Raw genomic sequence first — 72089 nt, forward strand, 5'->3', positions numbered from 1 at the left:
CCATCAGACATATTAGAGGATGGATCTTCAGTTTTGCTCCCCGAACACTCAGGGGTTCAAGTAACCTGCTTGCAGTGACCTGGAGACTTCCCTCTCCAAATATGAGCTACCAAGCTCTGCTTCTTTCAGAAGAGAATTTACTAGAAGTATTCAGAGTCTCTGATTCTTGCTGCATAGCGTTAATAAATTGGAAGAGAGAGAGAGAGAATTAGACAGGATGAGGATTTTCAGGGGGAGATTCTAGGCCTCTTTGGAATGATCACAAGGAGACCTGTGGGTGAAAGTAACACATGTACAAAATTATAAAAATTCAATACCTAAGCCTATATGAAATAACACTGCAAAAATCACAGATCATGGAGCAGTCCACATATTCTTTTTTTTTTTTTTTTTTGGTCAGTCGTGGGGCTTGAACTCTGGGCCAGGTGCTGTCCCTCAGCTCTTCAGTTCAAGGTTAGTGCTCTACCACTTGAGATATTGCATTACTTCCAGCTTTTTCTGTTTATATGGTGCAGAGGAATCAAACCCAGGGCCTCATGCATGCAAGGCAAGCACTCTACCACTGAGCCACCTTTCCAGCCCCTGTCTACATGCTCTTAATGATCTTTTATATTTACTGCAGAATGCAAAGGAAGAATTCAAAATGGAAGATGATTTGGATGAATATAGACATACAGAGCAACATATTAATAAGATGTGATCGATGCACAGAAGCAATGTGAGACAGACACACAGCCTGCCAGACAGACAATTTCCCCACACAGACACTAGTTCCCCACATCACCATATTCAGGTTACCTGGAAGGGTTCTAACTGAGGTTTCTGCTGAGCATGAGTCCATGTGAGCAGAAGAGCCAGCAGCAGGACTCTCATGCTTGGGCTTTCTGTCTCCAGCTCCGTAGTTAGGGATGACGGTGGCTCCTCAGGTCTTATGAGACTCTCCTGTGGGTCAGTCTCCCGGATGCAACAATCAGTGCTCACCATCCATGGGTGTTGACTCTTCCTCCCCTCCAAAAAAATTCCTACTTGGCACAGGTGGTCCAGAGGGAATTCCAGCTCACTAAGCAGATGAGCAGCAAGAACTTGGTGAGCTGAGGACACTTGTGTTCACAGGGAGCAGGGAACTGATTAGCTCTTCCATGTACACAATTATTTTTTGTCTCCGACTTGGCAGTTAGTGAAATGGATGGAAGGGCAACCGAGTCTCTATTCTGGCTGAAGGTGAAATGGCAAAGCTTCCTTGCAACTGAGGTTGATTTAGCTATCAGGTGGAAGAAGTGAAGTCCTGGGGGCAGATAGCATCAGAATCAGATGGAAGTTTCCAAACCAGCCCAGGCCATGTGAAGGTCCTGGAGACTCTTTCCTCCAGCTAACCACCCAAAGGACACAGGTGCAGATGTGGCTCAAGTAGTAGGGTGTAGGCAGGGAGAAAAATAATATCTAAGACATAGAAGCCCAGCCCTGAGTCCAAGTCCCAGGACGTGTCCTAAATAAAAGGAAAGCATTAACTCAATGTCTTTCTATGTCCTTTAGAAAAAAGTGATTTCTATAGATGTCTCACAGGACATTCTTTTTTTTTTTGGGGGGGGGTCCAGTCGTGGGGCCTGAACTCTGGGTGCTGTCTCTCAGCTCTTCAGCTCAAGGCTAGCGCTCTACCACTTGAGCCATAGCACCACTTCTGGCTTTTTTCTTTTTGCTTATGTGGTGCTGAGGAATCGATCCCAGGGCCTCAGGCATGCAAGGCAAGCGCTCTACCACTGAGCCACCTTCCCAGCCCTCACAGGACATTCTTTATTAGGCATTCTTATGGATTGACCACATCCCTCAAATAACAGTTGAAGGGAAATGCACCTGGGGACATTAAATTTCTAACCATGGGATGAAGTTCACAGTCAACCCCAGGCAGCAGAGTCTGTAGCCAATATCTATGGATTTTATGGGCAGAAGCAGAGGCCCTGGCAGAGTGGATATGTGCTTTTGACACCACAGAAAGAACAGCATGCACAGATGAACTTTGCACATGATTTTCTGACTGAAGAGCCTCACACTGATATGATGGGAAAAAATAGAGTGGAGTCTTCAGATCTGCCACAGAAGGGCAACTCCTCTTCATTTGCAGGAGGAATCCATCAACTACTAAGAAAAAGCCAGAAGTGGTGTTCTGGCTCAAGGGATGGAGCACCAGCCTGGAGCACAAAGAGACTTGGGGATGCAGTCCAGGCCTGAGTTCAAGTCCCAGGATTGGCCAAAAATAGTATTTGGGACATGGGGATGGAATATAGATGTTGGTAATGAGACTGCTGGATTCATTCACAGAAACAAGTCAATGGGCCAAGTCTGGTCCTATAAAGATTAGAGGAGCAGACTGGAGCAAACAAACAAGATGCACTAATGTGTTGTCTATACTAAACTCAAATCATAGTCAGAGATCAACACGAATCTGAGCAACGAGATGGAAATGAATCTTCCAGGCGAATTCATCCTGTGAGAAGGCAGGAGTATCTACCCTGTCATCTGATAAAAGAGACTTCCTATTAAAACCAGTTCGAAGAGACAAGATCATTACAGATAAATAAAAGGAGTGATCGATGAAGAAGCAATCACATGGGTTAATATGTAGTCACCAAACACGAAGCACTTAAACACATGAAATAAACATTCTCAGACTCACAGAAGATGACAGACCCCAACACTCAGGTTCAGGTTTTCCGATCCTATTTGAAACTCTACATCCTCACCTTCACTTTCATCTTAGGTTTATTTGTTGGATGAGGAGTGGAGAGATGATGATTTGGTGGTGGTGGGAGAGTTTAATTCAAAATGAAATCATGAGATCCCCTCCTCCTGAGTCACTAAGATAATAACCAGGAGCCACCACTACCTAGACTCATGATCATAGTCTTCAGCAACTTGAGAACAGTCACCTAGGCAAAGGGTAGAGTAGAGTGAAATCTCCAGCCAGGCTTGGACTCAACTCCTGCTGTGTGGAAAAATAGGGTATGGTTTGAAGTGGTAAATGCAGGAAAATAGGAATCCACTCCACATATCCCTTTTCCCCTCAATTGACTGGGGAAGGGAAATCCACAGTACATCAATCTGGAAAATTCCAAATACTATGACATCATGAAAACTAATCCCCAAAGAAAGGTTTGTGACATCTAAAGGTGAGGACACAGAATCTCTTCAAATGAGTAAACCCCAAGTCCAGAATAGGAAATGTCAAATACGGGATTCCTCAGGGATGGAAACCATTTTGTTTTGTCATTGTTCAACTAATGGTAATATTTTTTTGTCTGAGTCTCAGTCTTATCCTCCAGAAGCATAATAATTTTATTTTTCAGGAGTAGTTAGGAAAAGAAGGAATTTTCTGGAAGGAATCAGTCTCAGGAACCTCAGTTGGTCCATTTGCCCACCATCCTCAAGTTCATGTCTTGCGGTGGTTCGGGGGAAAGGGGGCCTGGTAATCTGTGTATGAATTCTGCCCATCCATCCCTCCTGCTCACAGATGTCTCCTGGATAATTTCAGATCTGTCCTACAAGTCCCATCTGAGGGGTTCACAGCTCATGGCTTCCTCTGTGACCAAAGCTGGTCCACGGAAATCCACGACCACTTTTATCTACATATCTAATAGATATATCTATATATCTATTATCTGTTATATTCCTTCATCTACCTTTCTTCCTTTCTTTCTTTCTTTCTTTCTTTCTTTCTTTCTTTCTTTCTTTCTTTCTTTCTTTCTTTCTTTCTTTCTTTTTCTTTCTTTCTTTCTTCCTTCCTTCCTTCCTTCCTTCCTTCCTTTCCTCTCTCTCTCTCTTTCTTTCTTTGTTTCAACAATTATGGCTGAGGGGAATCTGTATTGGTCTCACAGCTTGAAGTTGCTCTCCTGGCCCATTGACCACACTGCCCCCCCCCCCCAGGGTCTCTGCCCAGCTATCGGTTATCTCCACACAGGGAATCTAATCAGAATCTTATCCATATCTCCATTCTTGAGCTGTTCTCAGCCAGATGCCCCCCCCTCCCACCGCTTCCTCTGGCCTCATCTATGTTATATGGAAATTCATTCATAAGATCCAGAGTGGACATATTTTGAGAGGTCAGATCAGGAGTCTTTATCAGAGTGTTCATTATTAGTAACTGCAGGCAATACATGTGTTTAGAAAACCTGCAGCCTTGAATGCACTTTGTACCATCAGGAACTGAGCCACGAGGATCATGAAGAACAGAAAAGCAATATCAAAGAACCAGATCAACTCCAGTGAAGAGTCCAAGTGGGATGCCATGGTGATCTGAGGAGACGCAGGAAACATGAAGCATGGTGCAAAATGGTGCATGCACTTGTTGGGGCCTAAGTCGGGTCAGGGTCAGGGTCACAGGAAGCTCAAGAGTCAAGTTCAAGATACAGGACTGGGATGAAACTATCGTCCAAGTTCCTCTAGGAGCTCAGGCACACCCATCACATGGGGGTGGGACTTCCTTCCTCTAGGAACTCAGGCATTCCCATCACCTGGGAGTGGGACTTCCCTTCCTCTGGGGATTCAAGCAGAGCCATCACCTGGGGGTGACCTCCACCTTCATCCATCAAGAAGACAAGATGGTGCCAGTTAGATCCAGTATCCTCATTTCACCTGCTCATACAGGCTCTTCTGATTCTACATTACAAATCCCCATGTCTCATACCGTACTGTATTTAAACCCTGATCCTCTGTGCCCCCAGTCCCTTGTATCTCTGACTCTGTTCTGTGCTACTTGATGCTCCTCTCCAACAATGATTAACTCCTAACCCCATCTGTAGGAGGGATCTGCCTCTTTTCCTTTTGTCTCCTTGATCTTTCCTAATAAGGTAGGGCTAGCTATTTCTCTTGTTTACATTAATTTATTCCATTGTTATTATGGAGGTGATGCCCAGAGCAAGTCCCATGACCTGAGTCAGGTAAGAACGCATTTCCTTTGGCACAGTGTCTTCTATTCCCTCACTCTGTCCCTGTCCCTCCCTCCCGTCTCCACCCGAGAGTTGCAGACTTCACCTACACCTGTGCCCAGTGAGCTCCACTACTGCACTTATTCACCATTTCCCCTTGAGTTCTGTGCCCTCCCCCTCCCCACCCAAGGATATCCACATGGATACATGATAAATGAGGAAAAGGAGGCAGAATCACTCAAAAATAAAGACATAAAAACTTGAAAAGAAAAAAGAAGAGAGGTCTCTTGTTTCCATATCTGAGAATTTGTTTATATAGGTAGGTAGGTAGGTAGATACATACATACATACACACATAGATACACACAGATACATAGATACATAGACACACAGATAGATGGATAGAGAGATGGATAGATAGATGGATGGATGGATAGAGAGACAGATAAATACATAGATAAAAAGATACATAGATACATAGAAACATAGACAAATAGATACATAGCTACATAGACAGATAGATCATTGATTGATTGATGATAGGAAGAAGCATATAGGCACTGTGCCTTTGTCATTCTCTCCTAAGAATATCCTTTTGGGTCTCACTGTATGTGAGTATCTTGAATTCCATGTAAATTGCCATATCCCATTGCATTTTATATCTCACCTCTTCATATGAGAGAAAACATGCGCCCCTCGTCCCCCTGAGCTCAGCTCACCTCACTTAATAAGACTTTTTATAGTTCCATCCATTTCCCTGTCAATGACATGACTTTGTTCTTTCTATTGATGGTGTAAAATTCCACTGTTTTGGGTCCACTTGTCTACTGAGGGGTATCTGGGATGCTATCCATGGCCTCAAGAACAGATTCTCCCAAAGCAGAAATGCATGCACATGAAATTGGTTTATTAAATCATTCTGAGAAGTATTAAGATCAGAAGAAGGGATGAAGAAGGAAAGCCAGGGAGGAGTGTCCATGACTTCAACTAAAGGAGGGAACACAGATTGGAGCGACCATGGGACTTTCTCTTGGTGGAGGTGATTCTGACCCCACGGAGAGGCTGGCGTCCCGTGAGCTCCAGATCTCCACCACACCTGTGAGGTTGTAAGAGAAGAAGAAGACAACACTCCGACCCAACATGCACTCCATGGCAGAGCCTCTGACATTGTCAGCATGAGTGGGAAATCGCTCACTGTCAAAGTAGTGTTTGTGATCCCAGCTGACCCAGGGACAAAGGACACACGATCCTGAGAATGTGTGTCCAAGTCAGCCATGATTTTTTTTTAATTTAATTTAATTTTATTTGTGAACATACTGTACAGAGGAGTTACAGTTACATGGGCAGGATAATGCGTACATTTCTTACCAAGCATTGCAGCCTCCTCCTTTGTTTACCCTTCACATCCCTTCCCAGCCTCCCCCCTCCCCCCCTAATCCCAATCCTTCTCCTCCCCCCCCTTCCCCCCCTTCCCTCCCCCCCCCCCCCCCCCCGCACCAACGTTGTAAAGCTCGTTTTGGACATGACAACTTGTACTTCTCATTGTTGCAACAGGTCCATCTGTATCCTTAAACGACTTGTTTTTCCCCATCTCCTCCACAAGTTATACTGACATCAAATATAGTGAAAGCAGGGGTTATACTGTGGGCGGGGGGACATACAAAGCAACAAAGAGATAATCTTATAAATGTGTTAGAAACACATGCATGAAAGAAAAAAAACATTAAAATACACATCTAAGGGTTCATTTTCCTGACATCACATTATCTGACCTTTTCCGCTCAAGTCAGCCATGATTTTATCTATGTGTCTTTCTATGTATGTATGTATGTATGTATGTTTATATGTTGTATGTATGTGTGTATGTATGTATCTATGTATCTATCTATTCATCTATTTATCTATCCATCCATCCATCTGTCTGTCTGTGTCTATCCCCGTCTATCTCTCTCTATAGATATATTCATGTATATATCAGTATCTATCCATCAACCTGTATCTATTCATCACTCTCTATCTCTACCTCCATCACTATTTCTATCTCTTTCTGTTGACTTCTGTGCCTGTCTATCTTCCTAACTATGTCTCTATCAGTTTGTCTGTCTGTCTCTCTGCTTGCCTGCCTACCTGCTAGCTAGCCAGCCTCTCTGCCAGCTTGTCCTCCTGCCTATCTATCTACCTACCTACCTATCTACACAACTACTTACCTATCTGTCTGTCTGTCTGTCTATCTCTATTTTATCTATCTTTCTTCCTGTCTGTCTATCCATCTACCTATCAATATTCTCTCCACATCTGTCTTGTATATGCCTGTGTGTTTATCTATCTGTCTGTCTGCCTATCTATCTTGATAAGTAAATGAGCACTGGTCATATGCTTAAGGTGACAGGAAACTGCCTGGCACATGTTTAATCTCACATAACTCCAGAAATAGCATGAAAAACCCAATAAGGGAAAGAGAAATGTATTGATAAGAAGAACATAAAGGCAGAAGTGGTGCTATGGCTCAAGTGGTAGGGCACTAGCCATGAGCTAAACAGCGTTGAGGGACAGTGCCTAGGCCTAGAGTCCAGGTCTCACAACCAACAAAAAATAAAAAAAATAACAACACTTGGATGGAGACATATTGATCAAGATTGTACAAGGAGGGGATGGTAGCAATGGGAGAGAATTCTGGAAGGGTGACATTGGTTGGGATGCATTGTGCAAATTAACGTATTGAACAGAAACTCCTGTGCACAGCTACTTAAGGATAGCAAAAATAAAATGCGTACACCCCTCAAAAAGAGAAAAGTGATGAATATTGAAGCCTTCTTGAGAATTTTGAATCTCTATGTCATAATTTCTAGAAATCACACAGAAAAATTATAGAAAAACACTGTGTAACAAATGTTTCTGAATTATCTGTAGTAAAGTGGGTTTGGAATGCAAGTGAGCTCAGTCACAGTGGTAGCCACAAGGGTTTCTGTCTTCTTGCTTTTACATTTCAGAATTCCAAGCTTTCTGTATATAGTAAAGGAACCACTATTAACTCCTATAAAGTGGTATCTTTATGAGAGTGAAAATGTGATAAGGTAACTATGAATTTAATGTAATAACTAATCCTTTACTATAATAACTAATGCTCAAGCCCAGCCCTGGTGGCTCACACCTGTCATCCTAGCTACTCAGGAGGCTGAGATCTGAGGATCATGGTTCAAAGCCAGCCTGGGCAGGACAGTCCGAGAGATGCTTATATTCAATGAACCACCAGAAAACTGGAAGTAGCACCATCTATATGGCTCAAGCTGTAGAGAGCCAGTCTTCAGCAGAAGTGCTGAGGAACAGCATCAGGCCCTGAGTTCAAGCCCCACCACCAGCAAACAAACCAACAAAAACACCGACTGCACAGTCAAGTCCCTGTTTATGACTAGCACTAAACTACTCCTTTGTAATAATAAATTGTTACTCTTGGAGCAACTCTCATTGTCCTATAGTAACTCCTGCTTTACTATACCAACTGCTACTTGAGGAACTACCATTAAAATAGCTACAATGAACCCAAGGTCCATGTCATATTTTCAGGGATTTCAGTAAAAAAAAAACAACTCCATGCTACGTCGACCAAACTGTTTGCCACTCTTAGAACAGGAATATTTGTCTCTGAATTTCTCAGGCTCTCCTGAGGGAAGAGATCATTGAAATAGCAGGGGCTTTAAACATACCCATTTCTACTCACCGAGAAATTTCGCTAACGACAATCATCTGTGAAGAGAGAAATGAGGGGAAGGGAAGGTCAGGCCACCTGTGCCATTTTGTTTCTGATGCCTCCTAACTCTGAGCAAAGAGAATATTGCTGACAGAACAACTCCATGAAGAACGCTCTCCATGAATCTCTATTCTGGTCAGTATTTCCACAGTGGGGAGACTTACTTTTGCTCCTAATATATTGGATGTGGTCAGTTGGGATGCTGTTTTCCTCCATGTCTTCCTTCTTAGTGAGAATGCTGTGTAGTCTTCCTACATGGAGGAGAAGACAGGACAGCAGCCATATCCACCATTAACACAACCAGCTGACTACTGTGTCCTCTGGGAGCCCCTGGGCTGTTTCTTGAGACCCAGATTCAGGGTCCTGGCCTCTCCTCCCAAGGAAGATCAAGGTCACAGGGATCAGCACAGTGGAGCCAATTAATACCCAAATCCCAACTCTCCAAGCTCACTGCAGAGGTGGTTGGCTTTGCTGCACAGACAGAAGCTGCAGTGCTCACCTGCCAACAAGATCACATTGGTTTTCTCTCCGTTTTGATGAACACGTACTATTTTCAACGTTAGGAATCTCTCTGTACTTTTCAGTACTTGGATATGCATCTCATTGTCTGGAAATTCAAAATAACAATGTCAGAAGGTGAGGTAATTGATGGTTCATTGTATTTGGTAGTGATGTCTCTAGTTATAAGTGCATTTATTCTCTAGAAACAAAGAAGCTCCATCTTCAGAGAATGAATTGGGAGACTTCTGTGGAGAGCCAGTGACTGCAGGTAGAGTCCTGACTCAAACACCTGCAGGCCAGAACTAGCATGCACCAAGCTCTTAAAGACAAAAGCTTCATGTTTGGAGTGGAGGCCCAAGGCTTACAAAGGCAAAGCACAGAGGTGAATACTCAGGGATGAACCAAGCAAACTGGGCAGGGAAATACTCAGGAACGACCATGTTCTGGACCCAAGCTTTCCTGAGGTTAAACACCATGACACCTGCGATTCCAAGAATGGCCCATCTTGTGTCCAGGCCTTCAGGAGCTGGATGAAAAGCCCCCACCACCCAGCAAGACACCAGGATGACTGTGAGCACAAGGAGAAGTCACTCCGACCCAGTGTCCTCATGGCAACACCAGCATCAAAGAAAAAAAAATGAAGAGAACAAAATCCTTTTAGGGGGAAAGGAACAAAGATAAATTAGAGAAAGAGACTCACGCACAGGTACTCATATTAAAAGCAAGATATTCAGAGCCAGAAACTCCCTCTTCTTAGCTTGGAAGGGGAAACCAAAGTATGGCTTTGCCTATCTGATGGATGCACGTGTGTATGGTGGGCAGATGCCTTCTTCACGCAAAGCAATGCCAGGCCTTGAAGAGTGAGTTGCAGGAAGAACCAGTGAGGAGAAAATGTAACACCAGCAACAATGAAGACCAAAAATTAACATCCAACTGTGCAGAATTCTAGGGGAGACCCTGTTACTATCATATAAACACCCCTGATGTGAAAGACCTCAGTATTTCTTACTTAGACAGCATGTAGCCTCTGCTGGGCTGTGCCACTGTCTTTCTGCTTACCTGCCTTCCCTGTTTCATTGCTTTTTAATTTCTTCTTTCCTTTTTCAAAAAAAAAAAAACATACGAAATCCACCAGGCATAAGTGAGTACTTTTTTATGGAAGTCAGTATTAGGAGTGCTGCTGCTTTTTCTGGCAGGATGAAAACCATTTTTGCTTATGTCATATCACCCTACACACACGTAGTGGATTAGGCCTCTGTCTCTTGTAACTAAAGCGTAAAGTCAGCTACACTAGGAGATGAGCACCTGTGGTTGGATTATGGGGACTTTCCTGATTGTTTGGGAGGACCTGCTCCTTCTAGCACATCTCTAACTCTGCAGAAGAGTCTGGTCACCTTTCATGGTAGCTGCTCCTATATTGATTAGAGAAAACCTCGTCCTGAACGCATGGTTCCGGTTTCCAGTCCTTTTCAACACCTGCTTGTGTCACTGCAAAGCATCCCTGAATGTTATCCATGGCAACACAGAAGCCTTGGAAACAGGAGAAGATACCAGGAGGAGGACTGGCCCTGAGTCGTTGCAAGGTTCAGGGTCTTGTCCTCGTGGACTTGGTCCTTGGGTTGTAGTAGGTGGACACCCCTCCTCTGGGCCTCCTATGTGTGACTTAGAACCCACCAGTGCTAGGAGCCCTAGGTGTACCCCAGATCAGCAGCAGATACTCACTGAATATTTTGTAAACACCATTCTCTTGTCTATCTCCAAAATAAATCACAGTGTAGCACAGGGAATCACGCCTTTGAAACAGGAACAATAACAACAAACAAGAAAAAAACATAGTTTTTTTTAGAATGCTTATTTATCATCTCAAACATGTTCACCAGTTATGAGATTCTGTGCAACCCACATGAAATTTGAGAAAATCCAATTTTATATTATTTTATAATTAATTTCATAGCTTTGCTGTTTGCATGTTCTGCTGATTGTCCATCAGATGTCTGCTCTGGGGAGTTACCATCTTGGCCATTGGCTTACTCCTCTTTTGGGTTTAGGACCTGGATCTCAGAATCACTGACCCATAATTGTGTGGTAATTTTGTTTTTCATTTCCAGTTACAACTAGAATAATTTGCAGATCTGTCCATTCAGCCACTAGTAGGGATGGAAATGAAGGAACCCACCTGCAGGGGATGGAGACAGAACATCCCCTGGATTCCTTCCTCCAGGTCACTGTGAGTGTTTCCACTCACACAGTCATTTGGACACTTCCCTCATGTATTTTGTTCTTCCTGTTCATCCAAACGCACCTACACTGTCTGCTAGCCTTTCACCTTGTGCTAATGAAAGTTTCACCTGTTTACTATCGACATGCAAATCATGAAACATCTGGACAAGACTTCAGACACACACAGACAATGACACATACATTATCTATCTATCTATGAATGTATTATGTGTGTATGTCTGAATATATCTGTCTGTCTGTCTATCTGTCTATCTACACACAAATGCACGCACACACACCTCCTTTTTTTCAATGTTACTATCCTTAAATGTGCTTCAAGTCCTTGCAAAACTGAGACTTGTCATGAGGAGAGGTTGGTGAATAGTTCTGTGACATTGAATCAGTCCTTATACCTCACCGCTCAGAAGGTGTTAGCCATCATCTTAACATTGATTAAGACTCACAACAAGGCCATGGAGTAAAAATCGAACAACACATTCCCATTGTACAATTAAAACTCTTTTCTTCCTGGTATTGTGGATATTATTAATTAGATAATTTCCACCTGGCTGGTTAACCTGCAGACCAGGCATGCACTTCCACCTGGCATAACATGAATATTTGAACATCCTACATATTAAAATATGGGTAAGTTCAGATCCTCAGATTTCCCCACCAAAAGCAAAGATTTTCTTGGAAACTTGTCCATCAAGGTCAGGCCAGGCCTCAGTGCATGGGTGCCTGTATTGTCAAGGAAGCCCAGCTTACTTGATAAAAGCGAACACACTTATGACATCACATTTGCTATTACAGGCGATATAGCGCAGTAAGTATCTCATGTGTCCATCCTCCAGGATTTTCTCTTCATTATCAGCTGCAAAGGCCATGGTGAGCCAATATCCTGGCTGAATGAGAAACACCCCATCAGGAAGGTTAGAGAATAGATCTTCAGTTTTGCTCCCCAAACACTCAGGGGTTCAAGTAACCTGCTTGCAATGACCTGGAGACTTCCCTCTCCAGATATGAGCTACCAGGCTCTGCTTCTTTCAGAAAACAATTTACTAGAAGTACTCACAGGGTCTGATTTTGCTACATAGCATTAATAAATTTGAAGAGAGAATAAAGAAGAAGGAGTATTTTCAGGAGGAGATTCTAGGCCTCTTAGGAATGATCACAAGGAGATCTGTTTGTGCAAGTAACACATGTACAAAATTATAAAGGTTCCATGTCTAAGCCTATATGAAGTAAAACTGCCAAAATCACAAATCATGCTGTCCACGTGTTCTTTACTATGTTTTTTATTTACTGTCCAGTGACAAAGGAAGAATTCAAAATGGAAGGTATGTTGGATAAATATGGACATACAGAGCAACCCATGAATAAAATCTGATCAATGCACAAAAACAAATGTGAGACAGACACATTGACACACATTGAGAGACAGACAGTTTCCCCACACAGGGACTAGTTCCCCACATCACCGTATTCGGTTACCTTGAAAGGTTCGAACTGAGGATTCTGCTGAGCACGCATCCATGGGATCAGCAGAGCCAGCAGCAGGACTCTCATGCTGTGAGCTTTCTGTCTCCAGCTCTGGGGTGAGGAGGGTGGCGTCTCCTCCTGTTTTTATGAGATGCTCCTGTGGGTCAGTCTCCCCCATGCACCAATCAGTGCTCACCATTGAGTGGTGTTGACTCTTCCCCCACAAATAAATTCCTGCTTAGCACAGGTGGTCTGGAGGGAATATTCCAGCTCACCAAGCAGATGAGCAGCAAGGCCAACTTGACCTGAGGACATCAACGTTCAACAGGAGAGCAGAGATCTTATCATCGGTTCCACCAACAGAATTATTCATTTTCTCTGACATGGCAGTTGTTACTGAATTGTATGAAGTACAGAATCTTATATTGGAACCACACAAGCGAGACAGCCGATATAAATGACAACTTAGTTTGGAGATTGTAAATAAAATTGGAAAATCTATTTTACACTGCTGGCTTCCTGTCTAACAAGCAGAGGAGGGAGATGACGGGTTTCATAGTAGTCCAGTCAAACACACTCACAGCTCATCTCCACCATATTGAATAAAATACGTAGGTACCAATGATTAAATCCATAAGTGGTAAACACAGTGTATTGGGGGTCTGAAATCATGCTAGTCCTATGTTCACTGGACATTATGCAAGCACTTTAAGAAGTATTAAGAGAGAGAGAAAACGTTGGGCTCTCTATTTAATGCCCATTATTTCAAGAAGCTGAATGAATCCCCTTTTGAGAGAAGTTGCTTGCTCTCACTCTTTTGCAATCAGGATGATTGCTTTGTGTGCTATGTAAGACATATTCTCCAAAACAGGATAGAAAATTAGGTTTTAAATGCCTGACTTGAAATCTGTACATTTCACAAAGTCACCTGAACTAATGAACAATATAGGTGGGTGCAAAATCAGTACCTGCCATCCCATGTCTACATTGTTTAACAGTTTTTCATAATTATATGCATCTGAACCTTTCTGTTCCTATGGATGTGGTTGCTTTTTGAGATGGCTTAGGCTCAGGGTACAGCTATGACTAGAAGTTTATTTGTATTTTCATGGTGGATGTTGATGATTCCAGTAAGTTTATCAAGAAGGGGTTGGATTGACATCCGGCTTCTTACAAATTCTTCCTCTTCTCGTGTTCTAGAAGTTCTCAGAATCTCTGAGTGAAGAAGTTGAGCAAAATGCAAAACTAGTCATGTGTTATAATCTTCTAAAATGCAGACTCTGATTTCTCCTTCAGGGGACAACTTCATGGAATGACTGCAGTGACTATGGCAAAGCACTTCTGATCTGGGCATTGGTGCAGAATCCCAGGCCAATTTTCCCTGTGGATGGAGGCAAAAAATGGCCTCAGAATGACACCACCACTGTCTCCTCCTTCCTTCTCGCTTGTCTTCTGATTTCCAGAGGAGAAACTCAAGTGACGTGCATCTCTATTGGAAAATGATGGTGATGGGCACTGAACTAGCCAAGGCTCATATTTCCTGCTCAAAGTCCACCAATCTGTGTTAATTTCTAGAATCTTCAGGATCAGGTCGCTTCCTCGCCCCCCCCCCCCAGCCTCCATCTCAGTCCACTGCCAATCTTCCTCCCCCCTCCAGGACTCCACATTTTCTTCCTAGTAGATAAGGAACCCAAGTTCTCAGGAAGCCACGTCAATGAAGGAGATTTGCTTTCCTTCCCCAGGATTTCAGCCCCATGAAAACCTGTTGGTCAGTTGGATTTCACCTTGGTTCTCTCTCTTTTCTTCCTTCCTTCCAGCCAGGGTAGAGAGAGAATTCCTGGTGATGATGACACAATCCTGAGCCCAGAGGCATGGTCAAGGGTAACAGTGGAACTTTTATTTGAGTTGAGGAGGGAAAGCAATCTTGAGGAGAGGTTTTCAAGATTTCCACAGCATGTGTATATCTGCAAATCATGGCCTGGGTCTCAAGCTCTCTTCCAACCACTATGGGACAGAGTCCAGGCCCTGAGTTCAAGATCCAGGACTGGCCAAACAAAAATTGGGAAGTGGGGGATGGAACAGAGATGTTGATAATGAGACGGCTGGAGTGACTCAGATTTTCCAATCCTATTTGAAACTCTACCCTGTGACCTTCACTTCTCATCTTAGGTTTATTTGTTCGATAAAGAAAGATGATGATTTTTTGGAGAGAGGCTAATTCACAATGTGATCATCAGATCCCCTCTTCCTGAGTCACTGAGATAATAACCAAGAGCCACCAATACCTAGCCTCATGATCACAGTCTTCTGCAACTTGAGAACAGTCACCCAATCAAAGGGTAGAGTAGAGTGAAATCTCCAGCCAGCCTTGGTCTCAACTCCTGCTGCCTGGAAAGATAGGGTGGTGTTTGGAAATGTTTAACCCAACAAAATAGGAATCCACCCCATACACACACACCCCATTGACTGGGGAAGGGGAATCCACAGTACATCAATCTGGAAAATTCCAAATACTATGACATCATGAAAACCAACCCCAAAGAAAGGCTTGTGACATCTAAAGGTGAGGACACAGAATCTCTTCAAATGAGTAAACCCCATGTCCAGAAAAATGTCAGAAAATACTGGATTCCTCAGGGATGGGAACCATTTTGTTTTATCATTGTTCAATTAATAGTGATTTTTTCTCTCAGTCTCTGTCTTAGCCTCCAGGTGTAATCTAATTTTACTTTTCAGGAGTGGTTAGGAAAAGAAAGAGTTTTCTGGAAGGAATCAGTCTTAGGAACCCCATTTGGTCCATTTGCATGCAATCCTCAAGTTCATGTCTTGGTGGAGTGTGGATCTGTGTGAATTCTGCCCATCCATTGGGCGCTGGCAGCGCGTGTTTTGGATCCACTCGTGTACCGAGAGCATCTGGGACGCTAACCATGGCCCCAGGAGCACAGATTCTCCCAAGACAGAAATGCATGCATGTGCAATCAGTTTATTAAATCATTCTGAGAAGTATCAAGATCAGAAGAAGAAGGGATGAAGAAGGAAGTCCAGGGAGAAGCACTCATGGCTTCACCTACAGGGGGAAACACAGATCTAAGGGACCAGGTGACTGTATTTTGGTGGAGGAGATGCTGATCCTGTGGAGAGACTGGCATCCTGCATGCTCCCCATTTCCACCACACCTGTGAGGTTGTCAGGAAAGAAGACAATACATCCAACCCAACATGCACTCCATGGGGGAGCATCAGACTTGGTCAACACGAGTGGGAAATCCCTCACTGTCAGAGTGGTGTTTGTGACCCCAGTGACACAGGGACAGAGGACACATGATCCTGAGAGTGAGTGCAAGCCAGCCATGATTTTATCTGTGTGTCTGTGTATGTGTATGTATGTGTAGGTATGTGTGTATGTGTGTATGTATGTATATTTTTGGGGGGGCTGGGAAGGTGGCTCAGTGGTAGAGCACTTGCTTTGCATGCTCGAGGCCCTGGGTTCGATTCCTTAGCACCACATAAGCAAAAAGAAAAAAGCCGGAAGTGGCACTGTGGCTCAAGTGGTAGAGCGCTAGCCTTGAGCTGAAGAGCTGAGAGACAGCGCCCAGGCCCAGAGTTCAGGCCCCACTACCGGACCCCCCCAAAAAAAGATATTTTTGGGGTTCCTGCTTGTAGATAGAAATGAGTTGAGGTGAACTTATCAATTCCATGTCAACGGAGGGCAAACAACCAGGATATCCATCCAAGGACACGTCCATTTGACGGTTGACCTTCTCAAACTCTTGGCTCCCAGATGGTGTCCCGAGGACACTTCTCCATGCTGAGGAGAGAGCAACACTTCTCTCTCCTTTCCTTCCACTACCTCTTGGTCTCCTGAAATGATTTCCTTGGGGTTGGAATGTTTTTTTACATCTCATTCTGTCTATAAAACCTTTACCTGAAAAGCTTTAAAATATTAAGTTTCCATGGTGGGTGATGGGTCTGTCTGTGAGCACACTCTATCAACCGTCTCATGTTTGATACCAGCAGTGTGCACACGTGCAACCCCGAGTGGACACAAGTTTCACTCTATTGTCGCTTTATCCTGTCTCCTTAGGGCCTTCCTTCTGTTCTGAGATCTGTGGCTTGTGGTCCAAGCCAGCCTGGGCAAGAAAAGCCATGAGACTCTGATTTCCAATGATGAACCACCAGAAAACTGGAAGTGGCACCATATATATGGCTCAAAGTGGTAGAGCACCAGCCTTGAGTGGAAAAAGGTCAGGGACAGCACCTAGGGTCTGAGTTCAAAGGGATCAAGAAGCATTGTATTCATGATGTAAAGAGATCTTTGGAAATCCTCAAACTAAGGGTTTGAAAGAAGAGGTAGCAGCCTTCAGAAAATGACCAGACAGAAAAGACAGAATGAAACAATAAGGTAGAAGGTCTCTGTGGCCAAACTGATGGAGTGGAAAACAGGACCTCAAAGCAGGAAGAAAGAGCAGATCCAGTGCTAACGAACTTAATTCTCTGATTAAAAGATACAGACTGGGTACTTGGATCTAAATGAAAACCCATCCACCTGTTGTTGACAGGAGACAAATCTGGCCAAAAGGAGCAGATACATCATCGAAATGAAAGGTTGGAATACAACCTTTCAATACAATAGGCTGAAGCAGCAATCCTAAGATCAGATAGAATAGATTTTAGTTTTATGTAAAAGTTCCAGAGACTTCCATGATTTTTTAAAAATTACTTAGGTTTTTGTTTATTATATTGCTTTACTCCTTACCATTTCTTATAGATTTTAATTACCAATTTCAAATCACATATATAAATATATATGATTTATATATTATATAGTTTATATATAAACACTATATGATTTATTTATATATATATACATATATATATATATATATACACATATAATTTGTTTCCATTCTATATACCTCTTGGTAGATCACTCAGGCAAAAATCTCAGCAAAGAGAGCTCAGGCCTAAAGAGCTACAGGGGACAACTAGGTTTAACCAACATCTACAGAAACTCTCTCACCCAACAGATTCAGAACAGATGTTCTTCTCAGCACATTCTACAAAATTTGTCATATGTTAGGTCACCAAGCCAATTTGTGAAATTTTTTTAGTTGAAATTGTTTCTTGCATCCCATACCTGAATGATCAGGAGAGAAAGAAGATATATTGATGGACAAATGGATAGATGGATGGATAGATAGACAGACAGATGGATAGATGGATAGATAGATGATAGATAGACGGACATAGATAGATAGATGATAGATAGACGGACAGTCAGACAGATATAGATAGATAGATAGATAGATAGATAGATAGATAGATAGATAGATAGATAGATAGATAGATAGATAGATAGACAGACAGACAGACAGACAGATAGACGGACAGACGGACAGACGGACAGACGGACAGATGGACAGATGGATACATAGACCCCATTTTCTTGATCCATTCATCCACAGAGGGGCTTCTGGGTTGGTTTCCTATCTTAGCTATGGCGAATGATTTTCTGAGGTCAGTGCTCTGTAAGACGGTTCTCCCTTCCTCTCTGTGGATGTGCACACACAACACTGGCAAACGTCCTCATCCCAAGTCAACTGAGCAAACATAACTCCCATATTGACCCAAGGATTTTTTTTGTTTGGACAGATTAAATAAAGAAAATCCGTTCATTTGCTCTCTGAGCTTTTCAGAAAACTTGGCTATCAACACAGAGCACACAGTTTCATCAGCCTTTGGCCCTTTCTAGAAACAGATCACTAACATGGTGAGGGTCTATCTGCCCTGTCCCCCTTTTGGCATTGAATTTCTTGAAATAAGCTACTCAAAAAAAGCCAGAAGTGGCACTATGGCTCAAGTGGTCGAGCGCCCAGCCTGAAGTTCAAAGAAGTTCAGGGAGCAGTGGCCTAAGCACTGAGTTCAAGACCCACAACCAATAAAAACAACAAAAACAAAAACAAACAACAATCTCTTGGAGTTCATTTCAATAAGCATCATTTTTTTTAATTTTAATTTTTATTTTTTGTGAATATACTGTACAGAGGGGTTACAATTACATGGGCAAGATAATGAGTACATTTCTTATCAAGCATTGCAGCCTCCTCCTTTGTTTACCCTTCACATCCCTTTCAATAAGCATCATTTTATTTGCTCATAGCTACTGAATCCTTGTGATCCTACTAAGAATCTCCTTTGGGCTCACTGGCTGTTTAGTGTCTGTCCTTTTTAATTCATCATGTCCAATGGTAATTTTTTCCCAGTCTTTTACTATCCATTGGGTTTACTGGTAGAGTTTTAGTCACACTCTAATGATTGCATATGAGGGAAACCATGCGGCCTGTGTTTCTTCAGCTCTGGCTCAATTTTCTCCAAGTCTTTCCATGTTGTTATTAATGAGATAGCATTATTCTTTCTGATGGATAGATAGCATCCTCTTGTGTCTCCATATCACAATTTTATTGATCCATGCATCTACTGAGGGGCAGCTGGGTTAATGCTACATCTTTGCTATGATAAATGACACAGTGAACATGGTTGTGCTGGTAGCTTTGGCATGGCCTGGTTTGTGGTCATTTAGATAAATGCCCAGGAATGAGATGGCTGGGTCATAAGCAAAGGTGTTTACTCTTGTATAATATTTTAAGGAATCATCTCTCTCTCTCTCTCTTTTTTTTGTCAGTCCTGGGGCTTGAACTCAGGGCCTGGGCACTGTTCCCTGAGCTTCTTTTTGCTCAAGAATGAGCCCTCTACCACTTGAGCCACAGCTCCACTTCTAGCTTTTTTCTCAGTGCATGTGGTATAATGAGGAATTGAACTCAGGGCTTCATGCATGCTAGGTGAGCCCTCTACCACTAAGCCACTTTCCTGGCCCAAGAATATCCATCCAATGCCCTAGGGAGACAGGATAAAGTGACAATAGAGTGAAACTCATGTCCACTGGGGGTTGCACGTCTGCTAACTGCTGGTATCAAATATGAGACGGTTGATAGAGTGTGCTCACAGATACATCACCCACCATGGAAACTTTCCATTTTCAAGCTTTTCAAGTGATAGTCAGGCAGAATGAGATGTAAGCAACATTCAAAACCCAGGGAAGTCATTTCAGGAGACCAACAGGTAGTGGAAGGAAAGGAGAGAGAAGTGTTGCTTGCTCCTCAGTGTGAAGAAGTGCCCTCAGGACACCATGTGGGAGCCAAGAGTTTGAAAAGGTCAACTGTCAAATGGATGAGTCCTTGGATGGATATCCTGGTTGTTTACCCTCTGTTGACTTGGAATTAATATGTTCACCATACATTAGTTTCTATCTACAAGCAGGAGCCAAAAGAAAAAAAATCTTTTAATAATACTTTCTTCAATCAAGAGTAGAAGTTAAGAGAAATTAAAACTACAAATAAATAACAAAGGAAAAAAAGTTGTTTGCTTCTTTTGTTTTTTTTTTTCAAGAAAATTTTTTGGGCTGAGATGAGCAGGTCAGATTTCTTCTCTTCCCATGCAGTTCTGAGAAATCAGATTTCCTGGAGAAATGTAAACTTCAAGGATGACAAATAGTGAAGTTTAGACCATGATCAAGAAGTTATAAAAAACAATGGAGCAACAAATGGTGTGTGTGTGTAGGGGGGATGCCTTTGTGTGTTTTGGGGATTTTTTTTTGTCGGTTGTGGGGCTTGAACTCTGGGCCTGAGCTCTATCCCTCAGCTCTTCAGCTCAAGGCTAGCGCTCTACCACTTGAGCTACAGCACCATTTCCAGTTTTCTTGTGGTTTATTGGAGATAAGAGTTTCACAGGCTCTCTTGCCTGGGCTGGCTTTGAACCTCAATCTTCAGATCTCAGCCTTTTGAGTAGCTAGGATTACAGGTGTGAGCCAATGGCACTTTTTTTTGGGGGGGGGGGGGGCCTGGTCATGGGGCCTGAACTCTGGGCCTGGGCGCTGTCCCTCAGCTCTTCAGCTCAAGGCTAGCACTCTACCACTTTAGCTACAGCGCCACTTCTGGCTTTTTTTTCTGCTTATGTAGTGCTGAGGAATCAAACCCAGGACCTCATGCATGCAAGGCAAGCACTCTACCACTGAGCCACCTTCCCAGCCTGATTGGCTTTTTAGACCATAAAAAGTATGTATTTTTTTCTGGAAGAGTCACTCAGGAACCCGGATTAAGGAAGGAAGCTGGATATGTGCTGTTTTCACCAGGTCATCACTTCCCAACAAGTCTGGCTGGGTTTGGGCAGCAAATCTGAGATCATAATGTATCATTTAATTTGAGCTAATTCTCCACTGAACACACACACAGAAGATCTGATTTCACATGGAGTTCATCATGGGTGACTGGGCTTCCCTACCGAGTTCAACGTTATTTCTAACCATTGAATTAGAAATCACAGCAACCACTGGGGGGTTAGCCGCACAACCACTGGGCTGGATAATTGCACAAAGGACAATCATTTTTGTACAACTGAACTTTCTCTTGATTCTAATCTGATTAATGAAGTAGAAGCTTAGACAGCATGCACAAGCCAAGCAGGATATTTGGGGGAAGGGATCCCCAACAGCTGGGAAAGCCATTGCTTCATTTCTGAATCTTGCCCACAACACAACAGTATGAAAAGAGAAATGGGTTCACATTCCCACCAGGGCTGACCTACTCTGGAGCAGTAGCAGCAATAGGAGGGGGAGGAAGACCAGCACCTGGTGCAGGATGAAGTTTCTGTTGCTTTCTTCTCTGTGGCCTGATTTATGCCAAGCCAAGGGATTTCTGAGCCAACCAGGTACCATGGATACCGTGATCTGGGGGAAGGAGTGTGTGTGTGTGTGTGTGTGTGTGTGTGTGTGTGTGTGTTTGTGTGTGTGACTGTCAGAGCTTATGAACCTGTGAGTCCCTTCCTAAAAATATCACCCTTAACTATACCATTCTATCGCCGTTGGACAATAAATGGTCAAGTAGCACTGACCAGGAAGACAGATGATTTGGGATTGGCATGGTATCTGTTGAAACAGAATGCTCTCAGATTGTTTTGTTTTGAAATTTTGTGTTGACCTTTTGTTTTCATTTTCTCTATCTGTCTGTCTGTCTATTTATCTATTTATCTAACTATCTACCTACCTACCTATTGATGTATTATCTATCTATATTTATTTTGGCCAGTCCTGGAGCTTGAACTCAGGGCATGGGTATTGTCCCTGAGCCTCTTCGTGCTCAAAGCAAGTGCTATACCAATTTGAGTCTCAGCTCCATTCCTGGCCCTTTTTTTCTGAGCAGATTATTGGAGATAAGAGGCTCACAGACTTTCTTGCTAGGCACTGGCTTTGACCCACCATCCTCAGATCTCCCCATCCTGAGTCACTTGGATGACAAGTGTGAGCCTGACAGGTGGTCAGCTGAATCACTGTAGCTGAGGCAGGTGTACAAAGGGGTTGCAATTCAACACTGTCTTTTGCTAGTGCAAACAGTACTCTGTGCCATCATTCCCCACAGACATCTCCTCTCCCCTTTCCTCTGATCCTGTGCATTCTGTCTGCTCTTCTCCCTGCCATACCTATCCATTCTATTCCATTCTATTGCTCCCAGAGGGACTTATTTGAATCTTCACAGCAGATTCTGGTAGCTCAGAGACCACAGATGGATCATTCCAGGTGATCTGAAGCAGATTCCAGGAGCACCACTAGTGTTGGGGAATGGGGCATGGAAGGAAGAACCTTCATTCAGGGCCTTGGGTCACCTACGCCATCACAGCTGACCGTGTGAAGATTGTGGAAGGCAGAAAACTGAGAGGTCTTTTCTGTCACCTGAGCTGCAGTGGAGCATGTGACGACATAGTCCTGGACTTCTATGTCAAGTGAGTAAATGTTTCTTACACAACACAAGCACATTCGTGCCTGCCAGATTTGCATGCGCAAAGACACTAAATGTACCAGGTCTGAGCCTCCGCCTCCCGTCTCTGGATATACAGGCTCCTCAATGGCATCCACAGAACTCACTGAACACCTGGGTTGAACACCGTGCCTGGTTTTGCAGAAAGGCTCTCACAGGTTGGCAGCAAGGAGTGAATTATGACTAAGTCAGCCCAGCCCCCCCCCAAAAAAAGAATAAAAATCTATGAGACCTTCCTCTCCAATTAAACAGCAAAAAGTCAGAAGTGGAGCTATGGCTCAGGTAGTGCAGTGTTACCTTTGAAAAACAACAACAAAAAAACTCAGTGATCTCACCCAGGCTCTGAATTTCAAGTCCCAGAACCAGAAATAATAATAATAGTAATAATAATAATAATAGGCACAAGGAGGGAAGAATGGAAGAGTCTTTATATTTTAAGTGTATTCCAGTACAAGATTGAACTCAGAACCTGGGCTTGCATCTTCACAACTTTTTTTTCCTTGGTCGGTCATGGATCTTGAACCCTGGGCCTAGGCGCTGTCCCTGAGCTCTTCAGCTCTAGGCTAGTGCTCTACCACTTGAGCAACAGTGCCACTTCTGGTTTTCTGAGTGGTTTATTGGAGATCAGAGTCTCACAGACTTTCCTGCCCAGGGCTGGCTTCAAACCTTCGATCCTCCAGATCTCAGCCTCCCTGAGTATAGCTGGTATGAGAGGTGTGAGCCAATTACACCCAACAGGTACATTTTAATGCACAGCTACCGGTCCTTCATCAACAAGGAGTAACACCCCCTGCACCAGAAAACAAAAACCTATGATGGCCAAGGTAATTATATCTGATATACTCTTCAGCAAAAAGAGCTATTTGGGAGGCTGAGATCTGGAGGATGGTGGTTCGAAACCAGCCCTGAACAGAAAAGTCCCTGTTTGAGACTCTCAGATCCAATGAAACCACCAGAAAACCAGAAGCAGAGCTGTGTGTATGTGTGTGTGAAAGTAGTAATGTTTCATGGCTTTCCCAACACAGATAAGAACTGGAGGAGGGCGGTTAAGAACCAACAACTAGTGTGCCTACCATATCTCCTTGCATTTGTCCTCCTCAGGATGGATGGGCAGTGTGCATGATTCTCAGTGGTGGCCACAAGACAATGGAAATTGGTCTTCCAAGCGAAGAGTGAGTAGCTCATGACCAAAACATTACCCATGTCTCCCAACAAATAACTGGGAAGCTGCAGGTGTAGGGGTTGTGACTTGGAAATGGAGCTGGGGCTCTCCTATCCATTGTCAGGGAGGGTTTGGTCTGATGTCATTTTCAAGTTCCATGTGTTTCTAATGAGGGCTCGAGGAGAGAAATCTGCAGACAAGAGTCCCAGAACCCCATGATACTGATCACAGTCTGTCTGGGATTGACATGGGTTGATCTGAAATTGGTGGAAATTGAAGGAAGGGAGTTGATGGATCTTGAAATTGATCACAAGTCCAGGAATTTCATTAAAGGCAGTTTTTACTTCTCCCCTCTGGCTGCTACTTCGTTCATTTCTATACTAAGTTTACAAATGCATTTAATGGATGGGTTGCCTTGGAATAGTTCCCTAAGTCATGGGTGCCAAATAAGAATTAAAATCATTATCAGGGGAGCAAAAATATTCCACGTAACATAATTTAACTGCTGCTTGTAACAATTAGATAAGTTACCATGTAAGGTAATTTAACTGCTAGTTGAACCGATTCAATAACAGTTAATTTCTCAATAAGAATGAGGCAGTGGAGGAAGATGGCGGCGCTCTCACTGGTAGCCAAACTATGTGTCTCTGACCAAGATAAGATCTAGGGGCACAGCCACACTTCACCTCAAGAGATCCACTCCAATCAAACTCTAAATACCTAAAGACTTTTTCTACTACAAGAGGACTATCCTAGCAGGCCAATAAGGAAAGGGAAAAGAGAACCAGTGAACAGGGCCTCTGTGGAGTAGCTGCACCGTGCGGCTCCACGCAATGCCACGCCACGACTTTCTGCAGACTTTAAGCAGAGGAGCACCCACAAACTGAAGAAAGCGCTCAACACTAGACCCGCGGATATTTAGGGAGGAATCTGGTGAAGACCTCCCAGTTGCCAACCAACCCGCCCCACCCCCAGGGCAGCTATGGAGGGAGAAGGAGCTAATTCAGCAATACCACCATTACAACCACCAGAAATTGGCACCACCAGGTAAGCCCCCAAAGTTAGCCTGTGCCTGCAGTGTTGTCAGGATCCCCATTGCCCCCACTAACCCCACCCAAGGCTTCCAGGAAACCACAGTCACAGCCAATCCATTGCTCTATGCTCCATGGGCCAAGCACCCTGGTGACTGGACACTCTGCTGGGACCTGCCCCCTCCCTGCTGCCACCTTGCACAGAACCCAGGCTCTCACAGCCACTGCACCGCCAAGCTGCTACAGGCATCTCCACTGACAAACCTAGCAGCCACAGGCAGCCACCCCAAAGCTGCCCACCACTGCCCACCACCTCCCACCTCATCTGCTACAGACCAGAACAGCCCCCCGCAGTCCGCACCAGCCTGCTTCACCAACATCCACCCTGTCCTCCAGAGCCAGGACTCCCCAGGCTGCCACAGGGGAGACCCTTCAGCATCAGCAAAGCCACCCCCAACTCACCTGGACATGCCAACACCCAGACCCTGTGACTGAGAACCTGCCAACTCCATCTTATCCGCCACAGCACAGGCTCTGTGGTCCAGCACATCACGAGGTCCAGACCTCGTGAGTAACCCAACTGGGTCCACTCCCTGGGTGGCAATTCCCTGTGGGATCCCAAAGCCCTATGACCCAAAGTCCATTCCAAATGTGGGGGCTCATATCAGAACAGAACACGGACATAAGCTTTGTTCCTAAGGCTGCTGTGGCTTCCTGGGAAAGCCTGGGAACACAGCTCCAGGCCTATGATAGCAGTCTACAAGCCTGAAACCCCCCAAACTCCCTTCCACCGGGCCTGAGAGTGGGACTATAGATAGCAGGTCACCTGCTCCCAACCAAGCCAGAAGGACAGTGGACTACAGCAAGGCACACAAGGTTCCATCAGGAATCTGCTCTGAGGACTACAGGGAGACTAAAGCTCCCCCAAAGAACCTGAAAAACCCATTCTTAGGTTTTTGTTCTTGTTTTTGTTTTGTTTTGTTTGTTGTTTGTTTTTATTTCTATGTGTTACTTGTGTGTATTGTGATTTACGATTTGCTATTCCATTTAAAGTTTCTATTTTTCATTCTTATTTGCTTTTTCTCCCACTTTTGAATTTCCTAATTTGTAAGGTTCTTTTTTTTTCTTTTCTTCTTTCTTTTCCTCTCACTCTCCCCTTCTCCTTTCTCTCCACATTATACTACTATTCCATTGGAGATACCTGCCTAGTTCTAGACACAAAGGAAGGCCTCCTTCTAGGTGTGTAAGCAATAATTACAGGAGTTAAATTAGATTAAATGACTCTCCAATAATATCTGAATAATCATTCTCTAATCTCACCGTCTCCCAAATATACTTATATATAACTTCTTTTTCTTACCTTCATCTCGATGTCTAAGCTACTCCCTACTTAAGTTTTCTTCGAATTCTTTTCCACCTCTTACACTCAGTAACAAGGTCTTTATTCTCCTCCCCCTACATATACCCTTCCCCTAAGCTGTTCTTACCCCTCTACTATCATTGTACCCAAGTTGTCTTCTGAACTTAAATTCATATCTCTCCAATCCTAAATCTTCATTTCTCCATCTCCAACAGCCCATTGATCCCTAACAGCTTATATCTGACCCAACTTACAGTTGGTTCTATATTTGACCATAAAATTGATTCCATTTGACTATTTTGAGTACAAGGGACCCATCTTGTTAACTCTGAGGAGCAGATTACTTATCAGCCAAACCCAGATTGTCTCAAAAGTTACAACTATACATAATCTTGACCCAGAAGCTGCAATATCCCTCTCCAAGCAAAGAAAAAGAGAGCTAAATAGGAAAACATCTATACCTAACTTTGAAACCCTAAGATCTATACATCTACACTACTCCAGGTTGGCTCTGGTCCAAAAAATAAAAAAGACTCCTACTGTTGTACCAGTGTGCTTCTTGTCTCCAAATGTGTAGAACTAACTGCAGAAACACAAGGAACATGGCCAATCAACAAACACCAACACCATTTCCACATAAACAAGCTATAGAGCATTCCCAGAATAACATAGAGGATAATGCTCAAGATAGAGTAAAAGCATGGCTAGTAAACCTGCTGAATGAAAAACTGGACACCCTGCATAGGGAAGGCAATGAGGCCAACCAGAAGCTAATAGATGACCTCCACAAAAAAATAAAATGATAAAGGAACTCCAGTCAAAGGAAAAAGAAGTTAATGAAAAGATAGGAACATAGATTAAGGAGTGGAAAGAAAAGTCTGAGAACCAACTCCAGGAGGTAAGGCAATCTATTCAAGACTTAGAAGAAAACCTTAATAAGGAGCTGGCCACCATTAAGAAAGACCAGCAAGAAGCAAAGTTGATAGACGCCGAAGTAAAAAGCCTTCAAAGTAGAATGGAAGAGGCTGAAGAAAGAATATCAGAGGTTGAAGACAGTTTAGATTCCATAGAGAAAGAGCACACAATTATTCATAACAAAATTAAGAAGCATGACAGATCACTGCAGGAAAAACAGGATACATTCAGAAAGCCTAATTTGAGAATAATAGGTATACAAGAGGGCCTGGAGAGGGAAGCCAATGGATTAGGAAGTATATTCCACAGAATCCTAGCAGAGAACTTCCCAAATATACAAAAGGACAGGCCCAGCCAGATACAAGAAGCTTTTAGAACCCCAAATAGACCAGACAAGAACAGGTCATCTCACCACCATATGATAAGCCATACCAGATCAATACCAACTAAGGAAAGAATTCTTACACCTGCTAGGGAGAAGACAACAATCACATATAAATGTAACCCAATCAGAATCACCTCAGACTTTCTCAGCAGACACCATAAAAGCAAGGATGGCCTGGAAAGAGGTATGCCATGCCTTAAGTCAAGTAACTACCAACCAAGAATAATCTACCCAGCTAAACTCTCATTCATAGCAGAAGGACAAATAAAAACCTTCCACAGCAAGAAAAATCTGAAGCTATATATCCCAACCAAACCACCTCTTCAAAAAATCCTCAAAGATATGCTACATATAGAAAACCAACAAGAACAGAATACAGGCAATGAAGCAGTCCACAAACAGAGAAATATGTAATCACAAGAAGAACAGCCAAGGCACAGTTTCCCCCAAAAGTATGGATAAAAACGTGGAGGCAGACAGACACCTCTCAGTCCTAACCCTTAACATTAATGGTCTTAACTCTCCAATTAAGCGACATAGATTGTCCAGTTGGATCAAAAAGCAAGTTCCTTCTATCTGCTGTCTTCAAGAGTCCCACTTTGCCCATAAAAATAAACATATTCTGAAATTGAAGGGCTAGAATAAAATATATCAAGCAAATGGCCCCCATAAACAGGCAGGAGTTGAAATCCTAACATCAGATAAAATAGATTTCAAGTTAAAAATCAATGAGAATGCATAAAGAAGGTCGCTACATACTAATTAAGGTATCTCAGCTTCAGGAGGATATTATGATCTACTCACCAAATAACAGAGCACGGAAATTTATCCAAGAAACACTCCTTTTTGGGGCTGGGAAAGTGGCTCAGTGGTAGAGCACTTGCCTTGCAAGCATGAGGCCCTGGGTTCGATTCCTCAGCACCACATAAGTAGAAAAAGCTGGAAGTGGTGCTGAGGCTCAAGTGGTAGAGCACTAGCCTTGAGCTGAAGAGCTGAGGGACAGTGCCCAGGCCCAGAGTTTAGGCACCATGACTGGCAAAAAAAAAAAGAAAAAAGAAACACTACTTTCCCTCAAATCTCACATAGATCCCAAGACATTAATTGTGGATGACTTTAACACACCACTCTCCCCACTAGATAGATCAACCCGGCAAAAACTCAACAGAGAAACATCAGATCTTAAAATCTGCATAGATCAACTACACTTAACGGATATCTACTGAATATTTTTCCAGCAGCATCAGATTATACCTTCTTCTCAGCAGTACATGTAATGTTCTCCAAAATACACCACATTCTAGGCCACAAAACAAATCTGTCCAAATTCAGAAACATTGAAATCCTACCCTGCATCCTCTCAGACCACAAGGGAATAAAATTAGAATTCAACACCAAAACCTACCAAAGGAAATACTGTAACACATGGAGGCTGAACAACACACTGTTGAACCACTACTGGTCATGGAAGAGATTAGAAAGGACATTCAAATGTTCATGATATTCAACAAAAATGATCACACAAATTACCAACTCCTCTGGGACACAGCAAAGGCAGTACTCAGAGGCAAGTTTATAGCCCTGAGTTCCTACATCAATGAATTGGAAAGATCTGAAACCAACAATTTAATGAGGCACCTAAAGCTCCTTAAAAAAGAACAACAAGCTAAACTCCGATCCAGCAGACGGAAACAAATAATTAAAATTAAATCCGAATTAAATGAATTAGAGTCCAAAAGACTATAGAAATAATTAACAAAATAAAAAAGAGTTGGTTCTTCAAAAAAAAATTAATAAAACGGACACACTCTTCGCAAATCTTATGAGAAAAAAGAAAACACGCCCAAATAAATAAACTCAGAGATGAGAATGGAAACATCACTACGGAAACAGCCAAGATTCAGAATATAATAAGCGGATATTTCTCAAACCTTTATGCTAATAAAGTTGAGAATCTGAAAGATATGGACAAATTTGTAGCAAGTATTGACAAAAATAGAAAACAGAAGTAAAGAGAATCACCAGAAAGCTACAAGTATATGGGGCAGGGAGGAAGGGGGAGAGCCAGAATAGAGTTAGAGCACTGGCCTTTGAGAGGTTAACAGTCCTCTGAGTTTTGGATCTTGTCCACAAGGGGGCGCATCTTCTAAACACACATCCACTTCCTGCTGTCATCCTCGGCTCACATTCATCTTTCCCTACGCTTACATCTTTCCTTACAACAAGAAGTCAAGATTCACTGACTGCAGAGGCTCTGAAAATGAGCTGCTCCCCAAGACCAGTGATTGCACTGCTCTTGTTGTTTGGTGAGTGATCTGGCACAAAAAATAATTCTTCTGTTGGTGATGCTGACAGAACCAAGCAGACTAAGATAACTCTTGCTAAATTCTCATATTTTGTTTTCAGGAGGAAGCAATGGAGACTCAGTGACTCAGACACAAGGCCAAATGGCCGTGTTAGAAGGGGCTTCCCTGACTGTGAACTGCTCCTATGAAACCAAACAGCACCTCACCCTATTCTGGTATGTCCAATACCCTGGAGAAGGTCCGCAGGTCCTTATTAAAGTCTCCATGGAGAGTGAGATGGGAAGCCACAAAGGGTTTGAAGCCATGTATGACAAAGAAAGAAGAAAGCCACAGTCCTAGTGTCAGACTTGGCTGTGCTCTGAGAGACACAGTGGCTGTACTATTGTGCTCTGAGAGACACAGTGGCAGAAACTGTGGAGCTAAGCACCAACAGTGACAGCAGGGGCCTGGCTGCTGAGCTCCTGCTCTGCGATAGCTCTGCTTCAGGGAGAGGATCCAGACTGCAATTGTTGCCATCACTGCATCCAGGACTGGAATCACAATAGGAGAACTTGGAATACACATGCCTCACAGAGATGCTTTCACAGTGAGAAGGAAAAACAGTTCACACCAGAGTTCCCAGACTGGGTGTGAAATCTGTGATTTTAGAATTACAAAACTTGGAGATGAATGAAACGTTTTATCTGTTCATGCTTTTTACTTCTCAGGCTCTGTGGTAACTGGGATTGAATTTGCTCAGCAAGTCCTCTAACATTTGAATCTCATGCCCCCGTCTTCTTGCTTTTAGTTTGTTTTTCAGATAAAGTCTTGTACTTTTTCTGAGGTCATGAACCTACTACCTACACCTTCCAGCTTGGTGGGATTATGGCATGCTCCCCCCCACACACACATACACACCTGGCTTGTGTATGTTCATCCTCTGATAACACTCTATCCTCCTGAACTTGACTAAGGTCACAAGCTTTTGTGTTCAGAGCCACAGCTGAAAGTGTAAATATTACTATCTCCCTCATAAGTTGATGATCTAAAGAAAGTTATTCCAAGAAGGAGAATCATAAAGCTGAGTTTATCCCAATAAATAAGAAGTTCTTAGCAAAAGAAACTGAATTGCTATCCTGGTGTCTTGGAGGTTGGGGTCCTAGTGAGTCACAGCTTCCCTAGTACCTGCCAGGCCAGAAGGGGGAGGAGGTGACCATGGCTACAAGACAGAATGAATGGCAAAGAAAAGAACATACAGATGTCTTGGACTGTCTATTTTAGTCATGACTATATGTCAGTGGTACACTTTTCCTTGTGAGAAGTATTCTTGGGACAAAAAGTGAGAGAGATGGGAGGTATATAATCATTCACTGTCTCACAGTATATAGGGAAATGCTTAGTGACCTATATCTGTGTTTCTCTATTATCTATTATCTATTTATCAATCTACCTACCTATCTATCTATCTATCTATCTATCTATCTATCTATCTATCTATCTTCATTGGCTATAAGGAATTTGGGCCATTTCCATTGTTTGGTTATTGTGGCAAATGCCACAATAGACATAGGTATGCAAGTGTCTTACCTTCTGATTCACATTCTATTATATGAATGCCTGAGGAGTATGGCTGGCTCACACAATAGCTCTGTTTGTTTACGGTTTTGTTAAAATTTCATACTGATTTTGATAGTGGTTTCAGTTGTTTAGGGTTCCTTTTGCTTCATATCCACAGCATTTTTGCTGGTATACATAATATTGGCCATTCATATTCTGTGCGTGTGTGTGTGTGTGTGCCTTTGTGTGCCTGTGTGTGCGCCTGTGTGCATATGTGTGCGTGTGTGCGCGTGCACATGTGTGTTGGTCCTGGCCCTTGAACTCAAGGGTGGCAACTACCACTTGAGCCACAGCTCTGCTTCAGGCTGTTTAATTTTTTTTTTTGTGATACATTGAAGAAAAGGGTCGCAGGAAATTTGCACTTGGTTGACTTTGAACTGTAAAATTCACACCTCAGATTTCCAAGTAGCTAGAATTACAAGTGTTAGCTGCTGGTACCAGCCTCTCAACATTGCTTGGTTTGCATTTATTTTATGGCTAGGAGCATTGAGCAGTTCTTCACGTATTTGTTGGCAATTTTACCTTTTTTGTTTCTCTCCTTTGCCTGTTCATTAATTGGGTTGTTGATTTTTGGACAGGTTAATTGTTGAAAGCTCTCTGTGTATAGTTTAATCAGATGTATAGCTCTCCTCACATATTCTGCTTCACCATTCCAACAAGGATGTGGAATCAAATGCTGCAAATCCCAGACTTTCAAATTTTTGGAGAAGATGGTTCTTGGAGGGGTGTTTGGCATTGCAGAAAAGACTTTACAAGTTTAATCTTCACATCCTCAACCATATCTGATGACAGCCATTCCTATGCACCAAACATGATCACAAGTAAAGGCTCATACTTCCTAATGTTTTCTCCTTTTGTTTGAGGAAGGTAACCCAGGTTGACCTGAAGCTTACAATCTTCCTACCTCAGCCTCAAGTGTTGGGATTGTCGGCATGACCTGCCTCTTTCGTTGTTTTCATTTGAGCCCTGAAGTCACTTAAGTGGAAAAAAACAGCCCGCCCAAGAAGTCCTCACCACTGAGCCTGAGCAAGACAGGGTGTATCCCTTGAAATCAGTGCATCTGGGAAGGCACGGGCACCTAGGAAGACGTGAACCAGGAAAATGAAGGTCGAAATGGGGGTAAATTGGATGGCACTGGCCAGTGGGCCAACACAAATCAAGAAGACAGAGTTCCTCCACATGAACAAGAGGAGGCCCTCAGGCACAAACTCACTACAGCAGATGATAGACTAGCTAGGGAGGATGGCAGCATCCCCAGCTCCAGGACAATAATCCTGTGCTACACAGGCATTAGAAGAATATTGACATGGGACAGTCTCCAAGCCCTGGGATTCTTTCTCCTAGGTCCAATATAGCCCATGACCAGTGCTATCTGGCACCACATAAGTGCCCTCTTCTGAACATGTGTATAAAATCACAAAATCCCTGTCCTGAACTGGCACCTGGTCCAATTTAGACAAGGAAGTAGGGAGGTTCCAAAATGGAGAAAAACAGTCCATTGGTACTGTAGCCGATGACACACTGGCTGGGAATGGTGGAAGCATGCCCAGCTTTGGGCCCATAGCCCCAGCCAACACAAGCCACAGCCTGGAAGAAGACCTGAAAGTCTCTGTGTCTGGCCTTCCTTCCCTAGTGGCTGTGCAATACAACATGAAAAGATGTAACTGTGTCCCTCAAACTTGTGCACACACAAGCAAAACCACATACCCACACAAGCCACCCAGCAATCGGTTCCCAAGAAGGGGCAAGTAGATGCACTTACCTTGAAACTAGGTCATCTCGGATGGCACTGGCACAGGGGCCTACCAGGAGGCCCAGAATAGCAAGATGATAGACCATGGGGTGAAGAACAGGCCACTGAGCATGACCTCCCTGTGAAAGGTGAAGAACTGGATGGGGAGAGTGGCAGCATCCTCAACTCATAATTCGAGTCTACATGCCACAGTTGAAAATGATAGACATGCTGCAATCTTCATCGTGCCATCTCTTGTGACCTTTAGAACCCTCCTTTAGTCTAATATGACATCATATCCATGCACTTCTGTGTACACATGCCCGCATCAGTTCACCCACAATTCGGTTCCCATGAGATGGTGGGAAGGGGCAAATATTACTTTGAATAGTAGTATCTTGAATGACACTAGCCTCCGGGCCCAGAGACCAGAAAGACAGAGTTCCTGGAGGTGAATGAAGGAGGCCCTCAGGCATGAGCTCACTGTAGCAGGTAAAGGACTATTTAGGGAGAGGGGCAGCATCCCCAGCTCCAGACCAATAATCCCTGGCTACACAGCTTTAGCCAAGTATGGATGTGGGGCAGTCTCCAAGCCATGGCCTTCCTTATCCTGTTCCAATATAGCCTACAACCAGGCCTATCTGGCACCACATACTTAACCTTCCTATGAACATGTGCACACACAGGCACAGCCAGGCTATCTGGAACCACACATGTGCATTCATGGGAATTCGTATATATATAACCCTTGTCTTGCAAGTCAGTTCCTAGAGGGCCAGGCAGGAGTGGATCAACTTCCCTTGGATTGGTGACATCTGTGAATGGTACCTGCACCAGACCATCACAAATCACAAAGGTGGAAGTTTTGCAAGATGAAGAAAAACAGGATACCAAGCATGACCTCCCTGTGGAAGGTGAAGCGCTGCATGGGGCAGGCAAAGTATCCTCAGCTCAGGGCCCGTATTCCCAGTATACAGGCCATAGTTGGGAAGGGTGGCGAATATACTCCAAGTTCCAACATGCCATTTCTTGGGCCCTCTAGAGCCCACCTCTAGTCCATCTGGTACCACATAGGTGCAATCATGTATACACATGCCAGCAATACCACACCCATGAATGCGTTCCCACAGGATGGCTGAAGGGGGGGGGCAATCTTTACCTGAAAATGGGTGTATCTCAGATGACACCAGCCCCTGGGATGACACAAATCATGAATAAAGAGTTCCTTTAAGAGAAGAAGAACAGGTCCTGGACATGAAGTCACTGTAGCAGGTGAAGGACAAGTTAGGAAAGTGACAACATCCCCAGTTCCAGGCACATAACCCCAGGCTACACAGGTTTTAGAGAGGTATAGACACAGGACAGTCTCCATGCCCTGGTATTCCTTGTCCTGGCCCAATATGCCCACAATCAGGTCTATCTGGCATCATGTATTTGCCCTCCTGTGAAAGTATATACTGGCACATGGGCCTACCAACAAGACAGTAGTCCACCAGGTGAAGAACAGGCCACCTAGCATGACATCCTTTTAGCAGAAGCAGCACTATTTAGAAAGGGCAGCAACATCCCAATTTCCAGGCCTTTAACCGGGCTCCACAGGGTTGTGAGGGGATGTTTTATAGACTCCAACCCTAGCCTTTCTTCTCTTGGGTTCAATCAAACACATGATCAATCTAATTTAGAAGCACATAAGTGTTTTCATGGGAACATGTGTATACACATGCACAATCCCTGACCCACAATTCAGTTTCCACAGGGCAATGGAGGGAGGGGAACCACTTATCTTGAAGTGGAAGCTTCCCAGGGCTACACTGATATTGGCTAGCTAAGCTGTGGCCTCCCTTCTTGTGGGGTCAATATAGTGCACAACCAGGCTACTCTGGCACCACATTTGTACCCTCCTGTGAGTGTGTACACACATGCACAAATCATCTCACAACTGCGTTCCCACAGCTCCAACAGGGACTGGAACCACTTACTGAGAAACAAGGACATAGGCAGATGTACCTGCACCTGGGCTAACTCGGACCAGGAAGCAAGAGGTCCCCAAGTGAAGAAAAGCAGGCTGTCTTGTGTGACCTCTCTGCAACAGGTTAAGCACTGGTTAGAGGGCGCAGCCGCGTGCTGAGCTCCAGCCCTTTAACCCCAAGCAACAGAGGCCATATGCTGCAAGGGAGACATGAAAGACCTACTCCCTAAGCCTTCCTTCTCTTGGGCCGGCATCAGCACTGTGTGGGAAAATCTGGCCACAGGTGCATGTGTTCCTCAAAGTTGTGTACACACATCCAGTTACCACAAAGGAGGAGTGGTCCTACTTGCCCGGAAACTAGGGCATCTGGAATGGCATTGTCACCTGGGCCTACAGGTTAGTTCATGAGGCAAAGAACAAGGCACAGGGCATGTTCTCCCTATAGCAGGAGGAGTACTGGTTGGGAGGGTGGCAGAATCCCCACTTCCAATCCCACACCCTGGGCTATACAGGGCACAGCTAAATATTGATACAAGGCAGCCCCTATGTCAAGGAAGCCCCAAGCCTTCCTTCTATTGGGTCCTATAATATCGCACGCAACCAGTCCTATCTGACACCATGTACATACCCTACTGTGAACGTATGTACACACATACACAACCCTTCACTAGTGATTCGGTTCCCACAGAGTGGCAGAAGAGGTCTAACTTTTCATGAAATGGGGGGGGGGCATGTGGGATGGCATCCACTGTGGCCTGACACAGACCAGGAATTCAGAGTTCCTTAAGATTAGCAAGAAACCCTCAGGCATGAACTCCCTGTAGCAGCTGAAGCACTAGTTAGGGAAGGTGCTGGCAGCATCTCCTGCTCCAGACCAATAATCCCGGGATACATAGGCATTAGCTGGTCAGATATGTGGGAACACTGAGGCACCATGTATGCACATTACTTTGAATGTCTGCAAAACCGATCACACGAATCTTTTTGCACAGGGGATGGGTGGGAGTCAATTCACCTTAAATTACAGATATCCGGGATGGCAGTTGCCACTGGACCCACACCACCACGAAGAGGTTATAGAGCTGAAGTTGAAGCAGCCCTTGGGTCTGACTGCCCTGTTAAGAGGTGAAACACTGGTTGAGGAGGGTGGCAGCATCTGCAGTCCAGGCCCATAACCCCGGGCTACACAAGTCATAGCCTGGGAGGCATGAAAAACCATCACTGGCCTTCCCTCCCTTTGGCTCACAAAAGCACATGAAGAGGCAAACCTACCGCACTTACAGCACACTAATGTTACATAAAACCACACCACAGTCAGTCCCCACAATGTGAGGAACAGGCTCACTTACCTTGATACTTGGGCATCTGGCATGTACTAGAACCTGTGTCTATAGGATGGAACCAGCAAATCAATAGTCTGCAAGGTGAAGAACTGGCCACCTGGCATGACCTCCCATTTAGCAGGAGAGGCACTGGTTGGGGAAGGCAGCAGCACTCCAAGCCCACAACCCCAGACTACATAGGCCATAGCTGGGACAGTCTCCAAGCTCTGGCCTTCCTTCTAGTGGGTCCAATATAGCACAAAGCCAGGCTAATCAGGTACCACTGACGTGCATTCCTGTGATCACCTGCACATATGCATGCATACAACCCCTCACCTATGATCTGGTTTCCTCAGGGTTAAGGCAGAAGGACACCCACTTACCTCAAAATGGGGGCATCCATGAATGGTACCCACACTTGGGCCCACCCAGACCAGGAAGATGGATGACTGTGAGGTGAGGAAATACAGGCCACCATGCAGGACCTCCCTGTAGCAGGTGAAACACTAGATGTGAATGGCAGCAGCATCCTCAGCAAGCCCACAATCCCAGGCTACACAGACCATTCCTTGGGAGGCATGAAAGACTCCATCCTGAGGCTTCATTCCCTTGGGCCCTCAATAGCACAAGAAGAGGCAAATTCAGCCGTACATAGGTGCCTTCCTCAACCTTGTACATGCACACACACAATGCCACACCTGTGATTGAGTCCCATGAATGGTGAAAAAGGCCCATTTACCTGGAGTCTTGGGCATTTGGGATGGCAGTGGCACCCTGGCCCTACATGGAGAGACCAACCAAAGGTAATACACAAGGTGAAGAATAGGCCACTGGGCACCTCTCTGTAACAGGAGAAGCATTGGTTGGGGGAGGGCAGCAGCATCCCAAGTTCCAGGCTCCATACGTTATAGCTGGGAGAAAAGATGAGCAGGGAGAGGAGGCAGACTCCAAGAACAGGCCTGCCTTCTCTTAGCTCTTCTACAGTGCACCTCCAGCCCAATATGGCATCCTGTATGGGCATTCCTGGAATGTGTAAACACAAATGCACACAACTCTTTGCCCATCATCCATTTCTAAGGAGGGGTAACAGGGCCCATTATCTCAAAACAAGGGTATTTGGGATGGCACTGACACCTGAGAAGACATGGACCAAAAAGATGGAATTCCACCAGCTGAAGATGACAAGTCCCTCAGATAAGTTCTCCTTGTTTCAGGTGGTTGGGGAAGGTGGCTGCATCTAAACTGCCAGTCCCCAAACCCTAAGCTCCACAGGTCATAGCCCAGAGAAAAGGTGGGGCAGACTCCATCCCCGGCCTTCCTTCTCTTGTACCAGTTATAGCACACGTGTAGCTCAACACAGCTGGATGTGTGGGGCCTGGCAGAGGGGGTGGGGGCCCAGCAAGAGGGGCTAGGCCCAGTTAACTCCAAACAGGGCTGTACTGGGATGGCTCCATGGGAGTCAGTGGAGAAAATGGAAAAGACAGAAATGAAAGGTATGGGACTCACTTACCTCGAATTGGTTTTATCTGGGTTTGGATCCCGCATCTGGGCCCACACTGGGCAGGAAGGTGAAGGAGTACATGGTGAACCAGAAGATCCCTTGGGATCCATGGAGCTTTGGCACATACAGCACCAATTGAGGAGGCAACGCCCACAGCTCCAGCCCCACAACCACTAGAAGATAACAGGGAAACCAAGAGACCCGCTGCTCCAGTGACTGTGATCCATGGATCCAGGCCTATCTCATCAGAAATGTGGGCTCGTGCCCATGCAACTCCCCTCACCAATGCATGCTGGGATGGCCTGAGGTGGGGGTCAGGGTCGGTGTAGGTAGCAGGGGAGGCACTGGAGTGGGGAAGCATGAGGAGGGGGAGCACAGGGTGGGGGATGGGAAGACAGGGTGAGGGTGGGACAGCGTGGGGTGGGGAAAGCACAGGGTAGGGTAGGGATGGGCAGGGTGGTAGTTGGGGGAGGGGGCTGAGGTGGTGGCTAGTGGGGTTGCTGTGGGGCCTAGTGGGTTGGGGTTAGGGGGCCATAAAGTAAGGTTGGGCCCACTGAACTTGAGAGAGGGTTGTCTAGAGATGGCTCCCACACAGTGGCAGAGGAGAGAATGGAGAAGAGGGAAATGAAGGGAGCTAAGGAAGGGTCCTCACTTACATTGAATCTGGGTTGTCCAAGGATGGCTACTGCAGCTGGACCCACACATTAGATCTGCCTGTGGTGAAGCTGAAGAGGCCCTCAGGAACCATGCAACATGGGCTGCACCTGTTGGGGGAGGGCAGTAGATATAGGGAAATGGAGAACCCTGGATCACAGAGACCATAGCCAGGAGGGAAGCGGGTGGACCATGAGCTCCTACCTTCCTTCTCTGCTGATTGCTACAACTAATATGTTCCCCTGCACACACATATATCCCCTCACCCATATATCTTCCCACAATAGAAGGAGTGGGACCGGGTTGGGTTTGAGGGTCATGCTGGGAAGGGGTATGGGAAGTGTGGCCCACTTACCTTGGAACCTGGTTATCTAGAGTTGACTCCCACAGGTTGGTCCACACATCCTTAAACCAACACATGGGGAGGGGCACAGGGAATGCTATGGCTATGGGACAGAGGTGGACATGGGCCGGGTGGTCAGGAGAATGAGGTGTAGGTGGGCCAGATGGCACTGGGAAGGGGGATTGGCAGTGGGTATGGGGGCAAGGGAAGATGAGTTGGGCCACTACACTCAAAGTAGGTTTTTCTAGGATGGCTCCTGCAGAGGGACAGAGAAGATGAAGAGAGGAAGGAAGGGGAGTATGAGTATGGGTGTCTCACTTACCATGGATAGGGGTCATCCAGAGAGATGGCTCTGCTAGCACAGTTCATACTGCCCACTTGCCTGGAAGCAGCCGCAGCCCGAGAGGCAATCACACGCATGCGCAGTCACAGGACCACATGGACTATGAGGATGGAGATCCACACATCCAAGGAAAGAGATTCCTGGGTTTCAATTAGCAGTGGCAGGTGCAGCACCAGTTGGAGGAGGACGGCAGTGAACACGGCCTGGGTCCTGAGACTGTCGGTGGAGGCAGTGGAACCAAGTAGCCTCAGGCAGGAGCCGGGAGAGGATGCCAGGCAGACTCGGAGCCTCCCGCTTCCTTCTTGGGTGGCCGCTGTGGTCGTGGGCATCCAGGCTCATCCAGGTCTGCGTGCTTGTGCGTGTGCAGCGTGCGTGCTCATGAGCATTGCAGGTGCCTACTCACTCTGAGTGTGCGAGGCGCACCCCTCCCTCACACTGCCCAGCTGGGCTTTTTAATCTCAATCTCAGGAGAGGCTGGAGGACCCACGATCACTGGAACCCAGACCTGAGGTGAGACTTTCCCAGTTTCTACTGGAAAGCAGCCAATGGAGGGTCTGGCATGACACCCTGCTGGGTTGGAGCACTATCTATAAAATAGTTTTATACCCCATTTTCCAGCGAGCTTTATTCTCTTTTTTGCCAGTCCTGGGGCTTGAACTCACGGACTGGGCACTGTCCCTGAGCCTCTCTGTGCTCAGGGCCAGCACTCAGCCACCTGATCCATGGAGCCACTTCCAGCTTTTTGTTGTTTATTTCGTACTGAGGAATCGAGCCCAGGGTTTCATGCATGTGCTAGGCAGGCACTGTACCACTAAACCACATTTGTAGCCCTTAACCTCCAGCCTCTCAGGAGATTAAGAAGCCCAGCTCAGAAGTGTGAGGGCGGGGCATGCCGCATGCGCATAACGGTGAGAGGTACGCATGTGCAGTGCGCATGCGCGTACACGCTGAGGAAGGACACACATGCGCGCGTGCGCACATACACGCCCGCAGACCCGGATGAGCCTGGACTCGCGCGACCACACGGCCACCCGAGAAGGAAGCAGGATGCTCGGGGTCTGCGCTGCATCTTCTCTCGGCTCCGGCCTGAGGCTGCTGGGTTCCCCCGACAGTCTCAGGTCCCAGGCTGCGTTCGCTGCCATCCTGCATGCACCTGCCTCTGGGATGGGAAACCCATGGGTGTCTCCGGCCTGGCTGCGCGGATCTCCATCCTTGTGGTCCGTGTGGACATGTGGCCGCACATGGTGTGAGGCCCTCCCTGGCTCGGGATGGTTCGAGGTAAGTGGGTCACTTCACCCTCCCCACCCCAACCCGCACCCCCCACCCCAGCCGCGGACAGGAAGCGCGCGGGAAATGACCGGAAGCTGGGTGAGGGGTCGCGCGTGCGCACTTCCAGACCTGGACGCCCACAGAGAATGAAGGTGAGGGTCTCAAAGGCCTGGCTGCCTTCCCTCCCTGGTATGGCCCCAGGGTGGTCAGTTCCACGGCGGTGGGGTAGGGGGGTGGGGTGGGGTGCGGGGAAGTGGCCCACTTACCTTGAACCAGCCCTAGTCCAGGAGGGCATCAAAGGCATGCGCGGCCACACATCCACACGGACTCTGGCGAAGCAGATCCATGCAGCCCAGGCAAAGAGATCCCTGGGTTTCCTGGAGCAGCGGCAGGTTCAGCACCAGTTGGGCGAGGATGGCAGTTTAAACAGCCTGGGTCCTGACACTGTTGGTCGATGCAGTGGAACCAAGCAACCTCAGGCCAGAGCCGGGAGAGGACGCAGGGCAGACTCTGAGCTTCCCGCTTCCTTCTTGGGTGGCCTCTGTGGTTGTGTGCATCCGGGCTCATCCGGGTCTGCGTGCATGTGCGTGCGTGCAGGAGTGTCCCACACAGCGTGCTCATGTGCATCACACATGCATACTCTCACCATGTTTGTGTGCGTGCCCCTCCTTCACACTTTCAGGCTGGGCTTCTTAATCTCCTGAGAGGTTGGAAGACCCGTGATCACTGGAACCCAGACCTGAGCTGAGACTTTACCAGTTTCTGCTGGACGGTCTCCAATGGAGGATGTAGCATGGCACCCTGCTGGGTTGGAGCAATATCTATAAAATAGTTTTTATACCATGTATTCCATTGAGCTTTGTTGTTAGTTTTTTTTTTTCCAACCCTGGGACTTGAATACAGGGCCTGGGAACTACCTCTGAGCCTCTCTGTGCTCAAGGCCAGTGCTCTACCACCTGAGCCATAGTGCCACTTCCAGCTTTTTACTGTTTATGTGGTACTGAAGAATGGAACCCAGGGTTTCATGCATATGCTAGGCAAGCACTGTACCACTAAGCAACATTTGCAACCCTTTTGTTAATCTCCAGCCTCTCAGGAGATTAAGAAACCCAGCCTGGAAATGTGAGGGAGAGGCACACGTGCACACAAAGACGAAAGAATGTATGTGCAATGCACATAAGCATGCACGCTGCTGAGGGACACGCATGCACACATGCATACAGTCATGCAGACCCGGATGTGCCTGAACACACACAACCACAGTGGCCACCCAAGAAGGAAGCAGGAAAGCTCGGAGTCTGCCCTGCATCCTCCCTTGGCTCCTGCCTGAGGTTGCTTGGTTCCACTGCATCCACGGACAGTCTCAGGACCCAGTTTGTGTTCCCTGCTGTCCTCTCCCCAACTAGTGCTACACTTGCCCCTGGGATGGGAAACCTGTGGGTGTCTTTGGCCTGGCTGCGTGGATCTCCATCATCGTAGTCCATGCATAGTAGACCACACATGTATTTGATGCTCTCCCAGGCTCCGGCTGGTTCAAGGTAAGAGGGCCACTTCACACACACACACACGCACACATGGGACCAGAGGCAGGGGTCAAGGGACCGGAAACATATGTGAAAGCAAGGGAAGCTGGATGAGGGGACTCGGGTGCACACTTGCAGAGCTACAGAAACCTGGATGCATGGCTCCTTAGAGCCCCACGGAGAATGAATGGGGGGGGGCATGACACAGAGGCCTTCTTGCTACCCCTCACCAGAATGGCCCCGGGGTTGGTCAGTTCTACCGTGTCCTCCGGTGGTCATGGAGCTGGAGCCACTTTCACTGCCTCCTTTGCCAAACCGGCACTGGACCTGCTACAGTGATGTGGCTTGGCCGAGCGGACCTCTGTTTACCTGGTCTGCATATGTCTTGTTGTGGGTGCCATCACACGGACTCCCTCATTGCCCCTCCTCTCTCCCCTCTTCCCAGAGGTGACTGGAAATGATGGTGAGGGCAGGTCCATCATTCCTGTTGATCCAAGAAAAGATGGAGACTTGGAGAAAGGAGTTGAGTGTGGGGATGAACTCCAAGAAGCAGATCACTGAAGGTGTGTCTTTGAAGGAGGTGTAGCACGGAAGTGCTGTATTAAATGATCTTTGAGTGAGCACACACTTCTTCTCAGTCTTCTTTCTGTCTCTTAGAAATCGAGTAGCTCTGTCATATTCCCCCCTGGCATGATGCTTCATTTTGTCTTTTGTGAAAGTAGATTATGTTTTTGTAGTTACTTGTTTCTTAGGTTTCCCTGAATACAATATGCTGTTCTTAGTTTGCAGATCTCTTCTTTTTCACATCATCTGTATTCCTAGTTAGAAGGCCTACTCTAATAGTGTAACTAAGGCATGAGGCCTCCTCTAATAGCCTAGCTAGGGTTTGAGGAGTATTCTATTTATTAAATTTTTCATTGTGAAAATACCATACAGAGGGGTTACAATTACATGGGCAAGGTAATGAGTGCATTTCTTATCAAGCATTGTTGTTTCCTGCTTTGTTTCCCCTTCCCATCCCTTCCCATCTCACCCCCATCCCCCATCCCCCCATGTCCCCCCCCACCTCCCTTCTTCCCCCACCCTCCCCGCCAAAGTTGTAAAGTTCATTTTTCGACATAAAGTCTTGTATATCTCATTGTTTCAATGGGTCTATCTGTATCCTTATTTAAACAATTTGTTTTTTCCCTTCCCTTCCACAAATTATACCAACATCAAATACAGTGAAAACAGGGTTTATACCATGGAGGAGGGACATACAAAGCAACAAAGAAATCATCTTATAAATATACTAGAAACAATAGCAAGAAAGAAAAACCATTTGAGTCCTTATCTTGGGGTTTATTTTGCCTAACATCAACTTATCTGACCGCTTCTGCTAGTCTCAAACATATATTAGTTATTGCAAACAAAGGAAACCATGGGACCTATTTTTCTTTGGGCCTGGCTTACTTCACTTCATATAATTTTTTCCAAGTCTTTCCATTTCGTAACAAATGTGGCAATGTCATTCTTTCTGATGGAGGCATAGAATTCCATTGTATATATATACCACATTTCCTTTTTTCTGGAGGAGGGGGGCGTCCAGTCGTGGGGCCTGAACTCTGGGCCTGGGCGCTGTCACTCAGCTCTTCAGCTCAAGGCTAGCACTCTACCACTTGAGCCACAGTGCACTTCGGCTTTTTTTTTCTTTGTATGTGGTGCTGAGGAATGGAATCCAGGGCCTCATGCATGCAAGGCAAGCGCCACCTTCCCAGCACTCTTTTTATTTTAATTGTGAAAATACCATACAGAGGGGTTACAATTACATGGGCAAGATAATGAGGACATTTCTTATCAAGCATTGTTGCCTCCTCCTATGTTTCCCCATACCATCCCTTCCCCTCTCTATCCCCCGCCCCCTCAATCCCCACCCTCCACCCCCTCAAACCCTCTACCCCCTTGCCAAAGTTGTAAAGTTCATTTTTCGACATAATGACCTATACATCTCATTGTTGAAATGGGTCCACCTCTATCCCTATTTAAACAGTTTGTTTTTTCTCTTCCCCTCCACAAATTATATCAACATTAAATATAGTGAAAGCAGGGCTTATACCCTGGGGGAGGTACATAAAAGCAACAATGAAATCATAAATATGTTGGGAACAATCACAAGAAAAAAAAAACATTTGAATCCTTATCTTGGGGTTTATTTCGCCTAACATCAACTTGTCTGACCGTTTCTGTTTGTCTCAGACATACACTAGTTATTGCTAATAAGGAAAACAGTGGGATCTATACTTCTTTGGGCATGGCTTACTTCACTTCATATTTTTTTCCAAGTCTTTCCAGTTCCTAAAATGGGGCTATGTCATTCTTTCTGATGGAGGCATAGAATTCCATTGTGTATATATACCACATTTTCTTGATCCATTCATCTACTGAGGGGCATCTGGATTGGTCCCATATCTTAGCTATGGTAAATAATGCTGCAGTAAACATAGTTGTGCTGGTAGCTTTAGTATGGTCTTGTTTGTGATCATTTGGGTAAATGCCCAAAAGTGGGATTGCTGGGTAATAGGGGAGCTCTATGTGGAGTCTTTTGAGGAACCTCCATACTACTTTCCAAAGTGGTTGAACAAGTTTACAGTCCCACCAACAATGCAGTAGGGTTCCCTTCTGTCCACATTTCCTCAAGCATCTGCTGTTATTAGAGTTCTTAATTATAGCCATTCTAACTGGGGTGAGGTGGTATCTCTATGTTGTTTTGATTTGCATTTCTTTTATGGCTAAAGAACTTGAGCATTTCTTCATGTGTCTATTGGCAATCCTTCTTTCCTCTTCAGAGATGTTTCTCTGTAAGTCTTTAGCCCACTTATTTATTGGGCAGTTGTTTCTTTGAGGATTTGTTGTTGGGAGATTTAATTTTTTGAGTTCCAAGTATATTTTAGATATGAGATCCTTGTCCACTGTATGGCTAGTGAAGATCTTTTCCCAATCTGTGGGCTTTCTATCGATCTTACTAGCTATGTCCTTTGCCATGCAGAAGCTCTGCAATTTCATGCAATCCCATTTGTCCAACATTTCTTTGATTTGTTTGTATTTCTGGGTGTCTATTAAGAAAATTTTGGCCTGTGCTAAGGAGACCTAGAGTTTCTCCTATTTCATCCTGTAATATTTTCTTTCACAAAGTGGAAGGCAGTGCTTTAATTTGGAGTTGCAATCCTCCATGATTGGACCTTTGGCACTCAGTGTAACAAAGCAGCCCACTACCAGAAAGTTATTTTAGATTTAAGGATATCCTTCAGAAGTTTTTCATCTTTATAGTACTTCTCAATTTCCAATGCATGTTTTAACATACATTATTTCAATGGAGTGTTATCAGAGCTAATAGGTCTCTCTAGGATATAGATGAAGACATTGAAGCTCAAATCATTAGTACCTGAGTGCAGAGCCAAGGGTTGGGAGAAGCTGGAATGTCTACAAGTTTAAAGTGTATATAACAGTTTTTCTCAGAAAAAAAGTGCTGCAATAATGCTTCACTAATGACTCATACCACCTATGATCTTAAGTAATCAAGAGTCTGAGATCAAAGAACTGCAGCTGGAAGGCAACCAGAGCCGGAAAGTCCATGAGACTCTTATTCCATTTAACCAGTAAAAAGCTGGAAGTGAGCTGTGGCTCAAATGGTAAAGGGCTGGCCTTAAACAAAAAGCTAATGGACAGCACCCAGGCTCTCAGTTCAAGCCCTAGTACTGGCACGTGATCACAAAAATCTATCTCCCTAAGAGTAAAAGCCATAAGTCTTTGCCCACCACATTAGCCTGTATTAGATGGGAGGAAATAGCAGTTTCCTTGGAAAGGTCACTGGCGGCTTAGGTATTGACCAAAACAGGCATCAGAAAGTAAGCATTATTTTCCAAAATAAGCTAATTCGTTGCTTTTTATATCTACAATAATGGCCAAATGCCAATGTAATTATTCGATCATATGTAAGAGTGATTGTGCAAGTGGAGAAATGGAACTTGCAGGCCTTTATCAGTTGTGGATAACATAGGATAGAGAGAACTAAGTTTCATTCTATCACCTCCCATTTCTATGACATGACAGACATTAATAATCAACCATGATGTACTTCCTCATTGAATTCAGATGAGGCACTCCTGTTCTCAGTTCTGAGTCAGTTACCAAGTAATTGTTCAATTGTCTATTTACCATCTTGTTTTCAGAAAAGATCTGCACAGAGGACCCATCTAAAAACCATACTTGAATCCACATTTTATTTTGGAAGTAATATGTAAAACTATTTTTAAAATTTCTTATGCCAGAAATCTGTAAACAGAATAGCCCACATAACTATAATCTGTGCAAAATTATGTCAACATTTCCGACAACATGAAATTTGCAGACCTGCAGACTCAATATATAAAAGTGGTGATCCCTTCGTAATTGCTAAACTTTCCTCTTCAAAAGTGTGGCTGTTATGTGCTTGTTGCAATTGTGGAAATTAATTTTATTCCACGGGCCCTATGCAGTCAGCCATTTCATTACAAAGAAAATTTCACCGTGGCATTATTCACTGTGACTCTCTCAGAAGCCAGCAGTTTCTTTCACAAAGTGGAAGGCAGTGCTTTAAAGTGGAGTCTCAATCCTCCATAATTGGACCTTTAGCACTCAATGTAACAAAGCAGCACGTGACCAAAAAGTTGTTTTAGATTTAAGGATGTGTTACTCTCTTAAGAGAGCTTTCTCAGAACACATTTACTTCTTGCCTAAGCTCTTTTTTTTTACCTCCAGCTCCTAACTTCCTTTTTTCTTTTTTGGTGCTAGAACTAAGGCTTGAACTCATAGCCTGGGACCATTTCTTAGCTTTTATCTTGAGCGTGAAGGTCTACCATTTAAGCTACAAATCAACTTAATAGCTTTCTGATGGTTAATTGGATATAGAAGTCTCATAGACTTCCCTTCCCAGGCTGGCTTTGAACCATGATCCTCAGTCTTCTGATGCTCAGTCTTCTGAGCAGCTAGGATTACAACATGAGCCACCAGTGCCTGGCTGTGACAGATGATTTCTGAGCATATGTATGTATGTATATATATACATATACATATGTATATATATATATAGTTGTTTTTGTTGTTGTTTTAAATTGCCTCTAAATTATTCCATCACCTAAGCCTCTATTGTTCCAAGTTACAGCCACGGATTCAGTGGAAGGGACACTTAGATTTTAAGTTAGGAGACTATTGGGTCGGAGTCTTCTGACACTTTTCAAAATAGATTTAACTGTAACTTAGGACTGAATTGGTGGCAAGCAACAGAAACAAATCCAAATGGCTTTAGCAAACAAAGGAGTTTTTCATAGGCATGTGTTTTCAAGGCAGAGCAGGTAGGTGGAGACAGTGAGAGGGAAGAGGAAGCCCATAATAAAGGCCAAGTCTGGGTCATTCTTTGGGAAGGCCGAGGTCCATCTCAGCATCACAGCCTAGTCTAAACAACAATGTTTAGAAGAAATAATTGTGAATGATCTTAGATACTTCCAAGTAAATAAACGGAGTTTTAAATTATTGGACATAACTTAAGCTGCAATATGAGCAAAGAGAAAAGCAGTTTCAGGGAAAGTTTCATGAAAGAGAGGACAAAGGAAGTCAGTATCCCAAAAGGAAAATGAATTGGCATGCAGGCAAAACTACTAAAGAGCAGTGGATGGGGGGAGTTTGAAGAGGACTCAAAGCCACGTGGTTAAGAAGCCAGGCCTCCTCCTCCTTGCCCACCACAAGAAGCCCTGTGCTGAAAACTGCACTGATCATCTCTTCATCAACCTTTTCCCATAGAGAGAGGCCAATAAAGCAACATAAAAACTGCCATCTATAAACACCCACCTGCCAGCTCTATTTTATGATTCGTCACTTATTTGATTCAACATTTATCAGTGTCTACTACCATGGAGCATAATCTTCAGCTAGACATTTTTGTTGTGTTGTTGTTGGTCATGAGGCTTGAACTCAGCCTGGGCACTCTCCCTGAACTCTTTGGCTCAAGGCTAGCACTCTCCCACTTTGAGCCACAGTGCCACTTTTGATTGTCTAGTGGTTAATTGGAGTAAGAGTCTCACGGACTTCCCTACCCAGGCTGGGCTTAAATCACATCTGCAGATCTCAGCCTCCTGAGTAGCTAGGATTGCAGGCGTTTTCTAGCACCCCTGACTAGAAAACACTGATACTTACAAAATTCTGAAACTGGGTGCTGGTGGCTCACACATTTAATCCAACTACTCAAGAGGCTACAATTGATCTGAGAATTGCAGTTCAAAGCCAGTCTGTGTAGGAAAGTTTGTGAGAATCTTATCTCCAATTTACAAGCAAAATGTCTCCAGCAAACATGGTCCAGGTGGTACAATGGTAAGAGTGTCAGCTTTGAGAACAAAGGCCAAGGGAGAGAATGAGGCTCTGAGTTCAAGCCCCAATACTGGCACAAAATTGAAAAACAAAAGAGACAAGTGCCAGTGTCTCATGCCTATAATCCTAAGTACTCAGGAGACTGAGATCGAGGATCACTGTTTGAAGCCAGTTCAGGCATAAAAGTCCACAAGAGGGCTGGGAAGGTGGCTCAGTGGTAGAGCGCTTGCCTTGCATGCATGAGGTCCCTGGGTTGGATTCCTCAGCACCACATAAGTAGAAAATAAAAAAGCCAGAAGTGGTGCTATGGCTCAAGTGGTACAGTGCTAGCCTTGAGCTGAAGAGCTGAGGGACAGCACCCAGGCCCAGAGTTCAGGCCCCATGACCGGACCCAAAAACAGAACAAAACAAAAAGTCCACAAGACTCTCATCTGCAATAAATTATTCCAAAAAAGCTGGAAGTGGTGCTGTGGCTCAAGTGGTAGAGCGCTAGCCTTGGGAACAGAGTCTCAGAGACAGTGCCCAGGACCTGAGTTCAAGTCCCAGGACTGGCAATAAATAAGAAAAAGAAAAAAAAAAGTTGAGCAAAATAAGTAATAAGGGGCTGGGAAAGTGGCTCAGTGGTAGAGTGCTTGCTTTGTATGTATGAGGCCCTAGGTAGGCTTTTTTATTTTCTACTTATGTGGTGCTGAGGAATCCAACCCAGGGACCTCATGCATGCAAGGCAAGCGCTCTACCACTGAGCCACCTTCCCAGCCCTCTTGTGGACTTTTATGCCTGAACTGGCTTCAAACAGTGATCCTCGATCTCAGTCTCCTGAGTACTTAGGATTATAGGCATGAGACACTGGCACTTGTCTCTTTTGTTTTTCAATTTTGCTGAGGAGCACCATATAAGCAGAAAAAGCTGGAAGTGGCGCTGTGGCTCAAGTGGTAGAGTGCTAGTCTTGAGCTGAAGAGCTGAGGGACAGCGCCCAGACCCAGATTTCAGGCTCCACGACCACCCCCCCCGGAAAGAGTAATAATAATAATTAATAGATGTTTATCTATACCACAGTAATCAATTATAAATGATGAAAGTTGAAAGAAAAATATTCACTTGGTATGTATATTATTCTCCTCATATGTGTGTCTATTTATATACACATATATACATGTATATGAAAGTTTACATGCTTGTAGATATGCAGTTAGGTTTTCATATATGTACATGGATGCAGATAACTATAGAAAATTGTTATTGTGTAAATATATGTATATATGTAAACATATACACATATGAAAATATATACATATACACACATACACACATTTGACTAGAAAATAAAGCTAACTGATAAAAGTCCCAGAATGTTTATTTATTGAAAGCTTTTGAAAGAAAACAGCTGGCATGTCACCTTAAAAATAACTTGACTAGGGCTGGGAAGTTGGCTCAAAGTTAGGGTGCTTGCCTTGCATGCATGAGCCTCTGAGTTCGATTGCTCAGCACCAAATACACAGAAAAAAGCCAAAGGGGCACTGTGGCTCAAGTGGTAGGGCACTGGCCTCGAGCTGAAGAACTGAGGGACAGCACCCAGGCCCAGAGTTCAGCTCCCCCGACTGACCAAAAAAATAAATACAAAAAATAATTTAACTTTTTAAATCTGTCACCTCTGGCTATGGAGTTGTTGTCTAAGAGGGTAGGTATGCAGACTGCACATATGCTATGTTTGGTGGTGACACTAGGACTTTTGAAGTTTGGGTTGCTCAGGTTGGGCCTGGAGGCAGAGAGCTCTGTTTTTCAGTTGTCACTTTTGTTGGCTTCATCAATTTAGAAGTGGCCAAGAACTTGAGTTCCTAATGTGTATTTTTGGAATACGTGTGTGTGTGTGTGTGTGTGTGTGTGTGTGTGTGTGTGTGTGTGTGTGTGTGTGTGTGTGTATTTGTCTGTAGAATCTCAGCATGTTAGTTTGGGTTCAGATCCAGAAATGTCATGTTTAAAATGAAAGAGAAAGTATAAAATGTCTTTTGCTTCCTTGTGAAATGGCACTGTGTGTGACAGAGGTGCTGCTTATTACTCTGTAATGACTAATGCTGATGGAAGGACTGCTTACCCTTTCCATCTTGACCACTCGAGCACCAGGCTGGCACATTTATTCTCTGTGAATGATGTCTTTTTCTGGTCTCTACAAGAGACTGCATTGCTATCCCCAGAGTGTTTTGTGAGACCATTGTAATGCGGACAGTTCTTTCAAAATTTCCACAAGCATCTGATCATTGCATAGCCCTGAAATGGTTTCAGAGAGAGGTAGCATGGAGCCTTGTCTTCTTCTTTAGTTGTTGTTCTTGTTGGGGGGTGGGAGGAGGGCTTGAACTCAGGCCAGGGCGCTGTTCCTCAGCTCTTCAGCTCAAGGCTAGCACTCTACCTCTTGAGCCACACCCCCACTAGTGGTTCATTGGAGAGTCTTGTGGACTTTATTGCCCAGGCTGGCTTTGAACTGTGATCCTGAGTTCTCAGTCTCCTGAGTTCCTAGGATTACAGGCATGAGACACCAGTGTCCAGCTCATCTGTCTCTCTCACAGAAAATCTGAAGCCACGTCTGCTGCCCTGGGACAGTGAATGATGTGTGCACAGAGCTGACCACACAATGGAATTCTTTACAGTATTTTTCTCCTGTCCTCCTCTTGCAAACTTTCATGCTGATACTGGGGCTTGAACTCATGCCTAGGTGCTGTCCCTTAGCCTTGACTGCTTAAGATTCCTGCTCTACCACTCCAGCTAAAGGAGGATTTTCAGCTTTTCATGGTTAAGTGGAGATAAGAGTCTCATGGGCTTTCTTGCCCAGGCAGCCTTCAAACTGTCAACCAAATCTTAGCCTCCTGAGGGATAAGGATTAAAGGCATGAGCAACTGGTGCCCAGCTGCCTTTCCTTCTCCTCCTCAACCTCCTCCTGTCCTCTGCCTTAGAGGAGGATCCTCCTTAGAGGATCCGCTCTGGGTTTTTGGAGGTGATTGGGGATAATTGTCTCATGGACTCTTTTCCTGTCTCGGCTGCCTCCATCCAAATCATGATCCTCAGATATCTCCTGAGTAGCTAGGATATCAGGCATGAGCCACTGGTGCCTGGCTTTCTATTTTATTTTAGTGCTAGTACTGGGGCTTGAAGACTAGGACATGTGCTGTCCCTTAGGTTTTTAACTCAAAGTTGATAGTATACCATTTGAGCAACATGTTCACTTCCAACATTTGGTTGGCTAATTGGAGATGATACTCTACTCTCTGGAGCTTTTCTCCCTAGGTTGGTTTTGAAATGGGGCCTTCAGATGTCTGCTTCCAGAGTAGCTAGGATTAGGTACATGAGTCACTGGTGCCAGATACAAGTAGTACTTCTTGAGAGAGGCACATCATAGATATGAAAAAGAAGGGCATGGGTCTTGTGACCATTGGATCGGGGAGAGTGTCTGCCAGGGTATAACCAGGGAAGAAGGGTTTACAAAAACAGGACAAAGCCTGTGACTGTGAGGGGCAAGGGATGGAAGGGATGCGAGGGCTGAGTAGTGGCAGAGATTAGGATGCTATGATGGATCCTGGAGGCCTAGGGTATCCTGAGGGCATTACTCCTCATGAACTAAACCACCATTGAGCCTTCAGCAGAGTGGTGACATGACCACTCTTAACAAGCATCATCCTGACGTTCAGCCATTGAGAATCAGCTGCAGAAGAACACAGGTGGAGGTAGTGAACCCACTTAAGTTACTCATTTGGCCATGTGAAGAATTGATACTGACTTTTAGTGTGACACACACACACACACACACACACACACACAGACACAGAGACAGAAGTTGGGGCTGAGGAATGGGGCACTTCCAACTCTACAGCATGCTGCCTCTTCCACCTCAAGAGATGCCCACTTCCAGGTGTGGACACGTGCACATGTGCACATGTGCTTGCGAAGAGACTGGTAGAGTTATGCAGAGAGCCCGAGAGAACAGATAGCACAGAACAGAAACAGAATCATTTAGGACACCCCAGAGCTCATAGCAGAGGCACCTATACCAGACTGAGAAAGGAGGGAAGATTAGCTAGAATGAGCTGCCGGGATCCAGACCTAAATGATGAAAAGACGTTAGTAACTGGGAACAAGAAGCCTTAGGAGGAAGTAGTGCCAGAAGTCAGGGCAACACCATGTGGGAAGAAGTTCTGAAGCAAAATAAAGGAGAGTTTGGAAACCAGTCCAGAGTGTGGGCAAGGAAATGGAATGTCATCATAACTATGAGGGAAGAACAAGTAGCCTAAGGAGAAAATAATACAAGAAGTCAGGAACCAACACAGATGCCCCTCAATAGATGAATGAATCAAGACAATGTGATATATGTTATATATTATATATATATAATATATATTATATGTAATATATAATATGTATATACTGGAATTCTTATGCCTCTATCAGAAAGAATGGCATCACCCCATTTGTTAGGAAATGGAAAGCCTTGGTAAAAATTATATTAAGAAAAGTAAACCAGGCCCAAAGAAACATAGGTCCCATGGTTTCCCTTATTTACAATAACTATTATATATCTGGGAAAAGTAGAAAAGTTCAAAAGCTATATTCATATGACCAGATAAGATGAAGTTAATTGAAATGAGCCCTAAGATTGGGACACAAGTGGTTTTTGTCTTTCTTGCTATTGTTTCTAACATATTTATAATGTACCCTGTAAGTTTTTTATTGCTTTGTATGTTCCTCCCCCATGGTATAACCCCTGTTTTCACTGTATTCGATGTTACTATAACTTGGGGAGTGGAAGGGAAAAAACAAAATGTTTAAATAGTAATACAGGTGGACCCATTGCAACAACGAGATGTACAAGACATTATGTCGAAAAACAAACTTTTCAATTTTGGTGTGGGGGGGCAGGGATGGATGGGAAGGGATGGGAAGGGGAAACAAAGGAAGAGGGAACAATGCTTGATAAGAAATGTACTCATTACCTTGCTCTTGTAACTGTAACCCCTCTGTACAGTATTTTCACAAGAATAAAAGCTTATTAAAAAAAAAAAACACAAAAAAAAGTCAGAACAACACCATGTGGGAAGTTCTGAAGTGAAATAAAGAAGTTTTGAAATCATTCCAGAGTGTGGGCAAGGAAAAGGAATATGGCCATAACCAGGAGGGAAGAAAACCTGAAATATATTCTTATTCATAGGAGTGCAGGTCCTTGTGTGGACAGTGTTGGCTTAGCGATCCTTTGTTTGGTCTCTGATTACTAGATATTTCTTGCCTCCTGTAAAGTAAGTGGAGTAAGCCAGGCTGTCTCACCACAGCTTCAGGAGGGGTTTGGGGCCTGTACTTGTCCCACACTGGGATTCGGCTGTTTCAGCATTTCCATGTGACCTTGAGTCCCGTGTGCAGGCGCCACCTTATGCAAGTAGCCTGGAGAAGTGGGTGAGCATGCATGGCCTTGAGTGGCCATCCTTGCCTCTTTTGCAATGCACTATCTCAGCCCTTAGCCTCTTAGAGCATCTGGTACTATTTCTCATGACTCCGTGGGTTTACTGGACTTAACCTGGTTCTGATTCCTGTGGTGTGGGCTGAGATCACTCTAATGGCCCCATTGCACAGCCCCATTCACTTTCTTTTAGAACAGGAAAGGCAAGCAGTCTAACCCCAGCAATGAGAAACTTAGTTACAGTTGGCCACTAGCCAAGAACATGCTGTTTAGCCCAGGCTGTGTGGAGGCCACTTTACTTTTGAAAAAAGGCAACATGCAGCAGAAGTTTGGCTGTATTTGGAGATTTGTTTTACATCATCAAAGGAAGGCTGGAATCAACAAACTGAATATAGTCACAGGTCTGACAGCTAGGAGGTAATTAGCCCTTCTCTCATTCCCCCTTCATCTCCGCCAGCTGCAAGGTGTCATTTTTTGCTTTCCTTCCTTCTTGTCCTAATTAGAACCATGCAGTAGGGTGAAAGGTGGCCCATGAGAAATTAGAACACTGTCACCAAAGCCCCTTTGATCTCAGGGACACGGAGGGGAGTTTCTGCTCTTGGACAGGGAGCAGCTGGGTGTGGTGTTGGTGTCACAGCCAGACTGTGGCAGCCATTTTCATAGCTCCACGATTGAGGTATGTTGCTTAGTGTGTCTGTGTCTCCACCTCTTCCAGTTCCCAGGGCTCTGTTGCTCTTATCTGAGGGGGAATTCTATGTGGCACTACTTAGAATGGCAAAAAAAAAAAAAGTATCATTCTGTGTCTGCAAAATGGTTCCTTTCAAAGGTAGTGATGAACTGACTTGGAGACCTAGGACCCAGAAATCAAGAGGATACAGACTTCTTTAAAAAAAAAAAAAGTATGTTTACAGCTAGGTGCCAGTGACTCATGTCTGTAATCCTCACTGCTCAGTAGGCTGAGATCTGAGGATTGCAATACAAAGCCAGCAAGGCAGGAAAGTCTGTGAGAAACTTCACTAAACTACAAAAAAAAAAGCCAGAAGTACAACTGTGGTTAAAGTGTTAGCCTTGAGCAACATTAGCTCATGCCTAGGCCCTGAGTTCAAGTCTTGGCACTGGCACCAAAAAAAAAAAAAATTAGCCAAGCAGACTGTCAACTCACACCTGTAATCCTACCTATCAGGAGTTTGAGACCTAGAAGATTGAGGTTCAGAATCAATCTGGAGAGAAAAGTCATCCATACTCAATTTCCCATTAACCAGCAAAACACTGGGCTGGAGGACTGGTTCAAGTGGTAGAATGTTAGCTGTGAGCCAGAAAGGATCATGGTTCAAAGGATCATGGTTCCAGGTAAGACCTGGCAGACAAAACTAGGCATGAACCCCTGAGTTTATGCCCCAGTGGGCATAAAAGAAATAAATGTTCATGCTTATTATTACTGTTACTCAGTAGGCAGAGAGAGCACAATCACAAGTTTGATGCCCTCCTACATAGAAACAGCACGGTTCTTGAACAGAAGGGTCTGTGGGACGTAGCTCAAAGTAGTGCAAACACAGGCTCAGCAAACAGGCTCCAGTCCCTGGCCTCCTGTCTGGGGCCTCTGGCCTCAGGCCTTCAGTCCCTGGACAATTTCTTGAAAGTTGTTACAAAGGACTCCAATACCCAAGGTGGAAGGCAGGGGGCAGAATGTCACTTCCTTCCTGGCTTTCTTCAGTGTCACACTGAGTCTTTTCCTGGTTTATTCTACATGCTAGATTTGCTAGCTATTTGTTTTAATCATTAGAAAAACAACCACCAACAAAGAACCTGCTGATTTTGTAGTTGAGAAGTAAGGAGAGATTAAGCAAGCGGGGAAAGTTAGAGACAAAGTAACTTTTCCCAGTTATGGGCTAGCTCTCAAGATGGGGCTAGAATGCAAACTTCCTCAGTCCCAGCAGGAGTTTTAGATTGGTAATTAAGCTCCTCCAGAATTCCTTTTCCTACTTAAAGATAATTGTGGCCCCAAATCTCATTACATTAACAGCATAACTATTCCATCTGTAAGTTCCTTGTAGAATCTCTACTACTACTACTAATAATGCAGCTTAAATATATCTTTTGTTTTTTTCCAGAGTGCTTTTTTTGTTGTTGGTACTAGAGCTTGAACCCAGGCCTGGGCAACTGTCCTTGAGCCTCTCTATGCTGAAAGCTATTCTCTGGGCTCTACCACTTGAGCCACAGCACCATTTCTGGCTTTTTGTGTTTACATGGTGCTGAGGAATTGAACCCAGGCCTTCATGAATGGGAGACAAGCACTCTACCACTAAGCCATATTCCCAGCCCCTCCACAGTGCCTTTTGATCCATCAGGGTTGTATTTCTTTCTTAAACTAACACCTTCAGTTTGTGTTGTTGCTGTGGTTTTATTTATGTTGTTTGTTTCTGATATTGTCACTTGCTTTCTGGAAAAGTATAGAGGTTAATCATATGTGAGATATTTTCTGCCCTGCCCTTGTGATTCAGGCTATGTACAAATGCCAGCTTTTTGGCAAGGTGTATAAGAATAAAAGATGGTACATGAACAATAAATACCTAGCACTTCTGTGATTTAATATGCATCTTGTTCTTCAGCCTGCTTTATAAACTGATTGTGTTACTTTCTTTATGAAATTCAATGTTCCTTTTTATTTTATTTTAAAAGGGAAAATTTATTAGACAAATGGATAATTAATTAGATCAAAGTGTCAAACAGGAAATCTGTGGCTGAACAGTCTTAGTTTACCTGCTTTGTGTCTACAAAGTGTGGCTGAAGAGATGGGAAGTGTTGTGTGAGTTGTAGACTTTTGGCTTCTCCAGCATGTGGGTATTGCCCGAAAAAGTATCGGACTGTGATTGGTGGTGGTCCTAGCATGTGTGTAGTCCACTAAACAATAACGGGCTGTGATTGGTGGTTGTCCTCTCAGGGCTGACCTCTATCAGTTCCATTGTATACTTGTTCATTCATATGTCTTGTCTGCCTGGCTCATGAATGACATCCATGACCTTCGCCTTTCTTTACTCTCTGCTCCTGGGATTTGATGCCTCTTCCTTCCATCCTCATAACATCTCCCGCCTTTGAGGCAGAGAAGAGGTGTGATGACACCAGCCACTCATGGCCAATCCTAGTTATTTCAGTAGGTTGAGATCTGAGGGTCATGGTTCAAAGCTAGCCCAGGCAGGCAAATCCCAAGTAACTCTTGAATCCGCCAGCAAAAAGGTGGACATGGAAAGGAGGTATGGCTCAAGTGGTAGAGTGCCAGCCTTGAGGAGAAAAGTCAAGTGAGAGTTTGAGGCTCTGAGTTCAAGTCATAGCACTGGCATACCAAACAACAGTACTGTTGAGGGAGAGAGAAGAAAGAGCAGAGTGCCAGAACCCTCACTCAGTCACTCATAGTATCCCGGGGCACTTTACTTGCATTACATGTCCTGACTCCAAATAGGACCAGTTTCAGAACGGTATCGCAAATAACCTGGATATGATTCACGGTAAACGAAGCTCATGAGTTTTAGGGTTTTGTTGCCTGAGGGCAAATGCACACAAAGTAGTAGTAATCATACTTGTAATTATGTGATTAATCAGTAGGCATGAATCAATCATCAGAAGTCCTAGTGAAGGATGAACAGTAATGTTTGAATGAACAACTAATGTGTCTTGGATACAGTCATGCCTTGTCACTCAGGTTGCAGGGGTCTTCATATGCCCCTCCCAGTGACTTAGCATGACAATAACATCTTAGCTTGTTCCTTGCTGTTCTAAAGGAGAGGGAAATGTGGCAATGTGGAATGTGCCAAGTCTTCCAAAAGAACACAAAAGAACAACCCGAAAGCAAAGTCACAGTTCTGTGTGTTCTGTAGCAGTGCAAAGATCACATTTTACCTCCTCTAGATAAAAATGAGAAGCCAGGCTGGGAAGGTGGCTCAGTGGTAGAGCACTTGCCTTATATGCCTGAGGCCCTGGGTTTGATTCCTCAGCACCACATAAGCAAAAAGAAAAAAGCCAGAAGTGGTGCTGTGGCTCAAGTGGTAGAGGGCTAGCCTTGAGCTGAAGAGCTGAGGGACAGCGCCCAGGCCCAGAGTTCAGGCCCCACAACTGGACGCCCCCAGACAAGGAGCAGTGGTTTATGGAGCAACACTCCGGTGCCACCTCTGAATGTTCCCCACCTTCCCTTGCCAACTTGCAACAAGCCTGCCAAGCCACATGCAAATCCACAGAGTTCTTTTTTTGGGGGGCGGGGTAGTACTGGGGTCTGAACTCATGGCCTCACAAGTGCTTATCAGGTTTGCTCACTTAACTGGTACTCTACCTGTTGAGACATGTCTCCTGTTTTGTTTTTTGCTGGTTGCTTTGGAGATTAAGTCTCTGGGACTTATCTTCCCAGGTTGGCTTTGAGCCATAGCCCTTTGGATTTCCTACTCATGAGAGGCTATGATTCCAGGGATGGGCTGTCAGCACCTGGATCACAACTAGTTTTACAATGTCCATTAGGAGGACCAAAAAGACTCAGAAAGATTAAATGACTTGTATAGATCATAGAGATAGAGGGTCACCCTGACCCAGAGCCCCCTTCTGTCACCTCTGCAAAGGGAGGCCTTGATTCCATGGCCTTTGCAACCCTTCCAACACAGATAGCATCTTCTTTAGAGTGACGTTCCTTTTCACTTCTACGGGGATAATTGCGTGCCACTGGTAAACTGTGGCCCTAATTACTAACAGAGATGTTCTCACTACTCCCAAAATAAACACCATGAAACAAAGATTATATCTGTCTTTGCTATAGACAATCCCCCAGTGACCAGAAAAAAATGTGTACACTTAGTTGACAATCTGAAAATATTTGTCAACTAAAAAGATGTTTTTATGATAACTAAGTGAATGCTTTAACACAGGAGAGATTGTACATGTCTTAAAGGGAACATGTGTTTTGAGACCTGTGTCTTTGCCAAATCAACTTAGGACTGAAAGCTCCTGCAATTGCTGGGTGAGCAGGGAGAAAAGGGCTTCCTAAATCAGCACCTTAGATCAGACCAAAAGCCCTGTGCCAGGCCCTGTCTGAGATCCTCCAGGGAGTCCGTTGTTGCCTACGTATGACCACCAGGTGGCAGTGCATGGTCCCTGAAGCGTGGAGCTGATTTCATTTTGTCCGATGCCATCTGACAGCCTTTGTGTGGTCTTATTCCTTGGAGATGTCTTTATGGTGCTTATGAGTATGGAATGAGATTCCTTTCTAAGTACTGCATGGAAAACTAATTTCTTTCTTTCTTCTTGCTGTATAGTTAAACGGTGAAGCTGAGAATTGAGTTCAGTTTAGTAGAGACGACACTGACATCATGCACCATGTAGGAAGACCTGCTTTACAGATTCCTCTTTAAGACTCCATTTGGGTGAAAGCTGTCTATGCATGGAAGGCTCCTGGCTGGCCTAGGAACAGCACCAGGCTTCATGCATTAGGAATTGCTTTTTTTTAGGCTTCAGGAATTACTCTTGGAATAGAAAATGGGAGCGTAGAGTCTCAGGAGCACAGCTAGACCTTACTTGTGGGTTGAGGCCTCTCTTCCCGACAGCACATGCGCGTCTATTTGGCTGTGGTTCTTCCTCGCTCTGTCACAACTCATTTCATGGCCTTTGGGGTCAGGGTGGGTGACAATTCTCCCCTTTGTCTCTTGAAAGGTTGTTCATTTGCTTTGGAATTTAAACATAGTCAAATCAAAATTATTTCTTGTATTTCCAAACCAAACAACAGCAGGGATAATTTCACTGTGTGACCAAGGTAGTTGAAGGGTTGAGTTTGAGATAGTGCTAAGTATGAACCTTGAGATGAGATCCTGAGATGCAAAGGACCAAGGCCCTACCCAGTATTCCCACTTTCTGTCTTTCCTGCTGTCTCTCTGTAGAGGACTTTGTATGTTTATGAGTTTTTCCCTGTCAAAAGTTTTTGCTTTTGTATCTTAGCCATTCTGTGGCCTCTGAAATCCCAGTCAGATGAGTGTAGCTCAGGAGGGCAGCCATAACGTGTGAATTCAAAGACACTTTTCTTAATTGCTTGCTCTGCAAATGGCATCTCTTGCAGTACAAATCCAACCAGAAGTAATGGAACTCAGAGGGAGTCTAAGATGCGGACTGTTACAGAGAGGTGTTACAGATTGTTACAGAGATTGTTACAGATTGTTACAGAGGTGACCCATGAGCCACTGTTTTGGAAAACAGTGTCAAAAGATATCAAAGGAATTAGGGGCTCTAGTATTTATTTAGTACCAGTTTTCTTTTTTCTTTCTCTTTTCTTTTTTTTTTTTTGTCAGTAGTGGGGCTTGAATTCTGGGCCTCAGTGCTGTCCCCAAACTCGTCAGCTCAAGGGTAGGGGTCTACCACTTGAACCACAGTGCCACTTCCCATTTTCTGGTGTTTTATTGGAGATAAGAGTCTCATGGACGGGCTGGGAAGGTGGCTCAGTGGTAGAGCGCTTGCCTTGCATGCTCAAGGCCCTGGGTTCGATTCCTCAGCACCACATAAGCAAAAAGAAAAAAAAAGCCGGAAGTGGCGCTGTGGTTCAAGTGGTAGAGCACTAGCCTTGAGCTGAAGAGCTGAGGGACAGTGCCCAGGCCCAGAGTTCAGGCCCCATGACCGGACCCAAAAACAAAACAAAACAAAAGAGTCTCATGGAGTTAACTGCCCAGGCTGACTTTGAATGGTGATCCTCAGATCTCAGCCTCCTGCGTAGCTAGGCTTACATGTGTGAGCTACTGGCGCCGGGCTTACTTAGTACCTGTTTTAACTCAGGCACTGAGTTGAGTATGCAATAGTTTTGTTAGTTTAGCTTGAGCAGATTCCATCCAGTGTCCTTTGGGTCAATTTTTTTTAGGAAAATATTTTTTAAATTTTCTTATCTTTATTGGAAAGATGATGATGTGGGGTTTGCAGTTACATAAGTGAAGTAATGGATACATTTGTTTTTAAACACTGTTAGCCCATCGCTATTTTCTCCCTCTTACCCATCCCTACTCCCCTTCCAAACAAGTCGTAAAGTTGATTTCCAACTTAGTGTGAAGTGAGTGTCAATGTTGCATTACTTCATCCTTTGTCATGCTACTTATATGATTCCCTTTCTTTTCCAAAGACTGAATAAGTTATATACAAGACACAAGGTACAGAACCCTAAAAGAGGAAAAAGAGAATAACCACATACAACACATAAAAAGAACCTCTTGTTTCTGATTCTTGGAGTTCATGTTGTTATGCTTCATTTTATATAGTCCTATGCCTTTAGCAATTTGGGGTATTGAGAGCTTGTTAAAGAGTATCATAGACATATTGTAGTTCTTACAAATGAGGGAAACCATGGGTCATGTTAATATATATATTTATTTATTTATTTATTGCAAAGATACATGGGTCAATTTTTAATAGAACCAGATCTCATTAACTGTGAAATAATTCTCCTATAATCTCTTAGTCTCAAAGGTTAAAATGGCTGTAACTGCCAGTCAGGTACCCAAGGAGAGCTGGTATATAGAGAATATTATCCATCTCTTGAGAATGTAGACACCTATCTGTGTCTCAATGCAAGCTCCATTTGTTGCCTGGATTTCTAGGTTCTAATGTGTTGAGCATCATTATTTTTTTAATGTACATGTGCACTGGCCTCCCTAAAATATTGGTGGCAAGAATAGGCTTAGATAAATATAGTGTAGACAGATTCAGATTATGGTTGATGAATTTATAATCCCAATCTAATCCTTGGTGGGCAGGGTTGGTTTGAGATGGAAAAAGACCTTTAATTACAGTGGAGAAGAAAGAGTGTCAACTATGTAGTCAGGAGAATTGATTTTAGTTCAGTTCTATGTGACACGAGCTCTGAGACCTCACCTCTCTAAGTATCACTATTCTATCTGTGGAGAAAAATGTGCTCATAGTGCTTTTTCACAGGGCTGCCTCAAGGCTAAAACAAAATACCTGTCAGTATCTCTTCCCTCTATTTTCATTTCTTTCTTTCTTGTCTGATAGTGTATCATCCTGTTGACCTACGTTGGCCTGAAGCACATGATCCTCCCGTATCATCAGCTTTCTAAGTGCTGGGATTACAGGCATTTACTACCATGCCTAGTTTACAGATCAGTATTTTCTTTCTTTGAGTTCTTCACAAGCAAATCTCACAATGGTCGACATATCCAGGTACCAACTTAAATAACAGCTGTTATTTGCTTGTTTTTTTCACTTTTAAAACTATCAGAACAATCTGAACAATCTACCTTGCTGCTCTCAGTCAAGGAAATATTGTAGAAATCTAATTTCAAGGCAATAATGCATTTGCTTATTGTGTGATAAATGGAAATACACCGCAGTGTAGTTTGGCTATAGGTTTTGATGCATCCAGTCATAAAATTCATGGACTTGTATAAAGTAGACTAACCTATAGCTTTGAGCTGAAGAGCTGAGGGTTAAGTTAAAAACTCTGGTCAGTTTCCTATCTTAGCTATGGTGAATACTGTTGTGATAAACACAGTTGTGCTGGTAGCTTTAGTATGGCCTTGTTTGTGATCATTTAGGTTAATGCCTAAAAGTGGGATTGCTGAGTCATAGGGGAGCTCTATGTGGAGTGTTTCGAGGAACCTCCATACTGCTTTACAAAGTGGTTGAACAAGATTACATTCCCACCAACAATGCAGTAGGGTTCACTTTCAGCCACATCCCCTCCAACATCTATCTATTGTTAACTAGATTTCTTGATTATACCCATTCTAACTGGGGTGAGGTGCGACTCAATGTTGTTTTATTTATTTTTTGTTTGGTGTGGCCTTGAACTCTCTAGGCATGGGCGCTGTACCTTAGCTCTTCAGCTCAAGGCTAGTGCCCTACCACTTGAGCCACAGCACCACTTCTGGCTTTTTTCTTCTTATGTGGTTCTGAGGAATCAAACCCGGAGCCTCATACATGCGAGGCAAGCACTCTACCACTGAGCCACCTTCCCAGGCCCTCAACTGAGATTCTTAAATCCTAGCTAGTCAGCCTTCTGACTAGCTAGGAATTCAGCCTTGAGCCACCAACATCTACATTGTCTTAAAAACAATCCATCAATAATAATAATGATAAATAAGAATCATTATTACTACAGGCTCACGCCTACAATCCTACCCATTTGAGAGGCTGAGATCTGTAGATCATGTGTTAAAGACAGCATGGTCACGCAATTCAGAGTTCATTAATTTTTTTTATATGCTGGCCCAGTTTCCACTACAAAGCACCCAGTGGAGGGTCTAGCATGGCACCCTGCTGGGTGTTTGTATCTCATTTTCCAGTGAGCACTATTCTTTATTTTGCCAGTCCTAGGGCTTGAACTCAGGGCCTGGGCACTGTCCCTGAGCCTTGCTGTGCTCAAGGCTCTCCCACTTGAGGCATAGTGCCACTCCCTGGCTCAGGCCGGTTCGAGGCAAGTGGGGCTCTTTATCCCCCCCAAACCCTCCACCCATCTCCACGTCCCCACCCTCAACCCCACTCCCCTACCCCAGCCACCGACCAGAAGCACACATGATGGACCAGAGGCTGGGTGAGGGTCATGCGTGCGCACTTGCAGAGCTTCATTACACACGGTGCCCTAGACACCCACGGAGTAATGAAGTCAGGGGTCTCAAAGGCCTCATTGCCTCCCCTCTCTAGTGTGGCCCCGGGGTGGTCAGTTCCACCGCAGGGGGTAGGAGGGTAGGGGTGTGGTGAAGTGGCCCACTTACCTTGAACCACCATACTCTAGGCGGGCATCACATGGATACGTGGTCACACACTCACAGGGACCAGGAGGATAGAGATCCACGCAGCCTGGATGAAGAGATCTCTGGATTTCTTGTACCAGTGGCAGGTGCAACACTAGCTGTGGGAGGATGGCCGCAAACATGGCCTGGGTCCTGAGACTGTCGGTGGACACAGTGGATGCAGTGGAACCGAGCAGCCTCAGGCGGGAGCCGGGAGAGGATACAGGGCAGACTCTGAGCCTCCTGCTTCCTTCGTGGGTGGCCGCTATGGTCATGTGCTTCCAGACTCATCTGGGACTGCGTGTATGGGGGTGCACACGCGTGTCCCTCACCAGCGTGCATGCTCATGCACATTCCACGTTCATACTGTCACCGTTTGTGTGCGCGCGCACCCCTCCTTCACACTTCCTGGCTGGGCTTCTGTATCTCCTGACAGGCTGGAGGACCCTCTACTGCTGGAATCCAGACCTGAGGTGAGACTTTCCCAGTTTCTACTGGAAAGCACCCAGTGGAGGATGTAGCATGGCACCGTGCTGGACTGGAGCACTATCTATAAAATAGATTTTGTACTCCGTTTTCTAGTGAGCTTTGTTCTTTTTCTTTTTTGCCAATCCTAGGGTTGAACTCAGGGCCTGGGCACTGTCACTGAGCCTTGCTGTGCTCAAGGCCAGCACTCTACCACCTGAGCCACTTCCAGCTTTTTGCTGTTTATGTGGTACTGAGGAATCGAACCCAGGGTTTCATGCATATGCTAGACAAGCATGGTACCACTAAGTGACATTCGAAGCTCTTTTTTAATCCTCCAGATTTCAGGAGATTTAGAAGCCCAGCCCGGAAGTGTGAGGGAAGGGCATGCCCGCGCATGTGTACACGCTAAGAGTATGCACATGCAGTGTGCATAATCATGCACGCTGGTGAGGGACATGCATGCACACACGCGCACACAGGCACGCCCACCTGGATGAGCCTGCATGGCTATGACCCCAGTGGCCACCCAAAAAAGAAGCGGGAAGCTGGGAATCTGCCCTGCATTGTCTCCTGGGTCCAGCCCCAGGCTGCTTGAATCCACTGCATCCACCGGCAGTCTCAGGACCCAGGCCGTGTTCGTTGCTGTCCTCCCCAACTGGTCCTGCACCTGTTGCTGTGACGGGAAACCTAGGGTGTCTTCAGCCTGACTGCATGCATCTCCATCCTAGTAGTCCGTGCGGGCGTGTGACTGTGATATGTGTGTGATGGCCTCCCGGGCTCGGGCTAGCTCAAGGTAAGTGGGCCACTTCACACACATGAAAGCGAGCTCGTGCACACACGCGCGCATGCGAACATACACGTGCCCCTAGGACCAGAAGCGCAGGTCAAGGGAGTGTAACTGTGTTTGAAAGGACCTGAAGCTCAGTGAGGGGACTTGGGAATGCACTTGCAGAGCTACATAGACCTGGACTAAGGAGCCCTAGAGCCTCACGGAGAATGAAGGGGGGCAGGCTGTCTCAGAGGCCTTCTTGCTAGCCCTCCCCAGTATGGCCCCAGGGATGGTCAGTTCTGCCGTGTCCTGCGGTCGTCATGGAGCTGGAGCCACATTCATTGCTGCCTTTCCCGAACTGGCACTGCACCTGCTACAGTGATGTCTCTTTGCCTGTGGACCTCCGTCTTCCTGGTCTGCCTTGTTGCAGGGTCATCACAGGGACACCCTCATTGCCAGGAAGTGCCCCTCCTCTTGATCCCCCTCACAGGGGACTGGAAGCCATGGTGAGGGCAGGTCCATTACTCCTGTTGATACAAGAAAAGATGGAGACTTGGAGAAAGGGGTTGACAGTGGGGATGAAGTCCTGCCTTGTACATAATGGATGTCCACTAAGAGATTCACAGGACACAATGGCATACTGATAATTCAGAGAAGCCTAGGAGTAGAAAAAGGATGTCATTTTGGCTCACATGGGTCTTTAGCACTTCCTGTGAAACTTGCATCAAGAGCCTCATTTTCTCTATCTTTTCACAGACCGTTCCCCAGCAGCTCAGAATATCTGGTTTTGAGCAGAGCTGACACCCGAATGCCAAGGGACCATTATCACTGCATGGCCACCATCACCTGGATTTTGTCCACAAGAGACCTGTTCCCTTTCCTACTGGTGCTTCAGCGGCTCATCTGCAGAATGCAAGGTCAGAAACATTGAATGTTCCTATTAGTTTCTTAGACCAAACTGGTTAATGGGAGCCTGTGTTTCAGTCCATCCTTGAGGGATGGATGCTTTAGATGACGTTTTCAACTTAGTTTAAATCATAGCTTTGTAATATACCTTCAACCTACCTTTTATCTCTATTATCCAATCATGGTTTACTCTCATACCCTGTGAGCATTTTTAAACATTTTTTGCACTTGCAAAGCAGGCAGTTAATAATTGGATCAGAAATGTAGCTTTAAACATTGTTTTTCACTTGCAATAAAGGTAATTAATTACAGGGTCAGAACTGTAATGTATATATTACTGGCCAATTTTCCACTGTGGAATGGAAGAAATATTTACACATAGAAGATGCCATACAAGGTCATTTGCTTCAAATCTCTAGGGTTACATTTCTTTTTAGCAAAATGTTTTAAAAGGTTGAGAAAGCATTCTCTTACTTTTCAGAACAACTGTGGTATGCATGAAAACACAAGCCATGTTTCTGCATGCTAACTACTGTATTAGCTTTATTGAAGAAACTGGGGTTCCAAAGGCCTTGAAATCAAGACCTTCGTCTGTTGAGGTGACAGAAGGGGGCTCTAGTGTCACAATGATCCCCTGTCTCTATGATGTATGAAATCTTTGGCTTCCATTCATGCTTCCATTCTGTCCTACATTTGGTAAAATGTGTCCGAGTCCAGGGTGAACCTTCAGGAGAACAGAGAACAAAATCAGTCAGTCAACCTTGGGACCCCAACTCCTGTGACCACAGAGACACATTTTTCTCATTTTTGCCCTGAGTTGTGGCTCCTGTGGTTGCTTGGGGAATGGAGCCGAAGGAACAGAGAGAGTGAGAGGACAACTGGGAGCTAAGCCTTGGCCCTTCCTGCTCTCTTCTCCCACTCCTTGAGATCTATCGAGAGGCCTACCCTGGATCCTCTCTGCACCTCCCACGGTTTAGGTTGAGTTAAATTCAGGCATAAGGATAGTGCAGAATATTCCACAAATATGCCAATTCCAACCACAGGTCAGATGGTCTTTCCATTCTGAAGCAGACTTACTTGCTCAGCCTACCTGCTGTTATTTGGCAATCTTCCATAGTGCTGGGGTGACAGCTATGTGTAGAGGGAGAGCCAGGGCCCAGAGTATGGCTACTCTGTGATGCAGACCCAGATCTCTCACTCACGGTAAGATGTTTACTTTCTTGAGGTACATAAGATGTGTTTACAGACCTTATGAACACTGACATGTATAGACGTATGAGTCATCTGATCACTGACTGAGTCAACGTGATCACAGGATACAGTCATTATCTGGCCTTCCATGCCCACTTAGGAGAATCCTCTATGTATCACTTTGATTCATTCAGTGGCCCAGTAAAAGTCATGAATTTCAGCTCTGGATGAGCTCTATAAAATCAGTCATGGGGAAAAACTGGGTATCTTGAAATCTAAGACTAAGATAAAATGAGCATCATGCAATTGTCTTTTTCTCTAGAAATGCAGAAACAGATTCTTACCTTGGTCAGTTTCTGGTCCTGTGTGTGTGTGTGTGTGTGTGTTGGGGAGTTGGGGAACTCTTTGTGAGCTGGCAGTTAATGTCACCAAAAGTGAGATTTAATTTACATTCAAAAAATTACATTCAAAACTATTAAGTGAAGTCAATGCATGTTTCCCCTTCTATGTGGAAGCTAGATTTAACTTATAAACTCATCAGTAAATATACTGGATCCTGAAATCAGGGCCTGGGAGCTGTGTCTGACCTTTTTTTCTGATGTTGTTGTTTTAATTTTTACTTAAAGCCAGCACTGTACCACTTGAATAACAGCTCCACTTCTGGCCTTTTGGTGATTAATTGACCATACGTGGCTTAATGGAATTTCTTGCCTGGGTTCACTTCAAACTGTGATCATCAGATCTCAGCCTCTTGAGTAGCAAGGATTATAGAAATGAGTTACTGGCACCCAGCACAAACTCTTTTTAAAGACGATTCTTATTATCGTGTAATTAGTTGTCTAAAGAAAGGTCTCGTGATATTTCCATACATGCATACACTGCATCTCAGTTAAACTCACTCCTCCATCACTTTCTTTCGTTCCATCCTTCAAAGAAATGTAGGCAGGCACTGGTGGTCCACATCTGCAATCCTAGATACTCAGAAGGCTGAAATCCAAGGATCTGGATTCAAAGCCAACTGGGACAGAAAAGTTTGTGAGACACTTATCTCAATTAATTATCAAGAAGCCAGAAGTGGAGCTGGATCAAGGGATAGAACAATAGCTTTGAGCAGAATAGCTAAGGAACAGTGCCTGCTAGATCCTGAGTTCAAGCCCTCTCCCTCTCTCTCTCTTTCTGTCTTTCTCTTTCTGTCTCTCTCTCTCTCTGAACCAAACTCAACAGGTTTCACTGTCCTATTTTAATACACTCATAAAGCATTTGTACCACATTCACCCTCATTCAGCTGCCCTTTTGGCCTTCCCTCATATTTTACTGTCCTATCATTCATTTTGTTTTTATTTTTTAGTGTAACTTAGGGCAACAGTGGGCTTTCTGTATACCTTTTCACCAGTATATATATTATAATTTAGTCAGATTCACCTCTTTTATTACACTTTGTTTCCACCCCCTTCTACCAACACATTCAGTAGCTTGCAGTGCGTCTCCTTACACCATTTTCTTACCTAGTCACAATGTATCTTAATCTTATTTATGCCCTATCACTTTCTCTTCATTTCATTCCCATATAGTTCCACATTCAAATCATGTTATATAATCATGTCTATAAAAATGTTTATATCTAGATACGCATATCTTTCTAAGTCTAGATGGGTTATAAATGCAATATTTGGTTCTTGGAGCTTGACTAACAAATGAGCTACATCCCCCCCCCCCCATTCTCTCTTAGACCTATACATTTATTTTGGCTTTCAGGGAAAGCAAAGCACCTAAAGCAGAGCTACTTAAGAGGCTGAGATCTGAAGATCACAGTTGGAAGTGAACCCAGGTAGTATAAAACATTAAGACTCTTATTGCCAATTAAATACCAAAAGGCCAGAAGTGGAGCAGTTATTCAAGTGGTAGAGCAAAATTAAAACAAAAACAACATCAAATAATTGACTGCTTGCATTCCTCTTCATAGAGTAGTGGACATGAGTGTGGTTGGATATGGGTTCCAATTCTAGATTCCACACTTAAATACCTGACTTGTAATTTTAAGCTGCAATCCTGTGTGTGTGTTTGAATAATAATAAATAAAAAACACAATTCTTAGGATGATTATTAAGAATAAAATGAACCGATGTAGATAGATTTGGGTGATCCTTACACAATAGAAACCCAAGACTTGGAGATTTCAAACATGTGTAATTATTCTCTGCAATAACAGGTATTATTTTTTGCTTTCAAAAAGCATGACTGATGTGTTCTTACAGATTTTCTATATGGGAAAAACAACATGTAAGAATTGATTCATAGGCACTTTTTTTTGTTTGTTTGTCAGTCATAGTGCGTGAACTATGGGCCTGGGAGCTGTCCCTCAGCTCTTCAGCTCAAGGTGAGCGCTCTACCAGTTGAGCAACCATGACACTTCCTGTATTCTGAGTGATTTATTGGAGATAAGAGTGTCATGGCTGTTCATGTCCAGGCTGACTTTGAACGGCCATCCTCAGGTCTCAGCCTCCTGAGTAGCTAGGATTTCAGACATGAGCCACTGGAACCTGGCTCATAGGCACTTTTATAAACACTGAAGTACTTTGAACTGTTGAATCAGGTCATTTGACTTGGAATGGACAAGGTTGACAGATTGCCTGCTCTGTGGGAGTTTTGGTTTGTGTGTATCATTTATCTCTATGACTTAGAAAGTCTGTGCTTATACATCTTCAGACACACTTAGCAGAGATGTTTAATCTAGCCAGAAGCCAGGGGCCATCCCCAGATGCTAGTCAGAGCCAACTTTGAAACTCACTCACTCTCCGAGCTGACTTCCATCCATCACTCTTCTTTGGGGACAGGTTTCTGCAGAGATATAGTACCTGTGAGTCTTGGCCTCATCTGGTCTCAAACTGCTCTTTCGTGAGATACCTAGCCAAGGACCTCTTTTTCTTCACCCATCTTGCTGGATGGAAGTTAAGATTTCTGTCTCACAAAGCAAAAGGCCATACAATTTGGAACCACAGTCTCTGGTCCTGCGTGCAGTAAAGCGAGTTCAGAATGTACCATCCCCTGCTGCTGACCTTGTTACAGCTGGATGCATTTTACCCAGGTGGTCTCATCCTCTTTCTGGCCATTGTTTCAATCACTGCAGGGCACTCATCTGCAGTAGAAAGATGCAGCAGCCTGGTTCTGTTGTATGATAGAAATGAGAGACTTCGCTGGAGGAGACTGTCTGCTAAGCAATCAGACTTGGAAAAAAGTCTACTTTTTGCCATTCGGGACATCGTTTCTGCATAGTCTGCCATCTGCCGCCCTTGGGTATTATTTTCTCATTGGGGAAGTTGGGCCCAGCTGATTATTATTCAGAAACCCAAAGAGATAGATTCAAAACCTGGACTTAAGTCAGAGTCATTTCCAGGCTTCCTACTTATGTCTTCCCAAGGAGCTGCAGCTCCTTGTCATGGGGCCTTCTCCATAGACTGCTCACACATGCATTTGTTTCACCTAGAGCAAAGGGAATAGGAGAATGAGAGAGAGCAGGAGAGAGCAAGAGAAAGAGAGATGGTACTGTGAGAGCAACAGCTACTTATATTGCAATCTGAGAAATGATATCTCTCATTTCTGCCACGTTCTATTCACCAGAAATGATAACTAGACATGGCCATATCTGAAAAATGAGAGAATGCAGGCGATTGTCAGGACTGGTATGGTTTTGACCTGGAACTTCCTTTCAGAGTGTGTTCCCTTAAGCGGACATGCTCAGGTAGTGGCTCATGCATCCTGAAATGAAGGGACAATCTACACCTCATCTATGCTCTGTCATATTCAGTGCCTGAATGAGTCTGTGTCCAAGGTACCTGTCTCAGAGAAGGTTAGGTGTGCCTGGCACTGGTTGGAACCACCCTGAGGCTAAGGGCCACTGAATGGGACAGGAAAAAGAAGGAAATTCAGAAAAAAGCTTAAGAGACATAGAAGACCTGAAACAGCCTAATGTGTGTGAAGAGTCTAGGGAGAACTTTATGGAAAAAGATAATGGGCCAGTATTCTCTCCATTGGGAGTTTTCCGTCATGCCAGTGTACTCCTGTAGTGCTGCCAGTGAGAGGCAGGAAGAACATAAAAATCAGAATCACTTGGGCTACATCACCCAATTCTATCTCAGAAAGGAAGGGAGGGACAGACTAAAGGGAGGAAAAAGTGCAACAAGCAAATGAAGAGAAAAGCAGGAACTAGTAAAGAAAAGGAAGGGTAAACAGAAAAGAAAGGAGGGAGGGAATTTGAAGAACCAAGAATAGGGAAAAAGTATATATTGGGATGTCTAAATAACCCTTGTGTGTGACCCAACAATGATAAATGGCAGCAACTACTTAGGGAGACTTTTTAAAACAGAAAGAATAAAGTAGTAGGTGACAATATTTGACCAAATGAAATAGGGTTATGTAGGAACAGCTCTCTGAGATTCATCTGTAAGTGAACTTGCTGGGTGTTTTACGGGGAAGCGGGGATATTTTTGGAACTAAGTCTTGCTATGTAGCCCAGCTTGGACTGTAGCTCACTATAAAGGCCAAGCTGGCCTCAATCTCTAAACCTTCTGCCTGTGCCTTCTGCATTCTGTGGTTGTGAGTATGGCTTTATTACACCCAGCTCCTTTTTAATGCTGTTGTTTTTGGCAGTCCTGTGACTGGAACATAGGGCCTGGGTGCTGTCCCTGAGCTTTTTTGCTTAAGGCCAACCCTCAACCACTTTGAGGCATAGAGACAATTGAGGTTAGTTATCCGGTGATTGTCAAGAAGAGTCTCATGGACTTTCCTGCCCAGGCTGGATTCCAACGGAGATCCTCAGATCTCATCCTCCTGAGTAGCTAGAATTACAGAGGGGAGCCATCAGTGCCTGACACACCATTAATTCCTTTAAAAAGACGTATCAAGTGGCTGGGTAGTGGTGGCTCATGCCTACAATCCTAGCTACTCAAGAGGCTGAGATGTGAGGATAGCAGTTGAAAGCCTGCCCAGGTAGGAAAGTTCATGAGACTTTTTTTTTTCTCTTTTTTTTATTGTGAAAATACTGTACA

Source organism: Dipodomys spectabilis, unplaced genomic scaffold (genome assembly GCF_019054845.1).
Source record: "Dipodomys spectabilis isolate Male_0828 unplaced genomic scaffold, ASM1905484v1 ptg000227l, whole genome shotgun sequence".
Taxonomy (NCBI): Eukaryota; Metazoa; Chordata; class Mammalia; order Rodentia; family Heteromyidae; genus Dipodomys; species Dipodomys spectabilis.